Source organism: Cetorhinus maximus, chromosome 25 (genome assembly GCF_964194155.1).
Source record: "Cetorhinus maximus chromosome 25, sCetMax3.hap1.1, whole genome shotgun sequence".
Lineage (NCBI taxonomy): Eukaryota > Metazoa > Chordata > Chondrichthyes > Lamniformes > Cetorhinidae > Cetorhinus > Cetorhinus maximus.
Genome location: NC_135903.1, coordinates 43,183,531 through 43,255,619, shown reverse-complemented (window position 1 = coordinate 43,255,619; position 72,089 = coordinate 43,183,531). Strand labels below are relative to the sequence as shown.

The following is a 72,089-nucleotide window of genomic DNA, read 5'->3' as shown; positions in this document are numbered from 1 at the left end:
TAAAGGGTTAGACCAATGTATGAAGGGACTGGGCTAAGGTATGAGTAAATGAACTAATTGGTGGAGAAACTGGACTAAAGTGTGAAAAAGTAAAGAGTGAGGAACTGGACTAATGCGTGATAAAATGGTATTCCTCTCTGACAAGTGGTTTGAAGTGTAAAGAACTGAACTAATTTGTAACAAACTGGACTAAGGTGTGAAGAACTGGATTGATGTGTGAAGAACTGGCTAATGTTTGAAGAAACGAACTAAAGAGTGAGAAACTACCCTGATCTATGAGGAACTGGACTAATTTGTAATGAACTGAATTAACATGTGAATAATCAGGTCCAAAGTGTTAGGAATTGGAATACTTTATGAGGGTACTGGACTGAATGTGAAAAATTGGATTGATGTGTGATGGAATTGTAATAAAGTGTGAATGAACAAAACTAATTTGAGAGGAACTGGAGCAATTTATGAAGAGCTGGACTAAAGTGTGATCCAGCTGGCCTAAGGTTTGAAAAATTGAATAAATGTGCAATGGATTTTGATTAAAGTGTGAAACAATGGGCTAATGTTTGAGGGACTAGGTGAACATATGGAGAGCTGCATTAATGTCTGCAGCAATTGGACTAAACTGTGAAGAACTGTTCCAATGTGCCAAGAACTTAACCAATTTATGAAGAACTGGATTAAAACATAAGAAACTAGACACATTTGTGAAGAACTCATCGTGAATTTATGAGGGAAGTGAAGTAAAGTGGGAAGGAGCTGGACTAATTTGTGAAGTAAGTGATCTAACATGTGAAGAACTGGACTAAAGTGTATTAGAACTGGACAAATGTGTGAAGAAATGGACTAAGTATGAAGGAGCAGGACTAATCTGTGATGGAACTGTAATGATTTGTAACTAACCAGAGTAATGTGTGAAAGATCTGGACTAATGTGCAAAGAACTAGGCTAGTGTTTGAGGGACTGGGCTAATGTATGGAGAACTGGGATCATGTGAGAGTAACTGGACTAATGTGTGTAGAAACTGAACTAATGTGTGTAGAAACTGGACCAATATGCGAAAGAATGGTGTCAAGGTGTGAGGAACTGGACTAGTATGTGATGAAATGTGACTAGCGTGAAGAATGGTCTAAAGTGTGAAGAAATTAACTAATTTGTAACAAACTAGACTAATGTGTGAAGAACTGGAGCAGTGTGTGAAGGAATGAAGAAACTGGAGTGACATCTGAAGAAAGGCTCACAAATGTGAGGGACCTGACAAAGTTGTGAAAAACTGGAGTAATGTTTATGAAACTGACTAGAATCATAGAATGCTTGCGTTAGTAAAGGAGGCTGCTCAGCCTGTCTTCTTCATGCTGGCTCTCTGCAAAAGTAGCTGTGTTACTCCCACTCCCCTGCCTTTTCCTTTAGTTTTCTAAATATTTCCCTCCAGCCGCTAATCCAGTTAATTCCCTTTTGGAAGCCACGATTGAATCTGACCCCACCACATTCTCAGGCAGTGCATTCCAGCTCCCAACCACTTGCTTTGTAGAAAGATGTTTTTCTCATGGTTTTACCAACCACTTTAAATCTGGTTCTTGCCCCTTGCACCAACAGGAACAGTTTTCCTTTATCTACTCTGTTCAAACACCCTCTTGATTTTGAACAGCTCTATTAAATCTCCTCTCAATCTTCTCTTTTCTCTGGAGAAAAACTTCCAATCTACTTACACAACTGGAGTTCCTCATCCCTGGCACCAATCTCATCAATCTTTTCTGCACCCTCTCTAAAGCCATCACCTGCTTCCTAAAGTGCAAAGCCCAGAATTGGACACAATGCTCCAAATGAGTTCAAACCAGTTTTATAAAGGTTCATCATAACGTCCTTGTTTTTGTACTCTCTGCCTCTATTAATAAAGCCCAGGATACTGTATGCTTCTTAACTGCTTTCTCAACCTGCCCTGCTACCTTCAATGATTTATGCCCCTCTGTTCTTGTACCCCCTTTAGAATTATATCCTTTGATTTATTTGTCTCTCCTCGACCTTCCTACCATTCTTCCCACTCCTCTGCATTAATTTTCATCCCCCATGTGTTGTCTATTCCATCAACCTGTCTATTTCCTCTTGAAGTCTAACACAACCCTTCTCATAGTTGACAGTACTTCCAAGTTTTGTGTCATCGGCTAATTTTGAAATCATGTCCTTTACACCCAAGTCCAGGTAATTATTATATATCAAGAAAAGCAGTGATCTAAGTACTGTCCGCTGGGAAGCACTGTAAGTCTTCCTCCAGTCTGAAATACAACCATTCACTGCTGCTCTCTGTTTCTTGTCACTCAGCCAGCTTCATATCCATGTTGTCACTGTCTCTCTAATTCCATGGGCTTCAAATTTGCTAGCAAGCCTATGATGTGGCACTTTATCAAACTTCTTTTGGAAGCCCGTATACATCACATCAACCTTGTTACCACCATGAACCCTCTCTGTTATTGCAAAAATGCAGGTTAGTTAAATGCAATTTGCCTTTAACAAATCTATGCTGGCTTTTCTTAATTACGTCACATTTGTCGAAGTGACTGTCAACTTTGTCCCCGATTATTGTTTGTTTTCCACCACCAAAGTTAAACTTGCCTGTGGTTGCTGAGTTTATCCTTATATCCTTTTTTTGAACAGGACGTAACATTTGCAATTTTCCAGTCCTTTGGTGCCACCTCTGTTTTGAAGGAGGCCTGGATGATTATGGCCAGTGCCTCCGCAATTTCACCCTTACTTTCCTCAGTATACTTGGTTGCTTCCATCTGGTACTGTGGAATAAAGTGTGGCTAATTGGACTAATGTGTGAATGAACTGGAGTAATGTGTGAACAACTGGACTAGTATTTGTGGGACTGGATTAATGCATGAAGAGCTGTACTAGCATTTGAAGAACTTGACTAAACTGTGAAAATCTGGATAAAGTGTGATCACCTGATCCAGTTTAATGTGTGAAGAATTTGAATAATGAAGTGGAACTGGCCTACTTTATTAGTGGGTTGGACCAAAGTGTGATGAATTGGATAAATCTGTGATGGACCTATAGGAAAGTGTGAAGGAACTAGACTGATGTGTGAGAAACCTGTCTAATGCTTGAAGAACTAGTCTACTGAATGAAGGGACTGCGCTAAGGTCTGAGGAGCTGGACTAAAGTGTGAACAACTGGACTAATGTGTGAAGAACTGAATCAATTTGTGAAGAACTGGACTAAAGTGAGAGCAACAGGACCAGTTTGTGAAGAATTGGTCCAATGTGTTAGGAATTGGGGTAAAGCATAAAGAATTGGACTAATGTGTGAATAATTGGGATAAATGAGTGATAGAACTGTAGTAAAATGTGAATAAACTGAAATAATTTGTGAAGGAACTGGACTAACATGAAGAATGGGACTAATGCATGACGGAACTGGACTAAAATGTGAATAAACTGAACACATTTGTGGAGGAACTGGAATAATATGTGAAGAACTGGACTGAAGTGTGAAGAACTGAACTACAATCATAAGCCAGGACTTCACACAGATGCAATGGCCCTGCCCACCCAGAAAGTTGGGGGTGAGCCTGCCTTCATTGGCTCTAGAAGCCATGACTATATTTTATGCTATTCCAACAGGGGGGGTCCCTGAAGTTGCTTCTGCCCTTCTAATGCAGGATGTCCCATCTCCAAGAGATGCTGGCTAATCAGAGTGACCATTGAGGAAGCCCAGAGGTCAAATAAGTGGTGCCTGAAATTGCTGGAGTCAATCAGGCAGGTCCTGGAGAGCGATAGGAGTGCGAGGGCAAGGCCAGGGGTTCTTCCCATAAGGCCATTCCTTGTCACTGGTGGAGCCCTCTGCGGGCAACAGGGTGCCAGGTTATGAGTTCACCCCCCGCCCTCCTCCCACACTGAGCTGGCAAGGAGGCTGCCAGGTTTTACTGGGTGGCCTCCCTGGGTGAAATAGTACCAATCACACACCTCATTGCTGGTAAAATATCTGCGGCAGCAGCAGGAAGAGGACCTTAAGTGGCCATTAATTGATACATAAGGCCCTCAATTGATCTAAGGGTGGATGGACCATCGACTGCCTTTTCCTGCTGCTGCTAAAATACTTATGGAGGCAGGGAAGTGATGGGCATGCAACATTACCCCATCCTACCTGATTTTACTCCCCCTCTCACCTTCCAGAACATGTGTAGGGATGGAGAAGGGTAAAATTCCAGCCATAGAATCATAGAATTGTTACAGCACAGAATGAGGCCATTCAGCCAGTTGTGACCATGCCGGCTCCATGCACGAGCAACTCAGTTAGTCCCAATGCCCTGCTTTCTCTCTACAGCAATTGGTTTTCTATTCAGTCGCTAATCCAATTGTGTTTTGAAAGCCATGATTGAATCTGCCTCTGACATACTTCCAGGCAGTGCATTCCAGGTGCTAACCACTTGCTGCCTTAATACATTTTTCCTCATATTGCCTTTGGTTCATTTGCCATTTAATCTTGAATCAGTGAGATCTGGTTCTCAACTCTTCTACCAATGGGAACAGCTCTCCCTATCTGCTCCGTCCTGACCCCTCCTGATTTTGAACACCTCTATTAAGTCTCTTCTCAACCTTCTCTTCATAAGGAGAGCAACCCCAGCTTCTCAAATCTATCCATGTAACTGGAGACCTTCATCCCCGGACCCATTCTTGTAAAACTTTTCTGCACCCTTTCTAAAACCTTCACATCCTTCCTAAAGTGTGGTGCCCAACATTGGACACAATACATGAGATGAACCAGTGTTTTATAAAGATTCACTGTAACATCCTTGCTTTCATACTCTATGGGTAGAATTTTGCCCTTGGTGTGTGGGCTCGGTGGGGCAGGCGGGAAGCCGACCACCACCTGCGATCAGGCCCGGGAGGCAATTTCATGCCGGCGGGGCAATTAAGGCCTGCCCAGCATGAAACGCGAGTGGCAGCGCTGAGTGCTGCCTGTGTGAGCGTGGGAAGGAGTGCAAGCTGGGAGACCACGACCTTTGTGCATGTGTTCAAGTGCATGCTACATAATCTCCCAGAGGCAGAGAGCTGATTTAAAAGGAACTGATTTTTCAAAATAATTAAAGATTTTATAAATGCTATGAAACATGTCCATCATGTGAGCAGGGACATGTTATTAATGAAAAAATAATGTTTTTATTTGATTTTTACTTGCTTTTGGAAACTTCATCCCGCCCATGGATGAGGTTTCCAAAAAAGTGCAAAGGCCACTTGGCCTTTAGCCTGCCCGTCAACTGTAAGGTTGGATGGACAGTGAAAATTTTCTTCCAATTAACTTTTTAATGGCCTTAAATAGGCCTTTTGATTGTTGGTGGGTGCGCTGCCGACACTGGTGTGCGCACCCGCCAACTGAAATATCAGGCGAGTGTGCGAAGACGTCGTGATGCACACCCGATGCATCGTGTGTCATTTTACCCTTGGCCGGGTCGGGTGTGTGCCCACCCGGCGAGCTAAAAATTGTACCCTATGCCTCCATTTAGAAATCCTGGATCTCATTCGCCTTATTAACCACTCTCAAACTGCCTCACCACCAACAATGATTTGTGCACATATACTCTCTGCTCTTGCACCCTCTTTAGTATTGTACCCTTTATTTCATGTTGCCTCTCCTCATTATTCCGACCAAAATGAATCACTTCACACTTCTCTACATTAAGTTTCATCTGCCACTTGCCCACCCATTCCACCAACTTGTCAATGCCCTCCTGAAGTTTATCACTATCATCCTCACAGTTCAAAATACTCCCAAGTTTTGTCATCTTCAAATTTTGAAATTGTGCCCTGAACACCCAAGTCTAGATCATTAAAATAAACTACAAAAAGCAGTGGCCCCAGTACCAATTCCTGGGGAACACCACAATATACTTTCCTCCAGTCCGTTCACCAATACTCGGTTTCCTGTCATTCAACTTTGTATCCATGCTATCCTGGTCCATTTTATTCCATGGACTTGAACTTTGCTGGCAAGCTTATTATGTGACATTTTATCAAATGCTTTTTGATAGTCCATGTACTCCACATCAACCACATTACCCTCATCAACCCTCATGTTATCTCATCAAAAATCTCAATCAAATTAGATAAACACAACTTGCCTTTAAAAAATCCATGATGGCTTTCGTAATTGGTCCACATTTGTCCAAGTGTTAATTTAGTTGTAAATTTTTGTTTCCAAAAGACTACGATAGGAATTGGACTAAAATGTGAGGAACTGTGCTAATTTGTAAAAAGAACTTGACTAATGTATGTAGGAACAGGACTATGGTGTGAGGAACTGAGCTTAATGTGAAGCATTGGACTAAGCGCATCAACATGTGAATGAACTGCTGTGAATGAACATTTTGAGAAACTGGAGTAATATGGGAAAGAACTGGAATAAAGTCTGAAGCAAATGGACTGGAGATTGACTAGATCTGGACTGTAAGTGCAAAGAACTGGACTAATATACGAGGAACTAGACTAGTCTGTGCATGTACTGGGCTAATTTGTGAGGAATTAGACTAAAGTCTGAAGGAACTAAACTGATGTTTGAAGAACTGGACTAATGTGTGAGGATAACAAAAGAAAATACTGCGGATGCTGGGGATCTGAAATCTAAACAGAAAGTGCTGGAAAAACTCAGCAGCTCTGGCAACGCCTGTGGAGAGAGAAACAAAGTTAATGTTTTGAGTCCAATATAGTTATTTTTTGGAACAGAAGAGAGGCAGAAATGTGATGGGTTTTGTGCTGTTTAAAAAGGTGGGAGGGTCAGGTGAGGCAAAAGGGAAGGTCAGGGATAGATAGAGAACAGGGAGGAAAGTAAATTACAAAGATATCATGGAACAAAAGGCAAGGAGACTGGTAATTCTAGTAGTAAAGAAACAAAGCATTCGTCTAGAGTGGGTGTAAATAGCAGAATAAAGGACAATGCTGTCTGAAAGCAAAACATGAGATCAAGATACAGACTGGTACTAGGGAAAAATACAAAATGAAGGACAGAGTTCATGGTCTGAAGTTGTTGAACTTAATGTTGAGTCCGGAAGATTGTAACTTGCCTAACTGGAAGATGAGGTGCTGTTCCTCCAGTTTGCTTTGGGCTTCACTGAAACATTGCAGCAGCAAAGGACAGAAACATGAACATGAGAGCAAGATGGTGAATTGAAATGGCAAATGACCAGATGATCAGGGTCATGCTTATGGACTGAGTGGAGGTGTTCCGCAAAGTGGTCACCCAGTATGTGTTTTGTATGTAGAGGAGGCTATATTCTGAGCAGCGAATACAGTAAATGGGGAGGCGATGGCATAGTGGTATTGTCACTGGACTAGTAATGCAGAGACCCAGGGTAATGCTCTGGAGACCCTGATTCAAGTCCGGCTATGGCAGATTGAATTCAATAAAAAAATCTGGAATTAAAAGCCTAATGATGACCATGAAACCATTGTTGAAAATATCCATCTTTAGGGAAGGAAATCTACCATCCTTACCTGGTCTGTGACTCCAGACCCACACCAATGTAAATGGTCTGAAGTTGTTCTGAACAAGGTCAGTTAGGGATGGGCAATAAAAGCTGGCCCAAAATGTTAATTTGAAAGAAGTATAAGTAAATTGTTGCTTCACCTGGAAGGAGTGTTTTGGGCCTTGGACAGTGAGGTGGAAGGAAGTAAAGCGGCAGGTGTTACATCTCCTGCCAATGCATGGGAAGGGGATGAGGTGTTGGGAGTAACACAGGCGTGGACCAGGATGTCACAGAGGTCACTCGTTAGGAGTGCTGACAGGAGAGGGGAAGGGGAAGATGTTATTTGGTGGTGGCATCATGTTAGATTTGGTGGAAATGGCAGAGGATGACCCTCCTGAATATGGAGGCTGGTAGGGTGGAAATTAGGGGCAAGAATAACCCTACCATGGTTCTGGGGGGGGAGGGGAAGGGGTGAGGGCAGAAGTGTGGGAAATGGGTTGGACACGATTAAGGGCCCTGTCAACCACAGTGAAGGGAATCCTCAGATAAGGATGAAGGCAGACATGTCATAAGCACCGTTTTGGAAGGTAGCATCATCTAAACAGATGCGATGGAGGCAGAGGAACTGGGAGAATGGGATGGAGTCCTTACAGGAAGCAGGGTGTGAGGAGCTGTAGTCGAGATAGCTGTGGGAGACGGTGAGCTTCTAATGAATATTGGTGGACAGTCTGGCACCAGAAATGGAGACAGAGAGGTGAAGGAAGGGAAGGAAAGAGTCGAAGATGAATAATGTGAAGGTGAGTGAGGGGTGGAATTCGAAGCAAAGTTGTTAAAAAAATTTCCAGGTCCAGACAAGAGCATGAAGCAGCACTGAAACAGTCATCAATGTACTGGAAAAAGAGTTGTGGGAGGGGCTTGAGTAGAACTGGGACAGGGAATTTTCCACATACCCCACAAAAAGACAGGCATAACTGGGGCCCATGCAGGTACCCATAGCCACACCTTTTATTTGGAGGAAGTGAGACTAATTAAACGAGAAATTTTTCAATGAGAGAACAAGTTCAGCCAAGCGGAGGAGGCTGGTGGTGGATGGGGATTGTTCGGGCCTCTGTTCAATGAAGAAGCGGAGAGTCCTCAGTCCATCGTGGTGGGAGATGGAGGTTTGAAGGGTCGGACATCTATAGTGAAGAGCAGGCGGTTAGAGCCAGGAAACTGGAAACTGTTGAAATGACGGACGGTGTCAGAAGAATCATGAATGTAAGTGGGAAGAGTCTCAGTAAAGGGAGGAAAAAGAGTCAAAATAGGAAGAAGTGAGTTCCATGCGGCAGGGAAAGGCTGAAATAATGGGTCTACCAGGACAGTCCTATTTATGGATTTTGGGAAAGAGGTAGAAGTGGGCTGTATAGGTTTGAGGAACTATGAGATTGGACACTGTGGAGGGAAGATCTCCAGAGGAGATGAGGTCAATGACAGTTCTGGAAATGATGGCTTGATGTTTGGTGGTGGGGTCATGGTCCAGGGAAGAAATGTCAGAGAGTTGGTGCTCAGCCCCTGTGAGGTAGAGGTCAGTACGCCAGACAACAACAGCACCACCCTTGTCACCAGGCTTGATAACAAAGTCAGGGTTAGACCTGAGTGAACAGAGTACAGTGAGTTCGGAGGCAGACATGTTAGAGTGGGTGAGGGGAGCAGACAAAATAAGATGGTTAATGTCCCACCAATAGTTCAAAATGAAAAGATCTAGAGTAGGTAAGAGGCTGGTAAACACTGATGTGTGAGGAACTGGGGGACTAATGTATGTTGAAGCTGGGCTAATTTGTGAGGAGTTAGACTTAAATGTGAATCAACTGGATAAGATGTGAAAGAACAGAAATATTTTTGAAAAAATTGAGATAAAGGTGAGACATTGGGCTAATTTGTAGATAAATTTAACTAATCTGTGAGCGAACTGGACTAATGTATGAAGAACTTGAAAAGTATGTTAGAAACGGGTCTAAGTTATGAGAAACTGGACCAAATGTGAGGTACTAGACTAATATGTGAGGAACTGGACTAATGTTGCTTTGGAATTGGACTAAGGTGCGAGGAACTGGAGTATATTGTGAAGGACTGGACTAATTTGTGAAGAACTAACTAGGCTAATTATTGAAGAACTGGGCTAAAGTATAACAAATCGAACTGAAATATGAGGAACTGGGCTAATTTATAACAGACTGGACTAATGTGTGAAGGAACCAGACTCAATGTGAGGAATTAGACAAAAAGTAAAGAATTGGGTAAAGCTGTGAGGAATTGGATAAATGTGAAAAGAGCTGAGATAATGTATGAAGGAACTGGACCAAACTGGAGAATGTGAACAAGTAGACTTCTGTGAGAAGAACTGGGCTAAAACATGAATAACTGGACAAGCTTGTGGAGAACTGGAATAATGTTTTAAGAACCAAGCTAATGTGTTAGGAACTGGATTACTTTGTGAAGGGACTGTACCAATGCAAGAAAGAACTTTACTAATGTGGGAATGAACTGGAGTAATGTGTGAAGGACAGATTTGTTAAAGGCTAATTGTGCTTAACTAATCTATCTGAAATTTTTGATGAAGTAACAGAGAAGGTTGATGAAGGGACATTGCCTATATGGATTTTAAGAAAGTGACAAATGACCACATAAAAGGCTGGTTAACAAAGTTGAGGCTCATGGAAGTATAGACAATGGTGACCCTGAAGGGTCAGTGCTAGGAGCACTGTTTTCTTGATATGTAAACAGGGATGGACAATAAATGCTGGCCTAACCCACATCCCATGTATGAATAAAAAATATATAAATGATTTGGATATTGTATTAAAGAGTAACATTTCAAGCTTTGCCAATAATACCAACCATGGAAGTGCAACAAACAGTGAGGATGATACCAATTGATAGCAATTGATAGCAATAGAACATAGATAGGCCAGCAGAATGGGCAGACAGAATTTAATACAGGAAAATGTGAGGTGATGCATTTTGGCAGAAGGATAGGGAGAGGCAACATATGTTTAATGACACAGTTCTAAAGAGAGTGCAGGGACAGAAGGACCTAGGGAGGGGGTGATTGCATGTAGATAGATCTTTGAGGTGAGGTGGCAGGACATGTTGTGAGAGTGGTTAGCAAAGCATATGGGACCATTGGCTTCATAAATAGAGTCATTGAGTACAAAAGCAGTGATGTTGTGCTAAACCTTTATAAAGTTCTGGTTAGGCCAAAACAGGAATATTGCGTCCAGTTCTAATCACCACACTTTAGGAAGACATGATGGTCCTTCAAGTGATGTCAGGGAGATTTACCAAGAATGGTTGAAGGGGTGAAGGGGGCCTGTTAGCTTAGGTGGTTAGTGTGTGGCTCAGAATAGTGCTTATATCATGGGTTCAACTCCTTTTGCAGCTGAGATAGACTTGGGACCTGCCTCCTTGCCCTATCCCTGACAGTGGAAGGCAATGGTAAACCACCACTGACGCAAACTGAAAATGAAGCATCAGCAGACAATGAGCCAAGGATCTGCCTTTGGGTACAGTGCACATGAATGAAATGAATTCCAGAGCTGAGAGGTTTTAGCTACAAAGTTAGGTTGGAGAAGTTGGGATATCCTCCTTGGAGCAAGGGAGACTGAGGGGAGATTTGATAGAGGTGTACAAGGTTATGACCAGTTTAGATAAGGTAGGTAAGGAAAAACTATTTCAATTAGCTGATAGTACAAGAACGAGGGGACACAGAGCTAAGGTTTTCATCAGGAGATGCAGGGGAATGTGAAGAAAAACATTTTTGAACAGCAAGCAGCAATAACCTGGAACCAGGAACCAGGATAGTGGACATGACTTTCAATCATTTGGAAAGGAAATTGGATGGGAATTAGAAAGAGATAGACTTTCAGGGCTACGGATGGAGTGGGGGGACAGGACCTGATTGCTCTACAGAGAGCTGGCATGCACTCGATGGGCTGAACAACCTCCTTCTGTGCAGTAATGACTTTTTGACATTATGACTCTAACCCAGCTAATGTTTGAAGAACTGGATTAATGTGTGAAGTAGCTGGAATAATTGTTGAAGGAACTGAGGTAATGTGTCAATCTGCAATAAATTGAACACATTTCTGAAGGAACTGGAATGCTGTGTGAATAACTAAACAGATGTGTGAAGGAACAGGACTAAGGTTTAAGGAACTGGAGTAATGCATGAGAGCTGGATTAATGTGTACCATTTACAAGATGCACAGCATCAACTCACCAAGGTTCCTTTGACAGCACCTTCCAAACCTGCGACCTCTACCAGCGATGCACACATATCACAAACAAATGTATGAAAAAACCTAGAATAAACTGTGAAGAACTGGAATAACAAGTGAAGAACGAGACTAGTAATGAACCAATTTCTGAAAAACTGTGCTGTAGTGTGAGCAACTGGGCACATTGGTGAAGAACTACACTAATGTGTTAGGAACAGGACTACTACTTTGTTAGGAGACTGGGCAGGTTTGTGAAGGAGCTGGTCTAATGTGTGACAATGCTGGACTAACCTGTGGAGGACATAGAACAATGTGTGAGGGAACTGGATTAAAATGTGGTTACACTGAAGTAAAGTGTGAAGGAACAGGACTAAAGTCCAAAGAATTAGACGAATGTGTGAGGAAGTGGACACATATGCGAATGAACTGATCTAATTTGTGAACAAATGGGCTAATATGTGTTAATATATGAGGAACTAAACTAAAGTATGAAGAGACTGTGCTAATCTCTGAAGTAACTGGACTAAAATATGAAGATGTGGCCGAATGTGTGAAGAATTGGGCTAACTTTTTAGATCATGAATGCGCAGCTGAGACCTGTTGCTTGCAATTTCATCACTATGTGGGAGCCTCAGGGCACTTCCTGTATCTCCGGAGACCACGAGTGGAGGAAATGTCCCCAGCTGCTTGAGCTCGAGTTCGCGGTTTCTGAGCTTGAGGGGCAACTGGAGTCACTGTGGAGCATCCGGGAGGATGAGAGTTTCCTAGATTATACATTCCAGAAAGTGGTCACCCCACAGGCAGTGAGAACCCAGGAAGAGTAGGGAGGGGCAAGAAGCACAGGAGCCTTTGGGGCGTGTGCCACTCTCAAACGGGCACACAGTATGAGAGACTGCTGGGAGTGAGGACAGCTTGCAGAAGCCCAGTCCAGCCTAGGCCACCAATGGGCAAGGGAAGCCTAGAGTGGGAAATAGCAAAGTGTAGATATGTAGCTGTTACAGGAGATTCCATAGTTAGCGGAAATGACAGGCATTTCTGTAACCATCATTCAGAATACCCCATGGAGTGTTGCCTCCCGGGCAGCCCCTCAAGAAGTTCTGGACAAATGGGAATAGATTACGTTCACTCTCACTCTAAAATTAGGTGCAATGGATGGAAAAAGCTGATCGCAATCTTTAGACCTCAAAACAGGAATACCTGATTATTTCAGTTTACATCAAAATGCATCAACAGAAATGGGCAGGAGAGAGAGAGTCTCCCTGTCAATCCTGGCTGGCTCTCTGTCTATCCGGAGAGACATTCCCTGCCTGTCCCAGGTGAGACTCTGTCTATCCCTGGTGGGACTCCATGTCTTGAGACTCTGAGGCATCCAAGAGGGTATTAGATGATTATTTGAATAGAAGCAACTTACAGGGGTACAGGGAAAAGGCAGGGCAATGGCACTAGGTCATAGTGCTCATTTGGAGAGCCGGTGCAGACGCGAAGGGCCGAATGGCCTCCTTCTGTGCCGTTAAATTGTGTGATTCTGTCTATCCCGGGTGAAAGTCCTTGTCTATCCCGGATGAGACTGTCTATCAGGAGAGGTATTGATGGTGATATTAATTCAAATTGCTTTAAAATCGGGGTCCTGATGGATTTTTGTCACTTTAAGGGTTATAATCAGAATATGATCCGAATCCAACATCACTGCAAGAAACTCTCCAAAAAATACCAGCCGGGCGCAGCAACACCGGCTACCCAAGCCTCAAAAAGGAATCAATTGATCAGATAAATATTCTTAACAGACTAAGAGTTAGTGAGGTGAGGCCCCAGCCTCTCCCAGTGTCTGGGGACCGCTGGCCCCATCCCAGCGGCTCTACTGATCCGAGCCAAGCGGCACCTTGAGCCGGAGTGGATCCTGATGTAGGGCTGCTGCCCTCAGTCCGTGTAAATTATAAATCCCGAGAAGGTGCTGTACTTGTTGTTGTTGCCTCCATGCGCCTTCCCACCGTCCAGTTTGACGTAGACCTCATCCCCTGCGTCCAAGTGCAGAATGACACTGTTACTGGCATAGTCATAATTCTGATCAGCATCTTGGGCAATAGCACTGGAGCGGACCTTAGGGAGCAAGAGACAGCCCATTAGAGCAGGAGGGACAGGGAGGCGAGGGAGGGGGACAGGGAGGTGAGGGAGGGGGACAGGGAGGTGGGGGAGGGGGACAGGGAGGTGGGGGAGGGGGAGAGTGACTGGGGGAAAACAGTGGGGCAAAGTGGGGTGGGAGAGTGAAGATGGTGAGAGGGAATGCAAGACGGAGAGAGGGAAAAACAGAACCAACGCAACAGCTAGGGAAAGAGGGAGAGGACACAGTGAGAGTGAAAGCGAGAGAGAGAGAGAGACTGAGGGAAGACAGTGAGGAGTGGAGAGAGTGAAGGGGGGAGAATGGCAAAAGGAAGGAGGAAAATGAGCAAATGTGAATGTCAGGAGACAAGATATGGACAGAGAGAGTGAGGATGGAGAGGCAGAGAGTTGTGAGAAAGAGGGAAAACCAGAGGTTGAGTGAAACTAAGAGAAGGATGGGCAGAGAGAGAGGGTGAGAGGGGAAGAGAAAAAGGACAGAGGCGAGTCAGAAAGAGGGAGACAGATAATGGGCAAGAATGTGGGGAACAGATAGAAATGGAAAAGAATATGGTAGAAAGTGACACACACAGAGGAAGGGAGAGAAATAGAGACGGCGAGAGAGACAGAAAAAGGGACTGAGAGAGACAGGCAGACAGAGAGACAGAGAGAGACTGAGAGAGAGACAGACAGACAGAGAGACAGAGAGAGTCTAGACTGAGAGAGACAGAGAGACACAAGCAGGGAGAGGCGGAGAGAGTGGGAGACACACACACAAAGACAGACAGAGTTGGAGTGAGGGGGAGAGAGGCAGCGAGACAAAGACAAAGGATGGGAGGGGACAGAGAGTTAGAAAGAGAGGCAGTGAGGGGCAGAGAGTGAGTGAGACAGAGAGAGAGAGAGTAGTGAAATGGGGAAATGGAGAAATATAGAGACCGCAGGAGGAAGAGGGAGATTTCGATGTAATATTAAGAGGAACAGGAATGGAGAGGACAAAAAGAGATATAAAAAGATGACATAAACATGGAAAGGAAGGGAGAGTGGTCGATAGCAATGAAGAGAGTGATGGAGAGAGGCAGAGAGGGGAAGAGGAAAATAGAGAAGACGCGTGGGATAAGGAAGGAAAAACAGAAGCAGATGCATTTCTAGAGCGTCAGGAGGTTCGATCGCGCTTCACAAACCGAAGGGCAAGTCCGGGAGTAGATAGAAGGAAAAGTGAGATCATGAGAAAGAGAGTGTGGCAGAGGGAGAGATCCACAGAGATAAAGAGGGAAACAGAGTGAGAGAGAGAGAGAGAGGGGTACAGAGGAAGAGCTAAAGCAACTCCTCCTGCCCTGTCCAGAGAAGCCTGGGTGGAGATTAGAGACAGACGGAGCCTCAGGAACGGTTCCTGAAACTCTGAAGGCGGGAGTGAGAGTGAGGGCGGGGGTGAGAGTGAGAGTGAGGGTGAGGGTGAGAGTGAGGGTGAGGGGGAGAGTGAGGGTGAGGGGGAGAGGCAGATACAGGAAAACCGGAGACCGACATAGCGGCGGATAACCCCGGTTAGAGCAGCAGCCGAGAGTTCAATCAGCCGGAGTTGCTGTTGTCCGGAGTCACTGTCCCTCTGACCCCAAGAACAGCTTCACTCCGCTTCCCTCCGCTTGTTAGGGAGCCGGAGCGGGCGCCGCTTCTGCCCCATGGCAGATCCTGGACTCGGTGTGAGAGAGAGTCGGACTCACCAGAGCTGAGGTTGTAACACAGGGTTAAGGAGGTCCGGCTGCACTCTGCCAACACACAGTGATATAGAACAGGGCAGGTTAACCCTTCACCAGGCAGGAGTGAGGGACAGTGGGGTAAAGGCAGACACTGGAGAAGGAGAGTGAACAATAGACAGGGAGATAGGGAAAGGGAGAGGGGGAAGAGGGCAAAGCGGGAGTGGGGAGTGGGGAGGGGGGGAATTGAGGTCCGCTACCTTAAAACAAACTATCCAAACCCTGCCAAGCCCTCTCTCCCCCTCCCTCACCTCCACCTGTCTAACAGTCCTCATCCTCTCTTCCTCCTCTCCCCTCTCTCCCTCACCCACTCTCTCTATTGGCAATGCCCACAACTCTCTGCCCAGGCTCAGTGAGCACTGATAGGGGGTAGGGTAGCGGTGAATGGCTTTGGAAGCTATTGCCTGGGGTTCGGGTGTTGGGGTGGGTGTTGGGGTGGGTGTGGGTGGGGGCGGGGGTGTTGGGGGGGTGGGTGTGGGTTGGGGGGGTGTTGGGGGGGTGGGTGTGGGTTGGGGGGGTGTTGGGGGGGTGGGTGTGGGTTGGGGGGGGTGTTGGGGGGTGTGGGGGGGGTGTTGGGGGGTGGGTGTGGGTGTGGGTTGGGGGGGTGTTGGGGGGTGTGGGGAGGTGTGGGTGTGGGGGGGGTGTTGGTGGGTGTGGGGGGTTGGGTGTGGGCAGGCAGCCCCCTCCCCTCATGCCCAGCTTACCTGGCCATTCTTGCAGAGGTCTGCCCACATGCTGGTGCCATCTCCGCCCCGCATCAGGACATGGTAGGTGAAGAAGTAGGTGCCAGGGATGGAGCAGGTGAACTTGCCGCTGGAGCCGTCGTAGTGGTTGCCCAGGTTGGTCACCACATCGTCAAACTTGAGGATCTCGTAGCCTTCGTGAGGGGTCTTGAGGCCGGCGTAAAATGCCACCCTGGGCACGGTGCTGTAGGTGGCAGCGCTGATGGCACCTGTCCCGGGGCCGGGGCCGCCAGGTAACCCCGGTCTGCCCGCGTCCCCCTTCTCCCCCGCCGGCCCCATCGGTCCCGGGGGCCCCCTCTCCCCGGGCGGCCCGGGGGCACCCGGCTTCCCGGGACGGCCCGGCTTCCCCTGGGGGCCCTGCAGCAGGGTGGAGGGCGGCGGGGCCGGGCCGTGCTCGGTCAGTGCTTCGGCCCCCGGGCTGGCACTGGGCTGGTTGGCCAGGTAAGGCTCGCACACCATCCTGCAGGTGCCCAGCATCTCATAGTGGGCAGCCGTGCCCAGCGAGCTCACCAGGACCGGGATCACAATGACCAGGGTCAACAGCATCGCCACCCCGACTGCCGCTGCGATCAGGGACTTGCGGCTGATGTTGAACCTGGAGTGTGGCCGCTCGGCCGTCCTCCTGCTGGACGAAATCTTGCTGGTCTAAGTGGAAGAGCTGAGACTGAATCCGGGAGAGAAGGCAGGGCAAGTGCACAAGGCAGGCAGGCGGCTTGTGAGTGCCAGTGACGCTCAGTCCGCCTTATATAGCAGACCCTGGAGTGCCCCCAAGCTGACCAGGATTGCAAATGAATGTTTGCAACAAAAAAAAAACTTGCCCATCCCCTGGGCTCTGCTGCTGTTTGTACAGCCCTGTCTCAGGAACTGATTTCTACAAAACATCCCGCATCTCAATGTCGCTCTTCAGACCCATATCAGCAAAAACAAAACATGAAGGGAATGGGAGAACCAGCCGGCAGCCTGGTCCTGACTCCTGCTCCCTGACTTAACAGGAGGATCAATAAAGAGGATTCAGGGTTATAAGAAAATACTTGGCTGGGTTTTGGCTGGGTTAGATATTGCGTGGGTTGTATTTTGTTTTTTTTTCAAAAAGAAAATTTATTTTACGTTTGTTCTCTGGCTATGGGGATCACTGGCTGGGCCAGCATTTATTGCCCATCCCTAATTGCCCTTCAGAAGGTGGTGGTGAGCTGCCTTCTTGAACCGCTGCAGTCCAGGTGCTGCATGTTGTCATTGGACTGCTTCCTTATCTGAGGAGTAGTGAATGGTGTTAAATATCATGCAATCATCAGTGAACATCCCCACTTCTAACCTTATGATGGAAGGAAGGTCATTGATGAAGCAGCTGAAGATGGTTGAGCCTAGGACACTACCCTGAGGAACTCTGTGGTGATGTCCTGGAACTGAGATGACTGACTTCCAGCAACCACAACCATCTTCCTTTGTGCTAGGTATGACTCCAACCAGGGGAGAGTTTTCCCCCTGATTCCCATTGACTCCAGTTTTGCTAGGGCTCCTTGATACCACACTCTGTAAAATGCAGCCTTGATGTCAAGGGCAGTCACTCTCACCTCACCTTATTTAATGTGTTTGTTTAATGTTCTTATGCCTTCAGTGGGTTAGCAGTTCTATTAAAATAACAGAGAGAAAATGTCAGGAAAGAATGCAACAACAACAATTTGTATTTACATAGCGCCTTTAACATAACAAAGGATCCCCAAGGCACTTCACGGGCGCATTACAGACAATATTTGACACTCAGCCACAGATAGAGATATTGTTCAAAGGGGGTGGTTGTAAGGAATGTCTTACAGGAGGGAAAAGAGATAGAGAGGCAGTGTGGTTTAGGGAGAGAATTTCAGAGATTAGGGCCTAGGTAGCTGCAGCCATGGCCACCAATGGTGGATTTATGAAAATCAGGGATGCACAAGAAACCAAAATTTCTATGACTCACAGAGCCTCAGGACATTGCAAAATACTGTGCACTGATTAAATACTTTTGAAGTTAACGTTGTTGTAAAGCAGAAAATGTGGCAACCAATTAGTGCACAGCAAATTTCCACAAGCACCACCTTGAGGGTTATACAGAGACCTTAAGGGTTAAACTCTTAATATCAACATAGCTTTTAGCTCAGGAGAAATGGTTATGTCCCATTTCCCAATGTATGGCAACTGTTTAAAACTACTTGTAATGCACCAAGGAATATGACACAGTTTTATTGGAGTAGGGACGGTGTCTGTATGAAATCCCCTGGTCATTTATCACTGTCGCTTCTACACATCACCCGCCTGCTTTCTTTTTCTGTCTGTCTCGTTCATACCATTTCAGTGGGTCTAGTCTCTGGGGCTCAGCTCAGCATAAGGCCAATCCTTTTGTCCATTTATCAACATCCTTTAGCCCATCCTTCCTCAATTGATTTTCATGTTATTTATTGCTGTAAAGTGACCAAAGGCAGATCAGGGTCGGTGATGGAGATTAAACACCGTTGACATGCTGCATTCTAATACATGCCGATGTGTGAATGCAAGACCTTGTTTGGAATGAGATGTGATTAATTCCCTGGCTGTTTGAGTCCACACAACCAAAACATTAATGATCAGTTTTCATAATCATTGCCTCATTCTCCACCTATTGCATTCCTTCTCTGTCTTTCACTTGTTTGATTTTACCTTTGTTTTCTAAATATTCCTAGGGTAACTGGAAGTTCCTTGTTAATGTCCCATTGGTCAAAAACCTGTCCTTGAAAACAGATCCCACTCAATTTACCCCCTGAGCACTGGCAGGGTAAATCAGAGAGTGTGTTCATGTAATGTGTTCATTTTACTTTGCCCTCCCTATCACTGCCAAAGGCACTGACCGTTCATGGACCTGTGGCACCAAGTCACTCTTTGGTGCCCACCCCTAGCAGCCACTCTTCACCCCATTCTGTTCTCACCCGACACCCTCATGCAGGAATATTCCAATACAAGTCACTGGTGGTGACTTAGAGCATGAACACTGCCTAATGTTTCCATACTTAACCCTGAGCACTAAAGCCAATACTGCCAGTGTCCTGGCTGAAGTTGAACACAACAGCTGCTTATGCTGTTTGGCACACAAGTAATCCATGTTGACACCTCATTTTTAGATATGCTTGGTGCTGCTCCTGGCATCCCCTCCTGTACTCTCCATTGAACCAGTGTTGACCCCCTGGCTTGACGGTAATGGTTGAGCGGTGGATATGCCGGGCCATGAGGTTACAAATTTTGTTCAAGTATAATTCTGCTGCTGCTGATGGCCCACAGTGCCTCATGGATGCCCAGTCTTGAATTGCTAGATCTGTTCGAAATCTATCCCATTTAACACGGTGGTAGTGCCATTACCCTTAATGTGAAGGTGGGTCTTTGTCTCCACAACGACTATGCATGGTCACTCCTACCAATACTGTCATGGACAGATGCATCTGCGGCAGGCAGGTTGGTGAGGATGAGGTCAGGTATGTTTTTCCCTCTTGTTGGTCCCCTCACCACCTGTTGCAGATCCAGTTTAGCAGCTATGTCCTTTGGGACTCGGCCAGCTCAGTCAGTATTGGTGCTACCGAGCCACTCTTGGTGATGGACATTGATGTCCCACAACGAGAGTACATTCTGTGCCCTTGCCACCCTCAGTGCTTCCTCCAAGTAGTATTTAACATGGAGGAGCACTGATTCATCAGCTGAGGGAGGACGGTACGTGGTAATCAGCAGGTTTCCTTGCCCATGTTTGACCTGATGCCATGAGATTTCATGGGGTCCGGAGTCGAAACTGAGGACTTCCAGAGCAACTCTTTCCTGACTGTATACCACTGTGCAGGTGGGACAGGGCACACCCAGGGATGGTGATGGTGGTGTCTGGGACATTATCTGTAAGGTATGATTCCATGAGGATGACAATGTCAGGCAGTTGCTTGACTAGTATGTGAGACAGACTCTCCCCCATATGTTAGTAAGGAGGACTTGGCAGAGTTGACAGGGCTGTGATTACCTTTGCTGTTTCTGGTGCCTAGGTTGATGCCGAGTGGTCCATCCGGTTTCATTCCTTTTTTGTGACTTTGTAGTGGTTTGTTACAACCGAGTGGCTTGCTCGGCCATTTCAGAGGGCATTCCAGAGTCAACCACATTGCTGTGGGTCTGGAGTCACATGTAGGCCAGACCAGGTAAGGACGGCAGATTTCCTTCCCTAAAGGACATTAGTGAACGAAATGGGTTTTTACAACAATTGACAATGGCTTCATGGTCATCATCAGACTTTTAATTCCAGATTTTTATTGAGTTCAAATTCCACCACCTGCTGTGGCAGGATTTGAACCCGGGACCCCAGAGTCTTACCCTGGGTCTCTGGATTACTAGCCCAGCGACATGGTAATTAACAAATGTAGCACATTGCTACAAATGGAAAGTGTGAAACTAGATGATGTATTTAACTTTTCTCAGGTTTCAGCAGTTAACTAGTTCAAGAAAGGAAGTGGGAGTGGAGATAGCGAAAGGGCTGACTGTAATCTTCCAATCTTCCCTAGATATGGGAAAGGTGCCAGGGGATTGGAGGGTGGAAAATGTGACACCCTTATTCAAGAAAGGGTGGAAGGACAATTCGAGTAAACACAGGTGGTCTGTTTAATCTCAGTTGTGGGTGAGGTTTTACTCCAATAAACTCCCGACAGGGTTTCCTGCATCATCACAGTGTGTTGCACCTTCACAATCTGGCAATGCAATGAGGTGACCCCCCCCACCCCACCAGAGGATGAGCTGGGGGAGGATGAGAGCTCATAGGAAGATGAAGATCCGGAGGCCCAGGAACCTCAGGAGGCTGTTGAGGGTCAGTATGAGCGCGATCACGCTGTGGAGGAAGGAAGATGTGGGAGACGTGCCCGTGACGTGTTAATCGCTAACAGGTTCCAGGAAGAGTAAAGTTAAATGAGGGAATATGGCCACATCTCTCCCAGTCCTCAACGCCACCTTCTTTCATCTCAGGGGATGTCCACCCACTTGCAGCGAGAACGAGTCCCACATTCACACTTGCACATTCTGGCCTCATGAATCTCCAGGCCATGATCTTTGCTTTGGTTTGTGGGGCCCTGTGAGTGAGATCACTCTGGGAACTGAGTGTCAACTTAGGAACAAGGTTGATGCGAAAGAGGACCTGAAGCCTTTGCTGCCATCTAATGATGCAAACACGGCTGTGACTGAGATGTGGACATGCCGAGGGATCTCCTCCTCCCAGGCATCTCTTTTCTTCAGCCGCTATCACTGAGGAGACACAAATGTCTCTAGATTATCGATGCTGATGAGCTGCCCTCACTCAATGGTGTTTCCTGAGGAAGATGGGTTAGAAACGCTTACATTACACACTTCAAATAAAGACTTAAACACATCTCCCTGACATCACACAAGGGGTGCGGAGACTAGTTCAACTGAGGTTGACATCACAGGAATGTGAATCTCTCAGTGGGACACTATCACTGAGTGAGAGGAAGGCTAAACCTCAAAAATTCTAAAATACAAAATCACAACACCTTCAGATGACAGGAATATTCACATAACCATCAAATGTATTAACAAAAGTGCAATTTCTTTACACTGATAGCACACCCATGACCCAAAACTGTGACTTCAAAATTTCTTAACCTCCTAACCCAGCGCTAGGCCTGGGTGCAGCCCCGACATCTGCAGCAGAGGTGGAGGCAGCTGCTGACTGCTACGTCCTGATACCTTGGCAGACATCCTCTGGTGGCCCCTGGCCTGGAGGGCCCCAGCCTGATAAGGGTCACCTGCTCAGGGGCAGAAGCGCCCTCGGCAGACTGAGAAGCTGCAGTGGGTGGGGTCAGAGGCAGAGGGGGATGAGAGCGGCTGCACAGCCTTGGAGTGTCCTGAGAGGAGGCCCCCAGGGTGTCTGGCTGACGCTCATCCTCCCTGTGGGTGCCCGAGGGCCCCACCCTGACTCCTGCAGGAGATGGTGCAGCTGGAGGAGGGTCAAGGTGCCTCATCCCCATGTTGCCTACATCCTGATGGTGCCCACCAGGGTGTGTGGCCATTGAGTGCAGGGCCCAGCGCAAATCCGGCAAGACCTGCTAGACCAAGGTCTTCATGGTGATCGCCAGTCTTCCCATGGTGATCTCGAGGTGCTCCCATGTCGGAGCCACAACATCAGACAGAACACGGACGGACTCCTCCATCGTTCGCCCTAGTCTCTGAGTGACTGTCGAATCTCTGCCTGATGTTCTGCCGCCTGTCATTGTATCTCCAGCATTGAGCTGGTGGCCGCTTCCAAAGGCTCATCATCTGACTCGGAACGAGCGGGTGGCTGGTCTCCAGCAGCCCTCCGAGTGCCGGAGACCTGGGATGTCCCTGTCTCTGAGTGCCGCGGGGACGTGTCAGTGAAGTGTTCCCCAGAAAGTGAGCCCGAGCCTAATCTATAGTTGACCCCCACCGACATGTGTGTCTCTGAGCTGGTGGAGGGTGTGTGTGAGTGCCGGGACGGTTCTTCCAGAGCTTCCTCTTCGGATGAGGTTTGGGAACTCACACTGGTGGTGGACTGTCTTGGGGGGTCTTGATCTGCCTAGAAAATAGAAAATAGAGTTTCAGTTGATGAGCATGAGCTAGATAAGACTGCATGTGGCTCACTGTGATTGTCGGGATTTGATCAGGATGTCGGAGCTGTGATCCATACTCAGTTAATGCCATAGGGGCGATCCCTGTCCTCCCCATCCAGCTCTGCTGCAAATTCCTCAAACTCACTGAGGGCAATGATGTAGGATGTCCCTCCCCCGGTCTGCGCTCTCTCACGCCTGTTGTGCACCAGCTTGGTCTGTCTGAAGATTAAAGAAAGGCAACTGATGAGAAGGAATGGAGCAGAGGTTGGGTCCCCTGTGTGTGGTGAGCCCTCCCCAGAAGGGCCAGAGGATGAGCAGCAGGATAGGTGGGATGGTAGTGATGTGAAAGTTTCTGTGAGAGAATAAGCATTGACATGTGTCCCCTGCTAATGGTTGTTTTGAGACCCCTGCAGAGAGCAGCCGTTTGAGTGCATGATGCCATGATGAGAGTTTGATGTTGGAGGGAGCTGAAGGATGACTTACCCTGGTGGAGCAGATAAGATCATTCACCCTGTTCCTGCACTGGATGGCATTTTGGGCACAGTTGCCAGCTGCACTGACCTGCTCCGCGACAGCTTCCCAGGCCAGAGAGGTGAGGCTGCTGTGCTTCCTGCACCCATCCCTGGGATAGAGCGCGTGCCTGTGCGTCTGCACCCCTCTGATCAAGGCCTGAAGGGCCTGATGAGTGAAGTTGGGGGGGGGGTGTTGCCACCTTCTTCAGGCTCTCAGCCTTTCTCTTCTGGCTGCTAGACATCTCTGGTGGGCTGAAGAGAGTGAGGTTGTGTGTTGGACTGGTGTTTAAATATGGTGCCTTGACCTTCGACCCTGCCCGCTGATAGCGGCCGCGAGAATCACCTCCTGACCCATCAGGTGATTCAGACCGATATGCGCCTTTGCATAATTAATGAGACTACAAGCACAGAATCTGCAGAATTCCCGCCATTCCGGACAGCGGGGTGGGTGCTGCTGAAACAGCCCACCGCCCACACTTAGTCTCATTTACGGAAAATTCCGGCCGGCGAGTCTGGTGAATGATTGTTTTTCAGACTGGAAGATGGTAGATGGTGGTGTTCCCCAAGGGTCAGTGCTTGGACTGCTGTTTCTAGAGTATTGCATCCAATAATTGCCAGCACACTTTTGGAAGGATGTGAGGACATTGGGAGGGTGAGGGTGCTGAGGAGGTTTACCAGAATGCTCCCAGGGATGAAGGATATTAGCTTCAAGGTTGGGTTGGGGAAGTTGGGGTTGTTCTCCTTGGAGCAAGGGTGATCGGAGGAAGATCTGATAAAGGTGTACAAGCTTATGACCAGTTTACATAAGAAAAGCTTTTCCCATTAGCTGATGATAAAATACTAGAGGACACAAATTTGAAGTTTTGGGCAAGAAATAGGGGGAGCGGGGTGGGGGGGGAAATGTGACATATTTATTTCTACAACTATTTATACAACTTATTTTACACAATGAGTGGTGATGACTTGGGATTCACTGGGTGATGGAAGCAGAGACGATCAATCATTTCAAAAGGAAATTGGATGGGCACTGGACAGAAATAAACTTGCAGGGATTGGGGTGAGTAGGGAAGTGTGTTAAGTCACTGAATATATTTAGGAAGGAAATAGATAGATTTCTAGACTCTAAAGGCCTCAAGGGGTATGGAGAGAGAGTGGGAGTATTTGTTGAGATAGAGGGTCAGCCATGATCATATTGAATGGCGGAGCAGGCTCAAAGCGCTGAATGATCTACTCCTGCTTCTATTTTACTATGTCTCTATGTGTGACCGGCTGGATTGCTGTACAGAGAAACGGCATGGACTCAATGGGCCAAATGGCCTCCTTCTGTGGTTATATGACTCTATGGGAACAATTTTCCCCCCGTTGGGGGGGTTGTGCGGGAGCGGGCAGGGCGGGCGCGAACCTGATCAGCGCCCCTGATCGAGGATGCGTCGCTGTTTTATGTGGGTTGGCCAATTAAGGCCCGCCCAACGTGACACTTGCCCGGAAGTGCTGAGCGCTCCCTGTGCGGGTGGGGGGGGTGGATTCCCTGAGTCCGGGCCTGAGCTGTTTCGCGCATGCACACGAAACAGCACAGAGATCTTTGTGCCTCAGGGAGATTTGTTTAAGTTTTAAACATCTAAATAAAGAAATTAAAAAATTTTAAACATGTCCCCTCGTCACATGAGCTGGGGCATATCAATGATTTTTTCTAAAAAATTATATTGTAAAACACTTCATGAAACCTCATCCCGCCCGTGGATGAGGTTTCATGAAAAATGCGAAGGCCGCCTGGGCTCTTCGCCCGCCCGATAGCCTTAAGATTGGACGGGCAGCTCAGCTAATTGAATTAATTACTCTTTAAATGGCCTTAATAGGCCTTTGACAGTTCGGCTGTGCGCCTGCCGAACTGAAAATCTAAATGACGTGCGGTGATGTTGGGACTCCCACCCGACGTCACTGCGACGTCATTTTACATGTCGGTGAGCGGGCCCCACCCCCGCTCGCCAACCAGAGAATTCTATAAGTGTGAAAACATAGTGAAAAGTAAAAAGAAGAAAAACTACTAATCTGTTTTAATTTACTTTGCAGTAAATTTATATCCTCAGGGCTTACCTTATCTTCATCATTCCACATTTAACTAACCAATCTCCCAAAACGTTGAGAAGTCAAGACCTAGATCGTGTTTTGGTGGAGTAGGATTGAAGGGCAGGGGATAATTGGGCCTTGGTGTGCAATGTTAATCCAGTCTCTGTTTTAAAGTCATACCCTCTAACCTTTATTGCAGCACATAAATGATTTTTGCGGCGCCGGCCTTTAGATTAAAAAAATCCTGAGCTGCAGCTGAGAGGAGCTGAAATGTAATGTGTGGATAAGACAAGGATCCCAAGGGAACTGTACTTCGAGGTTTCTTAATAGCTTGTTAACATCTTGTTAACATGAGCTGAAAAAATTGACATCCCTAGAAAGCTGTTTAATTTCTGCGGGGTCTAATATATAAGAAAAACATGTGAGTGTTCCTTGGTGGCAGAGATGAATATTTGTATTCAGAAACATGAGCAGTGCAGCTAAAAGATGAGACTCAAATCATATCAGGGTATGAGTCCACTTTTTGGTGCGAGATTGTGCAGATGAACAGCCAGTGAGTGCCAGAGCATGAGAGGTTGCTATAGATTTGATTTTCCAGACAGGTTTCTCATAAGAAACAGTGAACTTTATTTACAGGGCTTCAGCAGCAGTTACATGCTTCCATCAAGATCCACATCTAGAAACAAAACTCCGCCCTAAGGATCCCTGTGTTTCGGGCTGATTCGTTCACACTGTCACATGATACTACCCAGTACAATAAGTCTTAAAGCTACAGTCACTATACAGTTGCTATATTCCTTCCCCTTTAATTTTTTTTACTATTTGTATTTACAAGAACAACTACATTCATGACATTATGAATATACACATGGGTTAGGAAATAATAAGTTCAATCTCTCAGGTGGTTTCCTGATCCAGGTGGAACGTTGTAGCGCCACAGCTTTAGAATCTCTTACAGGATCCACATTACCTGGAACTGCAGCAGCATTAGGTACTGCTTTAGGCGCAGGCAGTTCTGTCTTATCCACGCCGATAGAAACATCTGGTAAGTCTATCCTCGGTTGATTGATCACAACAGGGACCACAGGTTCTACAATGGTTACAGGTGGAACATCATTTTGTTGGGGTATCTCCCTTCTTCTCAAATGATCCACGTGTTTTCGGGTGATCTGGCCCTCCACTTCTACATGGTATGACAACGGTCCGGTCACAGAAACTATTACACCAGGTAACCAACTCGATCCACCACCGAAGTTTCGTACAAATACTGTTTCACCAACAGTAAATTCTCGCTCCCGACTATGCAAATCATGAATCACTTTTTGATTCCCATGACTGTTCTCTACCTTCCTCTCCAAATTAGGAAGTACCAGGCTTAATCTTGTACAAAGAGAGCACTTGTTAAGTAATTCTGAAGATGTTGAACCTGTAGTAGTGTGGGTGGCTGTTCCATAGTGAAACAGGAAATGCGAAAGTTTAGTCTCCATTGATCCTCTCGATAATATTTTCATCCCAACTTTAAAAGTTTGTACTGCTCTCTCGGCTAATCCATTAGACGACAGATGATACAGTGCTGTCTTTACGTGTTTGATACCATTTAGGGTCACGAATCTTTGAAATTCAGCACTAGTAAATGTAGTACCATTACCTGCAACAGTTACTCCTGGCAATTCATATATAGAAAAACTTTGGTGTAACTTTTCTATAGTTGCACCTGATGTTGGCAATCTAATTTTGTACGTGTCTAACCATTTGGAATGTGCAACAATTATTAGTAGAAACATGGTGCCTAGAAATGAACCTGCATAACCTATATGCAGTCTCACCCAATGTCGACCAGGCCATCCCCACAGATGCAGTGGGGCTGCTACAGGCATCTTCTGAAGTTGCTGGCACTGGAGACAGTGTTTAACCATTTTTCTATATCACTGTCTATACCTGGCCACCAGATATAACTCCGTGCAAGCACTTTCATTTTGGAAATTCCAAAGCATATAGTATCCTGGACTTTATTAACAGGGGCATAAAGTATAAGAGCAGGGAGGTTATGCTGAATTTATGTAAGACACTCGGCTGGAATATTGTGTACATTTCTGGGCACTACATTATAGGAAAGATGTGAACACATTGGAGAGAGTGCAGAAGAGGTTTACAAGAATGGTTCCAGGGATGAAAGACTTCAGCTAAGAGGAGAGTTTGAGAGGTTGGAACTGTTCTCCTAGGAGAGAAGAAGGCTAAGAGGAGATTTGATAGAGATGTTCAAAATCATGAAGGGGCTGGACAGAGTAGATAGGGAGAAACTGTTCCCGTTCATAAAAGGATCAAGAACGAGAGGGCACAGATTTAAAGTGATTTAGAAAAGAAGCAAATGTGATGTGAGAAAAAACTTCTTCACTCAACAAGTGGTTCAGGTCTGGAATGCACTGCCTGGAAATGAGATGGAGGCAGGTTCAATCGAGGCATTCAAGATGATTATTTGAATAGAAACAATGTGCAAGGACACAGGGAAAAGGCAGGGCAATGGCACTAGGTCATAATGCTCATTTGGAGAGCCGGTGCAGACACGATGGGCCGAATGGCCTCCTTCTGTGCCATTAAAATTCTGTGATTCTGTAATGCATGCTATGTAACTCAGTGAAGAGTGGTTCCCTCCTCGTGAAGGAACGACAACTCATGCAACCCGTAATCGGAAACCATCCTGACTACTCAATTCATCCCTTCGAGTGAAGAATATCTTCAATTCTTCAGGGGCTAGTTCCTGGGACCATCCTTTCAATACTCGGTCTCGTACTCTAGACAAGACTGGATCATGGTTTGTCCATTTTCTTATTTCTCTTGCTCATACTGGCAAAGAATCTAGGAAATTCATTGCTAATATGATCTCTTGGTGAGTTGGAGCATATTCCATGCTTTCCTGCAAAGGAATGTGATTTAGGCATCTGCATTGGCTATATGCATCCCTGGTCCGTGTATATTCATATGCTGATAAAATCAAAGCCCATCTCTGAATTCTTGTGGAAGCTGTGGGAGGGATCACTTTTCCTTCGCTAAACAGATCCAAGAGCGGTTTGTGATCAGGTAACATAGTAAATGTGGGCCATGTGCATACTGTTGGAATTTTTTAACTCCAAAAATAATCAATAGCCCTTCTTTCTCGGTTTATGAATAACCCTTCTCGGCCGTAGAGAGGGTTCTGGATACGTGGTCTATTGGCCTTTCTGAACTGTCGTCCATCTTGTGAGATAATACTGTTCCCATGCCATAGGGGGATGCATCACAAGTTAGCATCAATTCTTTTGTCGGGTCATAGTGTACTAACAAGTTCAAAGAGTGCAAGAGTTGTTTAACTTTTGTGAAGGCTTCTTCTTAAGGTGACTTCCAAGACCAACATTGGTTTTTCTTTAATAATGAATGTAGAGGGGCTAAGACTATTGATAAGTTGGATAGGAATCAACCGTAATAATTTACCATAACCGAGAATGACTTGAGTTCTGAGATACTAGTAGGTGAAGGTGCCTCCTTAATAGCTTTAACTTTTTCTTCTACTGGATGTAACCCTTGGGCATCTACCCAATGGCCCAAGTAAATGACTTTGCATGCCTGAAAGGTACACTTCCCTTCCAAGGCAACCCGCTTCCAAGAGTCATTTTGAGACTTCTTTCAGGTCAGCCAAGTGTTCTGCTTCAGTTGACCCAGTTATTAGGACATCATCCAGGTAGATCACAGTCCTTGCAGCAAGCTCTCCATCACCCTCTGGAAAATCGCGCAGGCCGAAGAAACACTGAAAGGCAGGCGTGTGTATTGATACAACCCTTTGTGTGTGTTTATGGTTACAAATCCTCTGGATGTATCATCTAGTTCCAGCTGCTGATATGCGTGACTCATATCTAACTTAACATAAGTCCTCCTTGTTGCTAATTTTGCATACAGATTCTCAATCCTGGGGATAAGGTACTTGTCTAGCTTGTTTACTGTTAACTTACAAACCCCACAGGTACGGATGGTCTGGTCCAGTTTCAAGACAGGGACTATGGATGCTGCCCATTCCGAAATTGAACAGGATGAATAATATCCAGCTTTTCTAAATGGTTTAATTCAGTGTCAGCCTTCTCTCTCAGGGCATAAGGCACAGGTCTGGCTTTTAACAAACGAGGAGTTGCTTCAGAGTCAACATAGATCTTAATCTGCAGGCTCTTGATTTTCCCCAGTTCCTCTCGAAAGGCCTTGTTATATTTCTTTAGCAGTTCCCTAGCTCTCAGCTGGAAAATTTCAGACCAATTTAGTTTAATTTTTCTTAACCAACCATAACCTAGAAGGCTTGGTCGTTCATCTTCCACTACAATCACTGGAGGTGTCAGCTGTGGCTCAGTTCATGGCACCCTCGCCTTTGAATCAGAGGGTTGTGGGTTCATGTCCCACTCCGGGAAACCAAGAACTGTGATTGTACTCAAAAGAGTTGCAATCTGTGACTGTTGATAACTTGAAAGGGTTCCACTACAATCACTGGGAGCTGTGCTCTCTGGTGCTTGTGATAACAAGGTAATACCTTTCACTTGTATGGCTTCACCAGTATGCATTTTCAATTCGGTTGAATTCTGCTCCATAGTCAATTGTTCAGTACCCTTGTTTAAATATTTGAATGTGTGCTCCCGACTACAGTGGTTGATGCACTGGTATCCACTTCCATAATCAAAGGTTTTTCTTTGACCTGCAGGGTAACAGTGATTGGCTCTGTTTTCCCTACTTTCACATTAAATAGAGAATAAACATCGGAATTAGTGGTTTCTGGTTCTTCCACATTATGTACTTTGGTCAGCTTAGTTTGCTGCCTGGGAGTCTGTCTCAATATTGCTTTACATTGTTTTAGTATCTTTTTTTATTCATTCATGGGATGTGGGCTTCGCTGGCTGGGCCAGCATTTATTGCCCATCCCTAGTTGCCCTAGAGAAGGTGCTGGTGAGCTGCCTTCTTGAACCGCTGCAGTCCATGTGGTGTAGGTAGACCGACAATGCTGTTAGGAAGGGAGTTCCAGGATTTTGACCCAGCAACAGTGGAGGAATGGTGATATATTTCCAAGTCAGGATGTTGAGTGACTTGGAGGGGAACTTCCAGCTGTGCTATTCCCATCTATCTGCTGCCCTTGTCCTTCTAGATAGTTATTGGGCGTGGATTTGCAAGGTGCTGTCTAAGGAGCCTTGGTGAATTCCTTCAGTGCATCTTATAGATAGTACACACTATTACCACTGTTCTTCAGTGATGAAGGGAGTGAATGTTTATGGATGTGGTGCTAATCAAGTGGGCTGCTTTGTCCTGGATGGTGTCAAACTTCTTAAGTGTTGTTGAAGCTGCACTCACCCAGGCAAGTGGGGAGTATTCCATCACACTCTGGACTTGTGCCTTGTAGATAGTGGACAGGCTCTGGGGAGTCAGGAGGTGAGTTACTCGTCGCAAGATTTCTAGCCTCTGACCTGCTCTTGTAGCCACAGTATTTATATGGCTAGTTTCAGTTTCTGGTCAATGGTAACCCCCAAGATGTTGATAGTGGGGGATTCAGTGATGGTAATGCCAATGAGCGTCGAGGGGCGATGGTTGGATTCTCTCTTGTTGGAGATGGTCATTGCCTTGCACTTATGTGGTGCGAATGTTACTTGCCATTTGTCAGCCCAAGCCTGGATATTGTCCAGGTCTTGCTGCCCTCTTTTATGACAACAATGGCACTCCCCATTCTTTAAAATGGCAAGTTTCAATGACATGGTTACTTCCACATTGGTAACAATTCATTTTCAGATTTGCTGCTGCCCTATCTCTTGTATATTTTTAAAATTTTCAGGTAGCAGGGTCTGTCTCCCGCTTTGCGACTGACTCCCTGGTTTTCGCACCACACCCGATGGTCTGTTCCCACCCCAACTGGAAAACGGCACAATTTTGTACACCTTGTATGGCCTGAGAATCCCGCTTGACGCTTTCCATCACAAGCGCTATTTCCAATTCTCTTTTAAAATTGGCATTTACTTAGCTAATAAACGTTGTTGAATGGCATCATTGTGCACACCGCAAACCAAACAATCCTTTAACATATCATTTAGGGTCTTCCCGAAGTCACAATGTTCAGTTAGCTATTTCAACTTTGCTGCATATGTTGCTATGGTCTGCCCCGGGGCTCTTACTCTCGAATTAAATTTGAACCTCTGCATGATTAGGGAGAGTTTAGGTTGAAAATGACCCTTTACGAGGTTTACCAATTCGCTGAAGGTCTTCGAATCGGGAGCGTTCAGGGCCGACAAACTACGGATTAAATTATAAATTTTACTCCCACAGACGCTTAGGAGACTTGCTTTCCAATTTCCCTCCACCATTATTTCATTTGCTTGGAAATGGAAACTGAAGCATCCTCTATATTGGCTCCAGTCCTCTGTGGATGAGCCAAAGGGGTCAATCCTGCCAATAAGTGGCATACCTGGTGAGTATATTCTCCCTTTCTTCTGTTTAAAATGAGATACTCACTTTCACTGGGCGAGAGACAGCGGCAGAACCTCATCGCCAGTTGTTATAGATTTGATTTTCCAGACAGGTTTCTCATAAAAAACAGCGAACTTTATTTTCAGGGCTTCAGCAGCAGTTACATAATTCCATCAAGATCCACAACTAGACACAAAACTCCACCCCTAAGGTTCCCCGAGCTTCGGGCTGATTCATTCACACTGTCACATGATATTATACAGTACAATAAGTCTTAAAGCTACAGTTACTACATTCCTTAAAGCTACAGTCACTACAGAAGTACAACACAATTCAAATTAATTTCACTACCAGTGCAGTACAGAGCAGGTGCTGCAGTTTCGGAGATGTCATCTTTTGGATGAGACACTAAACTCTGCTCTCTTGAGTGGATGCAAAAGATTTGATGGAACAATTACAATGAAGAGCAGGTGAGTTATCCCGTATTCTGTTCACCGTTCACCCTCAATCAACATTACCAAAAAAAAAGCAGCCAATCTGCTTATTATCACATCGCTGCTTGTGGGAGTTGCTGTGCTCTCATTGGCTGCCATATTTCCTACAATACAGCAATGGCTACAGCTCAAAAAAAAGTGTTTCATTGGTTGTAAAGTGCTTTAGGATGTCCTGAGGTTGTGAAAGGTAGTATATAAATGCGTCTTTAATGACCCTATCACTTTTGACTCCCTTTTCTTACTATGCAGATTATACCAAATATATGTTTTCCTTTGGGTAAAGCTTTTTTTCTTCTAAGGTGTATTATATATTTAGTTTTATCACCTGTGGTCTTACTGGCATGGTGTATCATGAAGTAATATTCTCAGTTCACTTTAATAGTTACCCTCATGAGATTCTTTGTCACCCTCTTTCAGAATTTCTATATTCATTCTTTACACTTGGATTCAAGTTACTGGTGTTCAGATTTTTGCAGTTATGCCACCTTTTTATTTTGGTGTAAATTTGGGGCATGGTCCTTTAAATGAAGGCATGGGGACTTTAAGTGAAAGCTAATGCCAAATTATTGTACAGCAAGTCCTCACTTTAAGTTGCCCCGCTTAAAGTCATTTTGCTTTAACATTGTGTACTCTTTAGGAACTTTCAATTTACGTCGTCATTTTCGATTTTACATCCTCAGCACTCTGGTCCTGCTGACCCAGTGCTGAACTCTGGGCCAGCCACTGCCATGTTCTGATGCCGGAGCTGCCCCCAGAGTCACCAGAGGCCCAGGCTGTGGGGAGGGCACAAGGCCCAAGGTTCGAGAGCAGGAGCACAGGGCAGGGACCGGAAACTGCTGGCCATCAATTGGATGATGAACTGTGAGTAACCTGGGGCCAGGGGGTGAGGGGGGTTGCAGGGAGCAGCCCACAGCTCCTTCCGCTGCCTCTAGCTTCTTTGGTTCCACCCCGACTTCTTCTGCAGCTCCACTGACTCCTTATGTGGCCCTCCCGGTTCCATTGCCCACACCCCCACCCCAGCTTCTTCCATGGTATCTCATGGGACAGGGGCTTGGCCCCTGAAGATAGTCAGGAAGGGGTCCAGGCTCTGGAGACAGACGGACAGAGACAGGGTAAGGAAGGAGAGAGAGAGACAGAGGAACCTAACTCGGGTTTTAACATCAATTCCCTATGGGAACTTGTGATTCACTTATGGCCGTTTCACATTAAGTTGCGATTTTGAGGAACGCGACCACAACTTTAATTGAGGACTTACTGTAGTGACTTTCTCCTGCTTTATGCTACAGAATTTGTTCTGATTGTCTCCCCACTGGTGTGAGGGACAATCTAACACATCAGGGGAGGCGATGGTGCAGTGATATTGTCACTGGAATAGAGTTCCAGAGTAATGCTCTATTGGATTGGGGTTCAAATCCCACAGCAGATGGTAGAATTTGAATTCAATAAACATCTGGAACTAAAAGTCTAATGATGACCATGAAACCATTATCGTAAAAATCCACCTGATTCATTAATGTTCTTTAGGGAAGGAAACCTGCCATCCTCACCTGGGGCAGAATTTTACCCCCCGTGGGCAGGCACGTGCTGACCCGATCGAGCATTAAATTGCACGCGATGATGTTGGGTGAGCGTCCTGATGTCATCGCGCACTTGTGGAATATTTTGGTCGGTGGGCGCAAGCAGGTGCCAGAGCTGCGCTCGCCATCAATCAAGAGGCCACTTAAGGCCCTGAACAGTCCAATTGACAGCAATTTTTCCATTGTCCGTGCAATTTCGCACTCGTCACACGGGCAAAACGGGCAAGCAGCCAGCCGACATTTTCAAAAACTTCATCCAGGGCGGGATATAAAGTGTCAGCAGCATTGCCAGTGTGAGTAGTGAGGAGTTTTGGAGATAGTTTGCTGCTGGTTGCTTATCGGTACTTGGCAGCTTCATCTCTGGCCGGGGCTTCATTCTCAGCATTTCCAGGCCTCATTTCAGGACTCATTGGCGTTCCAAGGCCCCCTGAGGATGCAGACCGTGTGGACCCTTCCAGGTATCAGACAGCCTTCCCTTACCCTGGGAATGGGGATTGTGGTCTCTGCTGGAGGCACCTCCTCTGAGGAGGGAGAGAGGGGCAGGAGGGAGAGGAGGCCGGGTGTCCCAATGCAGCTTCCAGGGGAGGGACCTGTGGGAGGAGAGGCGCAGGCACAAGGGGCGCAGGGTCAGCAGGAAGTCCAAGGCAGAAAGGGCCACAGAAGACGCCACTATCCTGCTGCCAGGGTTTACAGGCAGCGATGCAGCTACCTCAATATGTCCGAGGTGCAATGCCGAAGGAGGCTCCGCCTCTCCAGGGAGACTGTGACCTCCATTTGTCAGATGTTCGGCCCTGAGACCAGCTCTGACTGTGTGGGTGGACACCCCATGCCAGTGGCTCTGAAGGTCACAGTGCCCCTCAACTTCTATGTCTCCGGCTCTTTCCAGGGGTCAGTGGGAGATCTGTGTGGAGTCTCCCAATCAGCTGTCCACAGTTGCATCAAGCTGGTGACAGACGCTCTGTTCAGATGACTCCTGACCTTTATTCTTTACCATATAGACGAGGGCAGCCAGGCTGAGTGAGCCAGGAGGTTTGCAGCGATTGCTGGGTTCCCCGGCATCTAGGGTGCCATCGAAATGTAGCCATCAAGGCACCAGCAGGTCAGCCGGGTGTCTTTGTCAACAGGAAGGGATTCCAAGTGATGAACGTGCAGATAGTGTGTGATCACAGGATGCTGATTCTACAAGTCTGTGCAAGGTACCAAGGCAGCTCCTAAGACGCCTACATCCTCAGACACTCCCAGGTGCTGAGGCTCTTCAGTGCTGCAGCCCAGCTGGATGGATGGCTGCTGGGTGACAAGGGCTATCCGTTGAAAAGGTGGCTCATGAAGCCTCTCCACCACCCAAGAACAGAGGCAGAGCAGCCACAGTCACTGGCAGAGGGGCGGAGGAGCTGCTGCCATCATCCAGAGAACCCTGAGAGGAGCCTGCAGAGATGGCAGGCAGCTCGTGCGCCAACGTGAGGTCGCTGTGGGCCTCCCTGCTCGCCATTGATGGACGGGCACCTAGCTAGTGCCTCATCCATCTCCCACACTGACCACCTGAGCTCAGTGCCTGTGTGAGGGCTGCAGGTCTGAGCGCAACCCCAGGAACCCCTGATTCTGTCCGTGGAGCTGCCTCTCCATGAGAGTCACCACTCTCTCAGTGGAGGAAGCTGTGCACTCGCCCATGAGGATCAACACAGTGCTCACGCTCTGCATGGACTCCTCCATCACGGAGACCATGGCACGCAGACCCCCATGGATCTCCGTTAGATCCTCCCGCACATCCCACTGGACATCCAGCATCTGCCACCTAATGAACGACTCCAGAGGCTCATCATCAGCCTTCGACTGAGCATCATCCTGGTCTCCAGCAGTCCTCCCACTGCCGGCGCCCTGGGCACTCTCTGCCTCTGTCTGCACCTCAAGCAAGTGTGAAGTGCCCTCACCAATGTGCACCAAGATACTAGCCGCTGATCTAATGCCCACCAAGGTGCTGGTATCTGTGCTGGTGCCTGATTTAGAGAGGGGGTGTGATGCAGGTGCAACTGGAGCTCGGTGCTCCTCCGGTGTCAGGGGGGCCCTTTGGGGTCCACAGAGCGAACGCCTGCTGTCGAACCTGAAAGGAAGAACAAGGACATGTCATTAGTTAAAGTCATCACCCTGTCACTGTGCATGTCAGGCACCCTGGTGAGACGTTGGAGATCTGCATCATGGTGTCATCGTCTTTCAATGATCAATGGGGTCTCCAAGTTCGAGGCTCACATCAGTGAAGAGACTGCACTAGCATGATTGCACAAACCAAAACTCTCACCTCTGTGCCCTGCACTCTTACCTTCATGTGGCACCCCCACCTCTCCACGCCCGGTTGCACGGGGAGTGTGCCGGCTCTCCAGCTCCAGGGCATCTTGCTTGTATTGGAGGATAGCGGGGCCTCCGCTGGTCCGTGACCCTTCAATATTGTTGTGGCCCGCCTTCAACCTGAAACAACAGAGGAGCATTGATTAGTCCACTCTCTACCTGCAGCGCCATTGCAGCCTGGCCAACCCCAGCTGAGGGACACCTCGCAGGGCACATTCGAGTCATAGCCCTCGAGCTGTAAGACACTCAGTCCAAGCAGCCAGGGCTCACCCCCTTGGCCAGCTCCGGTGTGATTGACAATTGTCACTCAGACTCTAGCACCCCTGAGGTCCAGGGGGGATGGCCACACCCTAACACTTCTGCACACTGACCCACGCCAACACGGTACTCACCCTGCCTCAGTGCAGCAGGTCATTGAAACGCTTCCGGCACTGCACCCAAGAGCGCCGCACCACATCATGGCTGCTCACCAGGACTGCCACCCCCTCTCATGCCCTCTTGATGAGGTGCTGTGGCCTCCTCCTCACATCTCTGGGGACAAAGGTGTCCCTCCTGGCAGCCACCTCCTCCAGGAGGACAGCGGGGCACTGATCAGAAAAGCGGGGAGCCAAGTGCCCACCCGACCTGCCCTCCCGCCTGCTGTGTCCAGCTGCACTCGACTCCATAGCGAAAGTACAGGAGACATCCTTCCATGGCAGCCTTCCAGGAGCTGCCCGGGCTGTTTTTAAGCTAGACACCGGATCGCCATTGGACAGGCCCCCACCCCCCCACTCGGCCCTTCATGGCCAGTGTGGAGCCGTGTTTCACGCTGGGTGGGCCTGAACTGACCCCTCATCGTGAAATTGCGGTTAGGACCCGATCGCGGGCAGTGGACCGTTTTGAGGCCATTCCCAGGCCCGCCCACCGCGCCCATCCGGTGACCTCAAATCCAGCCCCTGGTCTGGTCTACATGTGACTCCAGATCCTCAGTAACGTGGTTGACTCAACTGCCCTGTGAAATGACCCAGCAATCCACTCATTGTATCAAACCACTAAAAAGCAAAAAGTGAAGGATGGACCTCCCGGCACCGGAAACAACAATGGCAAATCCAGCCCTGTCAACCCTGCAGAGTCCTCCTTACTAACATCTGGGGGCTTGTGCCAAAATTGGGAGAGCTGTCTCACAAAACAGCCTGACATAGCCATCCTCACAGAATCATATCTTACAGATAATGTCCCAGACACCACCATCACCATCACCATCCCTGGGTATGTCCCGTCCCACCAGCAGGACAGGCCCAGCAGAGGTGGCAGCACAGTGGTATGCAGTCTGGAGGGAGTTGCCCCGGGAGTCCTCAACATTGACTCTGGACCTCATGAAGTCTCATAACATCAGGTCAAACATGGACAAGGAAACCTCCTGCTGATTACCACGTACCGCCCTCCCTCAGCTGATGAATCAGTGCCCCTCCATGTTGAACTCCACTTGGAGGAAGCACTGAGAGTGGCAAGGCCACAGAATGTACTCCAGGTGGGGGACTCCACCAAGAGTGATTCAGTGGCACCACCACAGACCAAGCTGGCCGAATCCGAATGGACATAGCTGCTGGACTGGGTCTGCAGCAGGTGGTGAGGGAACTAACAAGATGGAAAAACATCCTTGACGTCACCCTCACTAACCTGCCTGACGCAGATGCATCTGCCAATGACTGTATCAGTAAGAGTGATCACTACACAGTCGTTGTGGAGTTGAAGTCCTGTCTTCACATTGAGGATACCCTCCATCCTGTTGTGTGGCACTACCACCGTGCTAAATGGGATAGATTTCAACCAGATCTAGCAAATAAACTGGGCATCCATGAGGCGCTGTGGGCCATCAGCAGCAGAATTGTACTCAAACACATGGCCGGGCATATCCCCCAATGTACCATTACCACCAAGCCAGGAGATCAACACTGGTTCAATGAAGAATGCAGGAGGACATGCCAGGAGCAACACCAGGCATGCCTAAAAATGAAGTATCAACCTGGTGAAGCTACAGCACAGGACTACTTGTGTTCCAAACAGTATAAGCGGCAAGTGATAGACAGAGCTAAGCGATTCCACAACCAACGGATCAGATCTAAGCTCTGCAGTCCTACCACATCCAGTCGTGAATGGTGGTAGATAATTAAACAACTCACTGGAGGAGGAGGCTCCACAAATATCCCCATGCTCAATGATGGGAGACCCCAGTGCATCAGTGCATAAGATAAGGCTGAAGCATTTGCAACAATCTTCAGCCAGAAGTAGGGAGTGAATGATCCATCTCAGCCTCGTCCGGAGGTCCCCAGCATCGTAGATTCCAGTCTTCAACCAATTTGATTTAATCCACGTGATATCAAGAAACTGCTGAAGGCACTGGTTACTGAAAAGGCTATGGGCCCTGACAATATTCCGGCAATAGTACTGAAGACTTGTGCTCCAGAACTTGCCGCGCCCCTAGCCAAGCTGTTCCAGTCCAGCTACAACACTGGCATCTACCCGGCTATGTGGAAAATTGCCCAGGTTTGTCCTGTGCACAAAAAGCAGGACAAATCCAACCCGGCCAATTACCGCCCCATCAGGCTACTCTCCATCATCAGTAAAGTAATGGAAGGGATCATCAACAGTGCTATCAAGCGGCACTTGCTTAGCAATAACCTGCTCATTGACACTTAGTTTCGGTTCTGCCAGGGTCACTCAGCTTCTGACCTCATTACAGATTTGTTTCAGACATGGACAAAAGGGCTGAACTCCAGAGGTGAAGTGAGAGTGACTGCCCTTGACTTCAAAGCAGCATGTGACCGAGTGAGACATCAAGGAACCCTAGCAAAATTGGAGTCAATGGGAATCGGGGGGAAGCTTTCCACTGGTTGGAGTCAGACCGAGCACAAAGGAAGATAGTTGTTGAAGGTTGTTGGAGGTCAGCCATCTCAATTCCAAGATATAACTGCAGGAGTTCCTCAGGGTAGTGTCCTAGGCCCAACCATCTTCAGCTGCTTCATCAATGACCTTCCTTCCATCATAAGGTCAGAACTGGGGATGTTTTCTGATAATTGCACAATGTTTAGCACCATTCGCAACTCCTCAGATTCTGTAGCAGTCCATATCCAAATGCAGCAAGACCTAGACAATATCCAGGCTTGGGCTGACAAGTGGCAAGTAACAGTCATGCCACACAAGTGCCAGGCAATGACATTTTGTTATGATATGGCAGGTGGTAATTCCTGGCCTGATCAAATCCCAAAGGGAAACTTGGCCAAGCTTCACAATAATTTTCAATTTGTATTGTTATTACGAGAATGTATGTGCACTGAAGTCAGAAGTAAAGATTCCACTATCACTTTTGTGGGTTTTAAATATTAAATTAAAACATTTATTAACAAAAGAAAATGAAACTTAATCACACAAGATTACAGTTGCACAGTTAAATTTAGGCTTTCAACATTTCACAAAAGATTTTTACTTAACTAGACTCCCAAATAAACACCCTTATCCCAGGCAACAGTCCAAATAGATTCTTAATCTATAAAACATCCAATAATATTAGCACAAGGCACCCACTGTTGCTATATGGGAGGTATTTCGCAGCTTCTCTCTCCCTCTCACTTGACAATGGAAATCCAAGGCTTGTAACAAAACCTTGCTTTCTGGAACAAGCAAGCACTTCTCTGGGATGGCTAGCAGTTGATACTTCACAGTACACTGTTCAGGGCCTTACCTGACCACTCACCGTACAGCTTTCAATCTTTCCTTAAATATTATTTTTCTTATTTTATCTTTAAATCCATTGTGTTTCAAAGAATGTTTACAACATTCTCTTCCAAATATAAGATCTTTCATGTTTTCATCTTGTCTTTGTTTTTGGGTCCCCACTACTTGTTTACCTATGAAAACCTGCAAGATGCAAACATTTTCCTTGCCACCTTCTAATTCCCCTTTGAAATTCAAACATCTTCTCAACTTATTTGCAAATGCAAATGTTAGCTCATCCATTTCCATTTCAAAATTCCTGCTTTTACACTTAACCCCTTTTACAATTTAAACCTTGCAGTCTGACTTCCTTCAGTTTATTTAAATTAGTCACACACACAACACACATACACACACACACACACACAGCCCCCACAAGCCTGCTTTAAAGTATCCCACAATAATATTAGGGAAAAAATGAAATTTCCTTTATGCATCTCCAACAAGAGAGAATCTAACCATTGCCCCTTGACATTCAATGGGCATTACCATCGCTGAATCTCCCACTATCATCATCCTGGGTATTATCATTGACCAGAAGCTGAACTGGACTAGCTATATAAATACTGTGGCTACAAGAGCAGGTTAGAGGCTAAGAATCCTGCGGCGAGTAACTCACCTTGTGACTCCCCAAAGCCTGTCCACCATCTACAAGGCACAAGCCAGGAGTGTGATGGAATACTCTCCACTTGCCTGGATGGTTGCAGCTCCAACAACACTCAGTGTGATGGGGGACTTGTGCTGCTATCAAACTGCCATTGATCAGCATGAATGCAGAACAATGTTCCTATCTGAGGGCTTCACAAACCACCTGCCCTCTCTCCCCTCTGGGATTGTGTGGATCTGTTCAGTGCCTGAATTTACTGTGGTTTGCTGTTGTCTCCAGTGCAAGCAAGTGACTGTTAACCCTATCAAATATTATTATTGTGAATTTAAATATCTTCGCAATAAGGTCCAGGTCTTCTACTGTTTTCTGCTGGAAACCAAGTTCCTCCCCCCATCCCCACCCTGTTTCTTCCCCCTCCCTTTTGTTTTTTTCAATAATTTATATAGATTTTTCTTTTCCCACCTATTTCCATTATTTTTAAATCTACAACTAATACCTTGTCAGTCTTTCCACCCCACCCCCACTAGAGCTGTACCTTGAGTGTCCCGCCATCCATTCTTAATTAGCACTTTTCTTAGATAATATCACCACCTTCAACACCCCTTTGATCCTTTTGTCTGTGACATCTTTTGATTATCTGCTCCTATCACTGCTTGCTTGTCCCTACAACCACCCCATCCTCAACTTCTCCCCCACCCCCCACCTTAAACCAGCTTATAATCCACCCCTCTCCTAACTATACTCAGTTCTGTAGAAGGGTCATGAGGACTCGAAATGTCGACTCTTTTCTTCTCTGCCGATGCTGCCAGACCTGCTGAGTTTTTCCAGGTAATTCTGTTTTTGTTCTGAAAGTAATGCAATGATGGACAGAACACTCACAAGATCGCTACTACAGAACTGGTAACCTCTAGGCTATCATGAAAATTTGGATGGAATTTACCATGCCCACTGGCGTTGGGCATGCTCGGCAACATGAGCAGACAATATGGCGAGGAGGCCAGAAATCGGTTTCACAACCTTGTGAAACCAGTTTGTGATCATCCACTCAGCCCATCGATGGCAGGCTGCGTTCCCCATCATTGGATGTTAGGAACCTCATTGTAATGCTTCTGCATATCATTACAAGGCCTGCCCACCGGAATCATCCCCCCTGCTGGATTGTCCACCCATGCTGGTACAGAACACGTCTTGACAACTGTGACGTGCAGAAGTTGGGACTTACCGCCAGGGCCTTTCTCACATCGCGGACACCCGAGGAGCAGAAGGTGCTAGAGCCTGACAGTAACAGCATACTGGAGGAATGTCCATGGCCTGCTGGGTGGATTCTCATGGACATGGCTCTGCTGAAAAGCAGCTCACAGAAGTTGGAAAGTCACCTTTGAGGGTCTGCTCACAACGGATGATGGTCGAGGGGTTGGAGAGGAAGGTCCAGCTGTGTTCGGGAGAGGAAGATGCACCCGAGGGGGGTGGGAGAGGAAGGTCTAGGATTGAGTGGGAGAGGAAGAGGTGTCAGAATGGGGTGAGGTTGGGAGGGGGAATGAAGGGGGAAGGAGGGGGTGAGGCTGGGAGGGAAGAATGAAGATGTCGGGGGGAGGTTGGGAGAGGGGGAGGAGTACAGGAGAGGAGGGGGTAACAGGGGAGAAGATGGCAACTGGTGAGGTAGGTGTAAAGGGGGGTGGAATGTGTAAGGGAAGGAGTTTGGAGGGGGGAAGGAGTGCGGAGAGGGGAAGGAGTGCGGAGAGTGGAGGGAGTAAGACTGGGGGAAGAAGTAAGGGTAGAGAAAGGAGTAGGGAAGGGGGAAGGACTAAGGGTGGAGAAAGAAGTAAGGCTGGAAGAAGAAGTACGGGTGTATAAAGGAGTCAGGGACGGGGGGAAGGAGTAATGCTGGAGGAAAGAGTCTAGAAAGGGGGAGGACTAAGCGTGGGTGGAGTCTGAAAGTTGGGGGGAAGGACTAAGGCATGGAAGGGTGCCTAGGAGGAGACGGGGTTCCAAGGGGGAAAGGGGGCCAGAGGTGGGGGATGAGGTCCAGAGGGGGGGCGATATCCAGGTGAATGTGCAAGGGAGGGCTCTGATGAGTCCATGGCTGTCTCCTGGGGAACAAACTGTGGGTGGGTGCGTTATGAGGGAATGGTGAGAATGTCCGAGGGCAGAGTGAGGCGGTAGATGGAAAAGATGGGGGAGTGCACAAAGAAACAGATCCAGACCATGCTGTCCAAATCGAAAGAGAAATGAGAGTTGTGGGTGAGATCAGGTGTTGCTGGGAATGTTGTCAGTGAGTAGCGGAGATGCAGCTCAGATGGACAACTGAAAGTGAACCCCAGCAGGCAGCACTGAAAATGCTGGGGACATTGAGGTGAGTGTGATACATGAAGCTTGCAAGAGCCTCCAAAAGGCCCTACCACATACACACTTCTCCCTCCAGAATCACTCACTGGCCAGCTGCGGTGACAGAGGATGAGGTTGAGGGGCTCACAGGCAAAGGGGACTTGGAGGGAGAGAACAGCCTCTGAGATTCCTGAGTGGATGACCTAGGGGTGTGCAGCTGATGCTCCTCCTCCCCATGGGTGCCTGAGGGTCCTGGCCTGACTCCTTGAGGGGAAGGAGCACCTGGAGGGATGTCGAGGTGCCCCGTTTCCCTCTCCTGTTGCCACTGCAGGAACTCACCCATGGCTCCTGCGATGGAGGACGGGTCTGCACACACCTCCACTTTCTGCTGGACCAGGGTCTCCATGGCATCCGCCATCCTCCCCATGGAGACCTCCATACGCAATGTGGGCACCACTTCGTCAGAGAGCAGGCGGACACACTCCTCTGACTCATGTGCCACTCTTTTGGGGTCTTGCAACAGCTTATGTGATGTTCCCCCACCTTCTGCTGACTCTCCACAGTGAGTTGGAAGGCCAAGTGCAGAGGCTCATCATCTGACTCCGACCTTACAGATGCCACCTCCCCAGCAATCCTCCAAGTGTCAGGGAGCTCGGATGAACCTGCCTCCTCCTGCTGCGGACACGTGTCCGTGCGGTGACCACCAGATTGTGAACCCGAACCTGCTCTAGATCTAGGTCCCACCGAGGTGTGTGTCTCTGCGCTGGTGGAGGGTGTGGGTAATCACTGTGACGGGTCTTCCAGGCTGCTTATTTCTAGCTCTTCAATAGAGGAGGCGTTTTCTTGGCTGGAGGTGAGGACCTGGATGGAGCTGAGGGACTGGCTGGCTGAGGGTGTCGGTCGCTTGGCAGAGCTCCCTGTGAACCAAAGTAGAGATAATTAGTGCATGGCAGCAGAGTCAAAAGCAGGAGAGAGAGACACTCACAGTTGCATTGAGAGAGGGATGATCTGGTGCAGGATCCTCAGGAGGGTGTTTGCTGCTGACCTCACCGTCGCTGTAGGCACAGTCCACGTCCTCACCAGTCAGCACGATGGCACCTCCTCGAAGTGAGTGGGGGGCCTCATGTGAGCCACTCCACCCCCGGTCTGAGACCTCTCCCTGCTGATGTGAGCCAGCTTCTCCTGCATAGAAACAGATGGAGCGAGTGTGAGCAGGACACATGTCACTGAGTGGAATGTTTGTGTGGTGAGCGGAGCCATGGACAGGATGAGGATACGAGCTCCAGAGGGTATGGGCCTGATGGAGATGTGAGGGTGTGAGTGAGAGTTAGTGGTGTTGTCCCTTGAGCTGTGAGATCCCTGTGGATGTGTGATGGGTTTGTGAGTGTGTGAGTTGAGAGTGATGAGAAGAGTGACTCACTCTGGCAGAACAGATGAGACCATTCACCCTGTAGCAGCACTGGGTGGCTGTCCTCTTTTGCAGGGTGTTGGTGCTGACCACTGCTGCCACTGCCCCCCATGCTGGATTAGTGATGTAGCTGCTCATCCTGTGGCCAGAGCAGGGGTAGAGAACATCCTGGCGGGACTCCATGCTGTTCAAAAGGCGCTCGAGGTACCAGTCGCTGAAGCAGGTAGGCTGCCTTTCAGGGCCAGTCCTATCTTCAGCAGTCCCTGGCTGGAAGCACTGAGACGTGTGCACTTGGCTGCACTTTAAAGGTAGCCCCCGGCGTGCTGAAGCAGCGAGGTGATTGCGTGGCGGGCAAATGAGAACCCACCCGCCATGGAAACAGCGTGTTCCCTGGGAATGTATAATTAATGCGGCGGGTTTGGGACGATACGGCGTGAGAAGCCGCCATTGTGACCGGCGGCTAAAACGTCATTTCACCTTCTCATCACCGCACTTAATGCAAATCTGAAATATCTCTGCCCTGCATCAAAGACCCATGTTCTCTCATTCTCACTACAGGCTACTCCCAGCAATTCAAAGTCATTTTTGTTTTTAAAATGATTAATTAGTCAATAATTTGAATGAAGCAACTTTCAATTTAAAGGAATCAGCACTGTTTCTCTATCTTGAGGTTTTGTATCTGGTCTGGTCCTTAACGGCAATGTAATTGGTGTACTGGAGTGTTTAGTGAATGATGCTCATCTGATAGATGCTCCAATTGATTGCTCTCCCATCTGTGAAGTAATTGAATGAGGTAGTAGTTATGAGTGTATAAACAAATGCATCTATTGCAGATTCTTACTACCTCATCACCAATAATTCAATTACTCTGCACAATCAGTGAGGATGTGACATTCTCTTCACTGCTTTGTAAATATCATAGCCTAGAAATTAAGTCTTATGTTTTTCAGATGCTTTGTGGATTCCAAAGACCCCAAAATGACAGGCACAAAGCACACACTCAATTGCTACCGTAGATTCACTACCCACCATGTTGGATAAGGACAAGCAAAAGGGGATGCTCATGAATTTCTAGGCCCAGGAGTGTGGTACACAATTGTTAATCCACCCCACTCAGAAAACAGAGCACCTTTCACACACACACACACTCACACAGATTCACACACCTTCAAAACAAATGAAATTCATCTTGTTTTGGGACAACTGCCCAAATAATGTGCCGTGACAATTAAAACATCTATCTGCAGTCATGCAGAATTTAGATTATTTGAACTTTTAAAATTCATTTTTATGGGATGTGGGCATCACTGGCTAGACCGGCATTTATTGCACATCCCTAACTGCCCTTCAGAAGGTGGTGGTGAGCTGCCTCCTTGAACCGCTGCAGTCCACGTGGTGTAGGTACACCCACAGTGCTGTTAGGGAGGGAGTTCCAGGATTTTGACTCTTGGTGTATTAGCTTGTTTTAGCTCTCATAGCATCTGTAATTTAATGAGCATATATCTCGCACACTCCATGACCTCAACATTATTTCTATGTATTTTTTTAACCAGCTGTGTTTTTTTTTCACTTGCTGGTCATGCTATGAATTATGTTAACGTTCAGTCCTTCCAGGCCATATTAATCAATTCAACACTTCAGTAATGTTCATCTCATACCCTGGAGATCCACTCCCTGTCACTGCCCCATCTTTCATATCTCCCTCCAGCTCATTCTCAGTCTACTGACCCACAAATTTCTTTTCAAGCAGCCTCAGTTTGCTAATGTGTTGGATCCTGAATGGAAAAGTTCATTTTACTTTTCAAAGGCACTGGCCTGGATTTTCACCAAGTCAGGATGGTTTGGGAGCTCTTTAAAAATGGCAGACAGATCCTGATTCCTGAATTCCCAACTCCATTCCCGGGCTGTTTGATTTTCAGCAGTGCCTTTAAAGGATGCTGGCTGGTTCCTGTAAAAATACCATATCCAGCATTTGCAGCCTGGCTGACTCCATTGCAAAGATGGCCAGGTTTTTTAAAGAGTTTTGGTTCGTGGCTCCTTGGAGTAGTTGTGAACCCTAGTCTGCATGAGAGAACCTTTTAAAAGGTAAGTTCAAAAGGTCCTCCTCATGCCCCCTATGCCAAGCTCTGTCCTACCACCCACCCCCATGTCCCTTCATGCCCCCTATGCCAAGCTATGACATTTCCATGCTCATCAACCCACTATACCCTGTCTGGAACCAACTACCCCACAACCCAACTGCACTCCAACTCGACTGTTGCACTTCTTGTTCAAAGGAACAGGCACAACTAAGGCTATTAGGGATAGTTATATCGATGTTTTTGTTTTCTGAGCCTTCTAGGTATGAGAACAATAGTTTAAAAAAGTTCTCATATTACCCATCCCTAACTGCCCTTGAGAAGGTGGTGGTGAGCTGCCTCCTTGAACTGTTGCAGTCCACGTGGTGTAGGTACACCCACAGTGCTGTTAGGAAGGGAGTCCCACGATTTTGACCCAGCGACAGAGAAGGAACAGTGTTCATGTCAGGATGGTGTGACTTGGATGGGAACTTGGAGGTTGTGGAATGATCACTAGTAATTATGTCTTTATTCTCATCTCTTTTCCAAGTTTAACTTAACAAGCTTCGTGTGTTACTGGCAATATTCTTTGGATGGAATCCCTGGTAGCATTTCCATTGCCCCTTGGAAACTGATTATCTTAAGCAGTGCGGTTTACCACAGACATTTCCTGTGGTTATTCTGGATACTAGGGTTAAAAAGCATTCATACCAATATGTTATTGGTGGTCATTATAGTAATTTGTGTAGTTACTGTAGGTTCAAGTAGGATCCACTCACCATCTTCGTTACTCAATTGCCTATTTTACCAGTACAGGGCTCAACTTGCACCCTGTTATCATCTGAACTATAGGGCAGCATTTTGAGGTCATTGGGCGGCCATGGTGAGCAGGTCTGGGAGCGGCAGGGAAACAATCCACTGCCTACGATCAGCTCCCGACCGCGATTTCACGCTGGTGGGCCAATTAATGCCCCAGGGATGGGAGGAGGAGGCCACCACACCTCACTATAAGGGCATGGGTGGAGGTGGGAGCACAGGTGAGCAGCCACGACATGATGCGGCGCACATGGGTTCATTCCTGGAAGCGCTTCAATGACTGCTGTGCTCAGGCAGGGTGAGTACAGTGTTGGCGTGGGTCAGTGTGGTGAAGTGTTAAGGTGTGGCCATCCCCCTGTGGACCTCAGGGGTGCTAGAGTCTGAGTGCCAACTGTCAGTGACGCCGGAGCTGGCCAAGGTTGTGAGCCCTGGCTGCTTCACTGAGAGCCTTACGGCTCGAAGGCTACAACTGGGATCTGCCCTGTGAGGTGTTCCTCAGCTGGGGTTGGCCAGGCTGCAATGGCGCTGCAGATAGAGAGGGGACTAATCAATGCTCCTCTGTCCTTTCAGGAGGAGACGAGCCATAACCAAGCAGAGGGGGTACGTACAGGCCGAGGCCCGGCCACCCTGCTGCTGTTCAGCAGGTTCGAGCAGGACACCCTGGAGCTGGAGAGCCGGCACACTCCCCGTGCAACCGGGCGTGGAGAGGCGGGGGTGCCACATGAAGGTAAGAGCGCAGGGCACAGAGGTGAGACTTTCGGATTGTGTAACCATTCTAGTGCAGCCTCTTCATTGATGGGAGCCTCAAACCTGGAGTCCCCAATGATCATTGAAAGACGATGGCACCATGATGCAGATCTCCATTGTCTCACCAGGGTGCCTGACATGCACAGCGACAGTGTGATGACTTAAACTAATGACATGTCCTTCTTCTCCCGTTTAGGTTCGACAGCAGGCGTTCGCTCTGTGGACCCTGAAGGGCCCCCCTGACACCGGAGAATCACCGAGCCTCAGTTGCACCTGCATCACACCCCCTCTCTAAATCAGGCACCAGCACAGGTACCAGCACCCTGGTGGGCATTAGTTTGGAGGCTAGTATCTCAGTGCACATTGGTAAGGGCACTTCACACTCACTTGACGTGCAGGCGGAGACAGAGAGTGCCCAGGGCACCGGCAGTGGGAGGACTGCTGGAGACCAGGATGATGCTCAGTCGAGGGCAAATGATGAGCCTCTGGTGGCAGATGCTGGATGTCCAGCAGGGTGTGCGGGAGGATCTGGCAGAGATACATGAAGGTGTGTGTGCCATGGTCTCTGTGATGGAGGAGTCCATGAGGAGCGTGAGCACTGTGTTGACCCTCATGGCGGAGTGTACTGTCTCCTCCATTGATAGAGTGGCGACTCTCATGGAGAGGCAGCTCCATGGACAGAATCAGGGGTTCCTGGGGTTGTGCTCGGACATGCAGCCCTCAGACAGGCACTGAGATCAGGTGGTCAGTGCCAGTGTGGGAGGTGAATGAGGCACCCAGAATCCCAGCTAGGTACCCGTCCATCAATGGTGAGCAGGGAGGTCCAGAGCAACCTTATGTTGGCGCACGAGCTGCCTGTTGTCTCTGCAGGCTCCTCTCAGGGCGCTCTGGATGAGGGCAGCAACTCCTCCCCGCCTCTGCCAGTGACCGTGACACCTGATGAGGCTGTGGTGACTGGGGAAATGCCAGCCATGGCACTGGACGCTCCCTCCCAGGCGGGGCCAGCACAGGCTCCACTGGCCAGAGGACGACCGCCAAGGTCATCAAGGCCAACAGGACAGCAGAGTGAGGCTGTCTCCAATACCGGTGCCAGCGAGGGGGGAAACACCAAGATGTAGCACTCGCAAATGTAAATTAAAGGCACCATGAGCACAAGAGGGACAGTTCACGGGTAACTTTATGTTCATTTATGTTTAATCTATCTATACTGGTCTGGGAATGAAGACCAGAGAAGGTTATGTAAATAGTTTGGAATTGTCAAAATGAGATAAGTTGTGTTTTTGTCGTCATGGCCTGAATATGCTTCTCCTTTTTATTTTATTGATCCAGCGGATGCCAGTCTGTAATGCTGGACCTAAGTGATTCTGAACTTTATTGCACAGGCACTGAGTGTTCTTTGGGTTCAAATGAAAGGGTCTTTTCAGACACTCGGGATGGAGGCAGCCCTGGCTGTGGTTGAAGCTGATCTTTGGCAGTCTAGCTGAGGGAGCATTGGGTCAAGGCATCCCTGGTGTCCCTGCTTCCCTGGAGGTTCCCGAGGTCTGCCTCCACACCCTCAGTGTTCCCCTCACCGTGCTCCTCTTCTAACTCACTACTGGACTCATCCTCTGTGGCCTGTGGAGCTGCATCAAGATCCTCTTCCTCCAGTGGGTCCCCCTTGCCAGTGCCAGATTGTGGAGAGCGCAGCATGTAACCACTATCAGTGACACCCGCTCTGGGGGGTATTGTAGTGCTCCCCCTGAATGGTCCAGGTATTGGATGCGCATCTTCAGAAGACCCATGATCCTCTCTACCACCGCCCTTGTGGAGGCGTGACTCATATTGTAACACTGTCCGCCTCTGTTCTTGGATGGCAGAGAGGCGTCATGAGACATCTCCTCAATGGATAGCTCTTGTCACCCAGCATCCAATTGGGCTGAAGCACTGAAGAGCCCCGACACCTGGGAGTGTCTGAGGATGTAGGCGTTGTGGGAGTTGCCTGGGTACCTTGCACAGACTTGCAGAATCAGCATCCGGTGATCACACACTATCTGCACGATCATGGAGTGGAAGCCCTTCCTGTTGACGAAGGCACCGGGCTCACCTGCTGGCGCCTTGATGGCCACATGTGTACAGTCTATAGCACCCTGGACACGGGGGAAGCCAGCAATGGCTGCATAGCCTCTGACTCACTCAGCCTGGCTAACCTCGTCCATATGGTAAAGTATAAACAAAAACAAAAATAGCTGGAAAAATTCAGCAGGTCTGACAGCATCTGTGGAGAGGAATACAGTTAACGTTTCGAGTCCGTATGACTCTTCATCAGAACTAAGGAAAAATAGAAATGTGGTGAGATATAAGTAGGTTGAGGGGGTGGGACAGATAGAGCTGGATAGAGGGCCAGTGATATGTGGAGGCAAAGGAGAGATTGCCAAAGATGTCATAGACAAAAGGACAAAGGGGTGTTGATGGTGGTGATATTATCTAAGGAATGTGCTAATGGTGACATTAAGGGTAGAAAGCAGGCCAAGCTAGTGGCAGATGGCCCTAGTGGGGGTGGGGTGGGGGGAAGGGATCGAAATGGGCTTAAAGGTGGAGATAAAATAATAGATTGAAATAAATTTTAAAATAGGTGGGAAAAGAAAAATATATTTAAAAAATATAAATTATTGGAAAAAAGGGGATTGGAAAAGGGGTGGGGATGGAAGAGAGAGTTCATGTTTGCTTTTATATTATGCTAAAGAATAAAGGTCAGTACCCACCTGAACAGAGCTTCTGTCATCAGCTTGACACAACTGTGGACAGCTGATTGGGAGACTCCACACAGATTCCCCACTGAGCCCTGGAAAGAGTCGGAGACATAGAAGTTGAGGGGCACTGTGTCCTTCAGAGCCACAGGTATGGGGTGTCCACCCACACAGTCAGAGCTGATCTCAGACCCAATCATCTGACAAATGGAGGTCACGGTCTCCCTTAAGAGGCAAAGTCTCCTTCGGTATTGCCTCAGACATATTGAGGTAGCTGCATTGCTGCCTGTAAACCCTGGCAGCAGGATAGTGGTGTCTTCTGCGACCCCTTCTACCTTGGACTACCTGCTGACCCTGTGCCCCTTGTGCCTGCGCCTCTCCTCCCACAGGTCCCTCCCCTGGAAGCTGCATTGGGATACCTGGCCTCCTCTCCCTCCTGCCCCTCTCTCCCTCCTCAGAGAAGGTGCTACCAGCAGAAACCACAATCCCCGTAACCAGGGTAACAGAAGGTTGTCTGATACCTGGAAGGGTCCACACGGCCTGAATCCTCCAGGGCCCTTGGAGACACCAAGGAACCCTGAAATGAAGCCTGGAAATGCTAAGATTGAAGCCCCAAACAGAGATGAAGCTGCCCAGTACCAACAAGTCACCAGCAACAAACTATCTAACAAGCTCCCCGCTATTGACACTGGAAATGCTGCGCACCCCTCTTATCCCACCTGTGGATGAGGTTTTTGAAAATGTCGGCTGGCCGCCTGCCCGTTTTGCCCGTGCGATGGCCGTGAAATCGCATGGGTAACGGAAAAATCGCTTTCGATTGGCTTGTTAATGGCCTTAAGTGGCCTTTTAATTACTGGTGGGCGTGGCTCCGGCAGCCGCTCATGCCTGCTGAGTGAAATATCGCGCGAGTGCGCGATGACATCAGGGCACTCACCCGGCGTCATCACTCGCTATCGGGTCGGGCGCACACCCGCCTGTAGGATGTAAAATCCTGCCCGTTGTGTCTGAGATCTCTATTAGCCATTCGATGAGGTATAAACTGAGGAAGCTTGGGTGATAAAGCCCCTCTTTTTGATGATTTGAAGTTCTTCCCTCCACATCTCTCAGTCTCAGGGTCACATGTCCTCACCTTCTGAGACTGCACTGTCTCTAGTATCTGAGAGAGTAATCAATTAATCCCACTCCGAGCCAAACAGTGCTGAATCCCTCTAAGAAACCTTAAGGTACTAGTTTTAGCTGGTCTTTGGAAATATGTGCTAATGTTTTTTTCAGAAGCTCTGTTGTGTAGCACTTTGGTGACTTGAGCAGCTTTCTTTCAGAGATATTGATTCTTTGGTGAAAATTTTCCTCAACATTCTCCTACTTGGGGAATCCATTTTGCTTCTAGTTGTCTTCACATCTCCCTCTAGGTTTCTTCTATTCGGAATCCCCAATGGTTTATCTCAAATTTCATGTTTTTCTGAGATGATTGTTAACCCCAATTTTTATCCAATTCAGGGGTTGGTCACAATTGCTTTCCTGGTAGGAGTCAGACAGATCTTTTTATAAACTGCCCTAAGATCCCATTTCTCCTATCTACCAGCTGCACACTTTCAGAGTGATATGCTTTACCCATAGTGTGAGTGGTCTAGTAATGCCGCTACTATAATGAGAGCTTTATGAAAGTGCAGGATGTATATCAACCCATGGTGGGCACTACCACTTGGAGTAACTTGTTCACAAACATTTGGAGTTGTTTTCCTTGGAACACAGGAGGTTGCCTGGTGACTTAATTGAGGCATATAAAATTATGAGAGGCCTAGAGAGAGAAACAGGAGTGACCTATTTCTCTTTGCAGAGGGGTCAAAATCCAGGGTACATAGATTTAAAGCAATTGGCAGAAGGATAGGAGGGGAGATGAGGAAACTCTCAGAAGGTGGTAGGGGCCTGGAACTCAGCTTGATAGGGTGGTAGAGGTGGAAACTCTCACCACATTAAAAAGTACTCGGACATCTACTTGAAGAGCGGTGACCTGCCGGGCTAGGGTCCTAGGGCAAGAAGGTGGGACTAAGCTGGGTAACTCTTCATCAACCAGCACAGACATGAAAGGCCAAATGGCTTTCTTCTGTGTCGGAAAGTTTCTATGATTTCTATGTGCATGTCTTGCGGGAAGATGACTTCTGTGTACTGTGTGTGTGATCAACGAGGACCAGTGGGTATTTAATCCCCATGGTGGTCATGGATTAGAGTCCCTCACAAAATCCATATAGGCCAAATGGGTCTGTCTTAACTATTTAGCTGTGGCTATTAGAATTGACCTTTATAGCCTAATACAAGAAGATACACACCTACACACCTTCTTTCACATTTAACAACTAAAATACAGCTAGCTGGTGCAGAGACTCCATGCTTTTCTGGATCAACTCTATAATATCATCTCTCACAACTTCTGGAGAATTTAGGTCTTCTTTACTGTCCGAAAGCCAATATAACCTTTCTTATCCAAGTTCCAGGGGCCAATTGATAGAATTCTTGCCTCTTAGGTTGTGACTTCAAGTCCCACTCCAGCACCTGAGCAGCTAATATTAGCTGACGCTCCAATGCAGTACTGAGGGAATACTGCACCATTCGGATTTTTAAAAAATTCATTCGTGGGACATGGGCTTCGCTGGTTGGGCCAGTGTTATTGCCCATCCCTAATTTCCTTGAGAACTGAATGGTTTGCTAGGCCAACCAGAAGGCTTTTAAGAGTCACAGGTAGGCCAGACCATGTAAGGACAGCAGATTTCCTTCCCTAAAGGTCATTAGTGAACAAGATGGGTTTTTACGACAATCAGCAATGGTTTCATGGTCATCATTAGACTTCTAATTCCAGATTTTTATTGAATTCAAATTTCACAATGGGATTCAAACCCAGGTCCCCAGAGCATTACCGTGGGTATCTGGAGTACTAGTCCAGTGACAATATCACTACGCCCCTACTTCCCCTGTGCTTTCTTTCAGATGAATGGAGTTAAATGAAGGCATTGCCTGCCCTCTCAGGTGGATGTAAAAGATTCCATGGCAATATTTGAACAGGAGCAGAAGAGTTCACCCAGTGTCCTGGCCAATATTTATTCTATATCCTACAAAATGAAAACGGATTATCTGGTCAATATCACATTGCTGTTTGTGGCAAATTGCTGTACGGCACAAAATTTGCTGCTGCATTTCCCATTTACAGCAGTGACTACACTTCAAAAGTAATTATTTGGCTGTAAATCGCTTTGGAATGCGCTAAGGCCATGAAAGCCATTGCAGAAATGTAAGTTTTTTCCTTCCTGTTGCATGCTTTGTGTAGTAGATTCACATCATTCTTATGGGTCTTGTATACTGTATTCTGCTCTCCATCCATGGTCATGTCACCTTGGACGACCATCTTCCATTGGTCTGTTGTCAATATATCACCATGGTTATGTTTGGTGCTTCATAAGCAGTTGCCTTTGCCAAGGAGTCAGCCTGACAATTGCCCACACAATGGGCCTGAATTTTACATAGAAGCGGTGGCCCCCTTTCCTGGCTGGAAAGAGGGGAGTGGGCCCAACTCTGCTTGGCTGGGAAGTGCTGAGTTTATTTTAAGGTCATTAGGCCATTTATTGGCTCAAGGTGAGACTTCTGCCCTGATCTGTAAGGAAGTCCCACCTCTGAGAGCTGCCAGCCAATCAAATGGTCAGCAGCTCTCTAGTCTCAGCAGCGCCATTGGGAGCGGTGGTCACTGCTAGCACAGCAAGTAGTCCCCAACAACAATCGTCGATGGAGCTGGATAAGAAGGTAAGTTGGGGTCTTCTGCCAGGGCCCGTTTGGCAGGCCCCAGTGAGGTGGGTTGAGAACCGAGTTCGGGAGGGCAGTAGGTTGCAAAATGGCTGCCAAGTGAAACCTAGCAGCCTCACCATGTGGTCTGGACACCCCCCACCATTAGAAAAATTCCAGCAGTGGCAGATAGAGACCGTTAAGTGGCAATTAATTGGCTATGTGGGGGCTTTATTTTCCTAAGGGCAGACGGTTAAATGATGCCTTCCCTGCCGCTTGTAAAATACCAGTGAGGGTAGGTAGGTGACGAGCATCGTACCACCATCCCATGATCAACTCTCAACTTTATGGCCCCTCACAGGCCCCCCACCTGCCAGCTCGCTCATAAGCATCCATAAAATTCCGTCCAATGTATTCCCTGTCTCCAGTGTCCTCTTGCGAACATACGAACATACAACCAAGGAGCAGGAGTAGGCCATTCGGCACCTCTAACCTGTTCTGGCATTTAATAAGATCATGGCTGACCTGATGGTAATCGCAAACCTGCATCCAGCCTACCCCTGATAACCTATCATCCCCTTGCTTACCAAGAATCTATCTGCCTCTGCCTTAAAAATATTCAAAGACTCTGCTTCCACCACCTTTTCAGGAAAAGAGTTCCAAAGGTTCACAACCCTCTGAGTGAAAAAAATTTGCCTCATCTCCATTTTAAACGGGCGACCCCTTATTTTTAAACAGTGACCCCTAGTTCTAGATTATCCCGCAAGAGGAAACATCCTCTCCACATCCACCCTGTCAAGACCCCTCAGGATCTTATATGTTTCAATCAAGTCGCCTCTTACTCTTCCAAACTCCAGCGGATACAAGTCTAACCTGTCCAACCTTTCCTCATAAGATAAACCACCCATTCCAGGTATTAGTTTAGTAAACCTTCTCTGAACTGCTTCCAATGCATTTACATCCTTCCTTAAATAAGGTGACCAACACTGTACACAGTGCTCCAAATGTGGTCTCATTAGTATATGTCCTGTATAACTGAAGCATAACCTCCTTACTTTTGTATTCAATTCCCCTCACAATAAATGATAACATTCTATTAACTTTCCTAATTACTTGCTGTACCTGCAATTCATGCACTAGGACACCCAGATCCCTCTGCATCTCAGAGCTCTGCAATCTCTCACCATTTAGATAATACGCTTCTCTTTTAATCTTCCTGCAAATTTGGCAATGATCCCAACCATCCCTTCATCCAAGTCATTTATATAAATTGTAAACAGTTGAGGTCCCAGCACTGATCCACTCGTTACATTTTGCCAACCTGAAAAAGACCCATTTATGCCTACTCTCTGCTTCCTGTTAGCCAATCAATCTTCTATCCATGCCAATATGTTACCCCCTAACAGGATGTGTTAAGGGTTCTTTATGATGGCCTCACCATTTGTTTCATGCCCCAATTTTAAACATAACCTCATAGTATTTTGCTTGCTTGGAGTCAGTTATAACAACAGGTTGTCCATTATCTCATGACCATGAGCTTTTATTTTATGCCATAACCTTTTATGTGGCACTTTATCAAATTCCTTCTGGAAATCTAAGTACAGTACATCCACTGGTTCCCCTTTATCCACAGCACATGTTACTTCCTCAAAGAACTCCAATAAGCTCATTAAACATGATTTCCCTTTCACAAAACCAGGTTGACTCTGCCTGATTACTTTGAGCTTATCTGAGTGCCCTGCTATAACTACTTTAATAATAGCTTCTAACATTTTCCCTATGGCAGATGTTAAGCTAACTGGCCTGTAGTTTTCTGCTTTCTGTTTCACTTCCTTTTTGAATAAAGAAGTTACATTTGTTATAAAGAACAACGAACAAAGAAAAGTACAGCACAGGAACAGGCCCTTCAGCCCTCCAAGCCTGCGCCGATCATATTGCCTGTCAAACTAAAACATTTTGCACTTCCGGGGTCCGTATGCCTCTATCTTCCAATCTAATGGGATATTCCCTGAATCTAGGGAATTTTGGAAAATTAAAACCAATGCATCAACTATCTCACTAGCCACTTCTTTTAAGACCCTAGGATGAAGTCCATCAGGACCCGGGCACTTGTCAGCCCACAGCTCCAACAATTTACTCTTGCATAGAGTTCCTGTGGCTCAAGCTTGTTTTAATTCAAAGATAGCTGCCAATCAGCAGGATGCGTTAAGGGACCTTTATGATGGCCCCACCATTTGTTTCATGCCCAAATTTTAAGCTTAGCCTCACAGTATTTTGCTTGCTTGGAGTCAGTTATAACAAGACGCTGTCCATTATCTCAAGGGGTTTCTTTAATGCCATTAGTCTGGAATTTAGGGGGTTACTAGTGGAACCTTCCTCTTGATATATCCCTGTCTGCTCTGTGTTATTAATGTAGTATTTTCCCTCAATCATTTTTAATACCAACTATGCCTCAAGCTTTCTTTGTAGTCTTGTTAACTCCAGACACTATTTTACAAAAGATTTGTCTTAATTTACTCTTTCAATTTTTCAGAATTTTTCTTTACTGCCTTGAGACTAGTCATCTATCTTCCCCGTCACCTTATTAATCAGGTCGATGTGATCCATTTCATCATTACTTTCAGGCTTTTTCATGGCCCTCTCTGTATCATGCCTCATCATATTTTCAGGCATATCTAAGTGTGCTTTCCTGAACTACTATAGGGTGGGATGGGTGGTATTATTGGACTATGAGTGGTCAGCCAGGAGTTATGTATCATTACTTCCAGCTTTGTACGTGCGTGCCAAATATTATGCTACAGAACTCAATCTGAGAGGGGTGTTCTGGTCAATTTTACCTCAAATTGTAGACCAGGCTGTGGGCTCAATGCTCAAGTGTGATGTTGTATCCATGAAGCAAACACTATGAGACCCACATAGCCTTGATATGTTGGTATATAAGAAGCTTTATTAAAGACAATGTACCATTCTTCATGCTGCACTAAGTAAACATTCCAGGAGGTATACATACAGTCAAGATGCCCTGTAGGGATTCTAGGGGCACTGCCAATTGGCAACAAACAGGGAATAATCCTAAAGTTCTGGAACGGGGACTACAACAGAAAGGGGAGGAAGTTATACTTTAGTTGTAAAACCTTGGTACTGAGTTCAGTTCTGGTCACCGCACTTAGGAGGGGAATATTGACATTGGAGGGGGTGCAGCACAGATTCAGCAGAATTATCTCAGGACTTAAAGGATTAAATTGTGAAGGCTGGTTGAATAAATTTGGATTCTATTCCTTGGAAGGAGAAAATGCATGGGTTATCCCACTGGAGTGCTTAAAAGATTATAAGTCATTCCGTGGAGTAGATGGAGAGAAACTATTACCTCTGATTGGGGATTCCAGATCAAGGGGATGTAATCTTCGAATTGGAACTCAGCCATTTGGGAGTGACATCCAAGGGTTCACAAAATGGATATTAGAAATGTGAATTCTCTGCCAAAGGCTGTAGAAAAGAGAGCCAATTAGAGTTCATTATTCAGTGCTAAATCTTCCTGCATTCCAACAATTTTATTAAACACACTGAGCATGTGAAGGAGCTATTTGTTTGAATGGATGGAAGCTCAGGCAGGTTTGCCACAACACCCTGGCCCACCGTTAGCTGACATAGATCCCCAAGAGTTGGGAAGGTCTGGAGAGGTGGCCTTTAGAATCCAGAGACATTGTGAGAGTCAGGTTTTGCATCCATACTCTTTGGCTTAAAGTGAAATTGTCCAGACTGGCAGTCACAGTTACACAGGAATAGACCATTCATCCCCTCAAACCTGCTCTGGCACCCAGTCGGATCATGACTGATCTTTCCCTCAACTCATTTACCCATATTTTCTCCACAGCCCTTGATACTCTTACCCAACATAATCTATGAATCTCAGTCTCAACAGCTCCAGATGATCCTTCACCCATAACCTTTTGGGAAAGGGAATTGTAACTCTTAACAATTCCTCTAATTGTGGCCTTTTGAACATCCTCAATTTTAATCACTCCAGCGTTGGTGCCCGTGCCTTCAGCTACCTAGTCACTAAGCTCTGGAATTTCCCCGTTAAGCCTCTCCACCTCTCTTTCCTCTAAGGCGTTCCTTAAAACCTATCTCTTTAACCAGGCATTTGGTCATCTGTCCTACTTTCTCCTTACATGGCTCGGAGTGAAATGTTGTTTTATAATGCACTTTTGAAACATCTGTGGTTGTTTTACCTCATTAAAGATGGTATGTAAATGCAAGTTGTCATTACTCTTTCAGTCCATTTGTTGCTTTCTATATATCTCTCACTTGCCTGGTTTACTACTCCTCTGGGTGTAACTCATTTTGTAAGAAATTGGGTCTTTAATAAACGGCTATTCTCTGCATTCAATGAGATTAGCCAAACAGCATTGATTCTCTCTCGGGAAAGAGAATTTCTAAACACTTTGACCTCTGAACAGTCTTCAGAAACAGCAAGGTCACTTAGTTCAGGCTGCCATATTGACATTCCTAAACTGGTAGGAAGGCATCTTGTGCAAGGATATGACCTTCAACATGATGTAAACTAAAAAGCCAACCTCGAGCAGAGTGACGAACAAGGGAGGTGAGAGCCACCTTGACAGTTTGGGTACCTGCCCTGCATCCATTGGTCAGAATAGTTTGAATAGATGATTGACATTGGGTAAGCTATCATTCCCCAGGTAAAGGGTATATTGACAAGTGCTCATGCAGTGCAGCCATGTCCTGCTGGGGTCACATACTGGTGAGGGCCTGCTGAGGGATCGTATGTGGCTGAGGTGCTAGTGAGGTGGTAGTGCTCGTTGGGCAGCTGCCTTCTTCAGATAGAAGATAGGCCAGAGGAGGAGGAGGAAGATCGAGAGAGCGAGGGAAGAGTTTCCTAACATTTCAACTAGTGAGCGGAATGCTGTTATCACAAGCTGTTATGGCTCATATACTTTTTCTGACTGTTTAGTTAATGAATCATATTCATCAGGGCCAGATGGGATCTACCCCAGAGTACTGAGGGAGGCAAGGGAGGAGATTGCTGGGGCCTTGACAGAAATCTTTGTATCCTCACTGGCTACAGGTGAGGTCCCAGAGGACTGGAGAATGGCCAATGTTGCTCCATTGTTTAAGAAGGGTAGCAGGGATAATCCAGGAAATTACAGGCCGGTGAGCCTTATGTCAGTGGTAGGGAAATTATTGGAGAAGATTCTTCGTGACAGGATTTACTACCATTTGGAAGCAAATTGGTGTATTAGTGAGAGGCAGCATGATTTTGTGAAGGGGAGGGGAGGTGAGCTAACTTGATCGAGTTTTGAGGAAGTGACAAAGATGATCGATGATGGAAGGGCAGTGGATGTTATCTACATGGATTTCAGTAAGGCCTTTGACAAGGTCCCTCATGGCAGACTGGTACAGAAGATAAAGTCACACGGGATCAGAGGTGAGTTGGCAAGATGGATACAGAATTGGCTTGGTCATAGAAGACAGAGGGTAGCAGTGGAAGGGTGCTTTTCTGAATGGAGAGCTGTGACTAGTGTTGTTCCGCAGGGATCAGTGCTGGGACCTTTGCCGTTTGTAGTATATGTAAATGATTTTGAGGAAAATGTAACTGGGCTAATTAGTAAGTTTGCAGACGACACTAAGGTTGGAGGAGTTGCAGATAGTGAAGAGGATTGTCAAAGAATACGATGGGATATAGAACGGTTAGAGACTTGGGCGGAGAAATGGCAGATGGAGTTTAATCCGGACAAATGCGAGGTAATGCATTTTGGAAGGTCTAATACAGGCAGGAATTATACAGTAAATGGCAGAACCCTTAAGTGCATCGACGGGCAGAGGGATCTGGGTGTACAGGTTCACAGGTCACTGAAAGTGGCAACGCAGGTGGATAAGGTAGTCAGGAACGCATATGACATGCTTGCCTTCATTGGCAGGGATATTGAGTATAAAAGCTGGGAAGTCATGCTGCAGCTGTATAGAACCTTGGTTAGGCCACACTTGGAATATTGCGTGCAATTCTGGTCGCCACTTTACCAGAAGGATATGGAGGCGTTGGAGAGGGTGCAGAGGAGGTTTACCAGGATGCTGCCTGGTCTGGAGGTTATTAGCTATGAGGAGAGGTTGGAGAAACTCGGATTGTTCTCACTAGAGCGACGGAGATTGAGGGGTGACTTGATAGAAGTTTACAAAATTATGAGTGGCATGGACAGAGTAGATAGTCAGAAGCTTTTTCCCAGGGTGGAAGAGTCAAATACTAGGGGACATAGATTTAAGGTGAGAGGAGAAAACTTTAGAGGAGATGTGCGGGGCAAGTTTTTTACGCAGAGGGTAGTGAGTGTCTGGAATTCGCTGCCAGAGGAGGTGGTGGAAGCAGGTACGATAGTGGTGTTTAAGAGGCAGCTTGACAAATACATGAATAGGATGGGAATAGAGGGATACGGACCCCGGAAGTGCAAAATGTTTTAGTTTGACGGGCAATATGATCAGTGCAGGCTTGGAAGGCCGAAGGGCCTGTTCCTGTGCTGTACTTTTCTTTGTTCTTTGTTCATATCTAAACAGTTGTTTCTTAGTAAACCATCTTAAAATTACTCATGACTAGTCGACTGCCTGTTTAGGTATCTGTGGTCCCAAACCCCCAAAATCTTGCACTTTCCTTTACCATTTTTGACATTACAACAGTGACTATGGGCAGAAATTTCCCCCCGTTGGGAGGGGCGTTGTGCGGGGGTGGGGGTGGGGGTGGGGGCGGGTGTGAACCCAATCGGGGCTGCGCCGCCGTTTTACGTTGGTGAGCAAATTCAGACCCGCCCAGTGTAACGCGTGCCCGGAAACGCTGAGCTCTCCCTGTGCGGGCGGCTGGTGGGTGGGGAGGGGGCGGGTTCTGAGTGGTTCCCTGCGCTCTTTCTGCATGCGTGTGAAAGAGCGCAGAGACCTCCCTGGAGCACGGAGATGCCTCAGGGAGATTTGTTTGACTTATGGAAATTTGAATAAAGATGGGAAAAAATTTCAGGAAATGTTTCCTCATGTGAAACTGTCACATGAGCTGGGACACGTTCACTGTTTATTTCAAAAATTTTTATTTGAATGCTAAACCCTTCATAAAACCTCTTCCCGCCCGTGGATGAGGTTTCATGAAAAATTCGAAGGCCGCCTGGGCTCTTCGCCCGCCCGACAACCTTAAGGTTGGACGGGCAGCTCAGTTAATTACATTAATTATTTTTTAAACAGGCCTTAATAGGCCTTTGATAGTTCGGAGGGCCAAGTCAGCTGCGTGCCCGCTGAACTGACCATCTAAATGACGCGCGGTGACGTTGGGACTACGCTCAACTTCACCACACGTCATTTTACACATCAGTGAGCGAGCCCCACCCCCACTCGCCAACCCAAAAATTCTGCCCTATATTTCAAAAGAACTGAATGAGCTGTAAAGCATTTTGGGATGGCCTGAGGTAGTGTAAGATGCTCTATAAATGCAAGTATTTTTTTTTTAGTTTTATACTGCATCTTAATATTGATCATGGTTGTTTGACTGTACAAGTGAAACCTTTGCTCTTCAGGAGAATGTATTAGCCATATTTTGTACTAAATACTTAACGTGAATACTTCGCACTGTTTCTCTGTTTACCTATTAACAGTTCAACACACTCAGCATTCCTTCAAAGTCACCCTTATTTAAGTTTAAAACTTTGATCTCCTTCTCAAACTTACTGTCAAACTCTACCATGTTTTGGTTACTGTTTGCAAGATGCTGCCTTCTGATCACAATGGCTCATTAATCATTACTAAATCCAATATGGCCTATTCCCTGGTTGGTTCTAATTGTTTCAGAAAACTGTCCTGGATACAATTCAGGAACTCATTACCCTCACCACTTGAGCTGATTTGCATCTTCCAGCCAATGTGAAACTTAAAACCTGCCATTATAACCGCTTTGCCTTTGATGCATTCTTCTCTAATCTCCATATTTATTCATCCCACGACTATATCACTGCTGTCAGGAGGTCTGTGGACAACTCCCATCAGAGACTTACACCCTTTGCTGTTTCTTAATTCTGTGTACAGAGCTTCTGCTGCCTGTCCATCCTTCCTGATACCCTTACACTCCACTGCTGTAATATGTTGTTATAATTTGCTGTAGGAGTGAAGCTAATGTCTGCCATTAGTTAGACTTGCCCTTGCACACTTAGGTTACATTTTTTGTGTAAGTTGTTGAAAGTTCAGGGTGATTACAGTGAGGGGAAGCAATGTGTCTGGGATCTGAGTGAACAGGACAAGCAACGGGGTAAAAACAGAAAATGCTGGAACTGCTCAGCAGGTCAGGAAACACCTGTGGAGTCAGAAACAGCAACTGGGTATCTCCCTAACTAATCAGATTGAAAGATTGTGAAATAAACAACGCAAGGACTGTGAAGGAAGTTTCAATTCAAGTGAGTGAATTCACTGTCAAATCACATACAGAAAGAGAAATAAAGAGAGGGAAAGAAAGATTGGATTAAGAGGGGGAAAAAAAAGTTTAAAAAATATAAATTTGAGGTTTTAAAAATCTCAAACAATAATTAAAACCTGAAGGGATGAGAGTCTTTGTAATGGTTAATTTTCAGTGTCATAAAAGTTGTCTGACAGTAATTAACAACCATCAAACAGGTGCTTAAGCTTGAACTGACAATAATTAACACTCCTTGGTGAGTTTAGTTTGTTTCTACAGCGTAAATACAGCTACACCTTGTAATCCAATGGATTTCAATGTTGAGGGAGAGAGTGAGTTGCCGATTCCACGAAGGTAACAGTAGAATGGTGAAACTCAGACTGCAACTTTTGGATATTCAAGCTTAGCCATGCATCTGCCCCTCACCTTATATTGTTATAATAGAATGGGCAGCTAGATTTCTATTTTTTCTTTCTAGGCTGGTGCAGACATGATGGGCTGAATGGCCTCTTTCTGTGTTGTAACTTTTATGGCTCTTTGACATTTTCACATAAATAATGGTGAGCGACATGAACCTCACTGATCTTTTGACAGCAAATTCTGGTGCATTGTTTTTAAGCAATATTGCCACCAGAGATACAAACAGAGGCCGAGTCTGCTCCTGGAGTTCCTCACAAGCAATCCACAGGCTATGTATAGACCACAAAATCCCCTTCCATATTTTCTCCCAGGTCACTCAAAGCAGCCCCCAAGAATTACAATCATAGAATCATTGAATAGTATGGCAGAAAATGTGGCCATTCAGCCCACGGAGTCTGTGCTGGCTCTTTTGAAAAGCAATCCAGCTTTTCCCACTCCTCTGTTTCACAGGGTCCCTACAAATGTTTCTCCTTCAAATATTTCTCCAATTCTCTTTTGAAGGCTTCTAGTGATCCTGTATCTAGCACCCTATCAAGCAGTGTATTCCAAATCCTAATCACTCGTTGTGGGAAAAATGCCATTTCTCCTGTCATCACCTGAAATCTGTGCTCCCTGGTTATTGACCATTGGAATCAGTTTCTCTCTATTTACTCGATTCACATGGGTTATGAGTGACTGCCCTTGACCTCAGGGCAGCATTTAACTGAGTGTGATAGAGCCCCACCAAAATTGAAGTCAATGGGAATCAATGGGGAAACTCTCTGCTGTTTACAGTCATATTGAACGCAAAGGAAGATAATTTCGGTTATCAGCCTCAGGATATCACTGCAGGAATTCCTCAGCAAGGTGTCCTAGGCCCAACCACCTTCAGCTGCTTCATCAATTAATGATCTACCCTCCATTACAAGGTCAGAGTTGGGGATGTTTGCCGATGATTGCAGTGTTCAGCACCATTCACAACTCCTCAGCTAATGAAGCAGACCATGACCCGATGCAGAAAGACATTGACAACATCCAGGCTTCTGTTGGGAAGTGTCAACTAACATTTATGCCATACAAGTGCCAGGCAATGAAAATCTCCAAAAAAAGAGTGAATCTAAAAATCTTCCCTTGGCTTTCAATGGCATCTTCCAAACTCAACCTCTACCACCTGGAAGAACAAGGGCAGCAGGCACATGGGAACACCACCAGCTGCAAGTTCCGCTCCAAGTCACACACCATCCTGACTTGGAAACATATCGCCGTTCCTTCACTGTCGCTGAGTCAAAATCCTGGAACTCCCTTCCTAACAGCACTGTGGGTGTACCCACATGATGTGGGCTGCAGCGGTTCAAGAAGGCAGCTCACCACCACCTTCTCAAGGGCAAATAGGGATAATAGGGATGGGCAACAAATGCTGACCTTGGCAGCGAAGCCCATATCCCATGAACAAATAAAAAACAACTGTTACTATCCCAGTTTATATTTGTATAGTTGAAATCCTCTATTACATACTTGATGTAGTTCATGCAGTTAACAGGACATTGGTCCCAGGTAATAATAAATAATAAAAGCAAAATACTTTGGATGCTGTGGATCTGAACTAAAAACAGAGAGTGCTAGAAAACTCAACAGTTCTGGCAGCATCTGTGGAGAGAGAGAAACACAGTTAACATTTTGAGTCCAAAATGACTTTTTCAGAACCAGCTCTGTTGAGGTGCAATGTGTGTGCAACCCATCCACCTTAAACAGGTCCATCCCTCCAAGAACTGGCCCCAGTGCCCTGGAATCCAAAGCGCTCCCTCCCACACTATTTCTCTAGCCACGCATGAACCTGCTTTATCTGATTATTCTTAAACGCACTAATGTGTGGCACTGGGAGTAATCCAGAGATTCCTGCCTTGGAGGTCCTGCTGTTTAATTGTTCATACCTCCTGATACTCTGACTGCAGAACCACATCCTTTCGCCTCCCCATGTAATGCGTATCCACGGCTTCTGGCTCTTCCATATCCCTCCTCAAAATGCTCTGCCCCTTTTCTGTGATGTCCTTTACCCTGGCAGCAGGGAGGTAACAGGCAAGATGGCTGTTGCAGAGTTGCCTGTCTATCCCCAGGCTATCAAATCTCCTTTGCCCACTGTATTTTGCTGTGCTGCCCAGTGCAGTGAAGTGGATGTGTTCTAGACTGCAATCTCCCAATATGTTATCACCCTCACTGGTATCCTGTACCCATAAGCAGTTTGAAAGCAACACACTCCGAGGATTCCTGCACTGTCTCTTCCTAAGCTGCCTGAATAACCTGTTACTCCGGGAGACTTCCTCGCAATCTGGGACAGCTGGTAATCCTATTTATCTGTGAAGAGAGTTGAAGGCACAGCTCTGAGTTCAGTAGGGCTTGTCTCCAATTCATGGTTGTCTTTAAAGTAATAAGTTTTAAAATTGATGATCTCAGTGTGAAATTGGTAACATCTGATAGTGAGTTTTGTACACGTCAAATGCAAAAAGCCTCTCTGACATCTTCTGAAGTAACACCTTCCAGTGTCCCAGTCGATAAAGGTTATTAGGATCCTGTTGCCTTCTCTGGTGCAACTCTGGACCTTCCTATTGAAAATCAGTTTTCTCTGTCAAAATAGAGTGAATCGATTTTATAGGTGGGGTGAGATCAGCGGGTTGCCTGTAATACTGCAATAAGGGTCCTGTTCTAGCATGACATTCACATGATCTTAATTTTAAAATGCATTCCTCTTGCTGTAGCTGAGTGGGTTGCACGTGTGCCTCTAAGTCAGAAAGTTTTGAGTTCAAGGCTAGAATATTGCACTCATCGGGCGGGCATAAGCCCAACCTAAACCAGCGTAAAGTGACGCGCGATGACATCGGGTGAGCATCCTGAACTCATCGCGCACTCACGTGATATTTTGGTCGTTGGCACGCACGGAAGTCAGCAGTGGTCTGCCGACAGTTAACAGGCCTATTAAGGGCATTAAAGGTCTAATTTAATTAAATTTTTCGCTGCCTATCCAACCTTACGGCTGACGGGCAGGCGAAAAGGCCAAGCGGCCTTTGGATTTTTTGTGAAACTTTATCCACGGGCAGGATGAGGTTTTGATCCATCCTTAAAAAATTAAAAATTTTCAAATAAATTTCTAACATATCCCTGCTCATGTCAAAGTCACATGATGGGACATATTGTTATCATTTTAAAAATCTTTCTTATTTTCATAAATTTTCATCTCCCTGAGGCAGCTCTGTGCAGGAATAAGAGGATAGACCAAATGAACACGTGGCTGGAGAGATGGTGTAGCTGGGAGGGATTCAGATCCTTGAGGCACTGGGACCGGTTCTGGGGAAGGTGGGACCTGTACAAACCGGACAGGCTGCACCCAGGCAGAGCTGGGACCAGTGTCCTTGTGGGGGCTTTTGCTAGTTCTGTTGGGGAGTTTTTAAACTAGTGTGGGAGGGGGATGGGATCCCAGGAGTAGGATCAGATAGGTCAGATTCAGATCAGAAAAATGGAGGTAGAACATTAGCCAGGGACGTTGTGATAGACATGGAGTTACAGCAGAAGCAAAGTTTACAAAGTGTCCAGCAAGGGAAAATTGACAAGGTTAAAATGTTTACTTCAATGCAAGGAGCGTTACAAATAAGGTAGATGTGTTAAGGGCACAGGTAGACACATGGCATCAGGATGTCATTGCTATAACGGAGATCTGGCTAAAGGGAGGACAAAACTGGGAGCTTAATATCCCTGGTTATAGGGTCTTCAGACACGATAGAGTAGGAGATGAAAAAGGAGTGGGGGTAGCACTAATGGTTAAAAAATCAATTCCAGTTGTGAGAAGGGATGATATACTAAATGGCTCAGCAAACGAGGCTTTATGGATTGAGCTTAGAAATAAAAAAATGGGCAGTCACACTACTGGGAGTATACTACAGACCCCCAAATAGTGAAAGGGAGATAGAAGAACAAATATGTAGGCAAATTTCTGCTTGTAAGAACAAGAGGGCAATAATAGTAGGAGACTTCAACTATCCTAATATCAACTGGGATTCAAACAATATAAGGGGCACTGAGGGAGAAAAATTCATGCAGTGTGTCCAGGAAAATTTTTTCAACCAATTAGTGACAAACCCAACGAGAGGAGATGCAATTCTAGACCTAGTCTTGGGGAACGAAGAAGGGCAAGTGGGTGAAGTGACAGTTGGCGACCATATCGGGGACAGTGATCACAATTCAGTTAGATTCAGCATTACCATGGAAAAGGACAGAGATAAGGCAGGAGTAAAAGTCTTGAACTGGGTGAAGGCAAATTTTGCAGAAATGAGAAGGGACTTGGCTGAGGTGGACTGGACAACACTGCTGGAGGATAAAGCAGTGGAAAACCAGTGGGAAGCACTAAAAAGCGAGATCCTAATTGTACAAAATAGACATATCCCCTACAAAAATAAGAGTGGTACTGCCAAATCTAGACCCCGCTGGTTGTCTAGAGGAATACAGGGGAAGATCAAACAGAAAAAGAAAGTGTACGATAGGCACAAAGAACTCAGCACTGCAGATAGCCTAGACAAATATAGGAAGCGCAGGGAGGAAATAAAAAAGGAAATCAAGGAGAGGGCATGAAAAAAGATTAGCAAGTAAAGTTAAAGATAACCCAAAGATGTTTTACCAATACATTAATGCTAGAAGGTTAGTTAAGGAAAAAATGGGACCTATCAGAGATGAAGATGGAAACTTGTGTGTCGAAGCAGAGGCTGTGGGAAGGGTTTTGAATGAATATTTTGTCTCCATGGTTACAAAGGAAAGGGAGGATGTAGATATAGTCATCCAGGAGGAACACTGCGAGATATTGGATGGGATAGTCATAAACAGAGAGGAAGAACTCGAAGGGTTGAAATCCTTGAAAGTTGATAAGTCACCAGGGCCAGATGGATTGTTTCCGAGGCTGCTGAGGGAAGTCAGGGAGGAGATAGCAGATGCTCTGAGGATGATTTTCCAATTTTCACTAGATACAGGGGAGGTACCAGAGGACTGGAGAAATGCAAACGTAGTTCCATTGTTTAAAAATCGATCAAAGGAAATGCCAAACAATTATAGGCCAGTTAGTCTTACATCGGTGGTGAGCAAATTAGTAGAATCAATCCTGAAATAGGATTAACTGTCATGTGGAAAGGCATGGACTAGTCAGGGATGGTCAGCATGGATTTGTTAAAGGAAGGTCTTGCCTCAAATTTGATTGAATTCTTTGAGGAAGTGACAAGAAGGGTTGATGAAGGTAGTGTAGTGGATGCTGTGTACATGGATTTTAGCAAGGCATTTGACAAGGTCCCACGTGGCAGATTGGTCAGGAAAGTAAAAGCCCATGGGATTCAGGGTAATGTGGCAAACTGGATAAAAGGTTGGCTTTGTAACAGGAAACAAAGGGTAATGGTCGATGGAATGCGAATGGAAAGTTGTCTCCACTGGTGTTCCACAGGGCCCGGTGTTGGGACCCTTGCTGTTTGTGTTATATATTAATGATTTGGACGTGAACATGGGGGGCACGATTGGGAAATTTGCAGATGACACAAAGATTGGCCGAGTAGTGGATAGTGTAGAGGATAGCCATAATCTCCAAAACGATATAGATGGGTTGCTGGAGTGGACAGTAAAGCGGCAGATGGATTTTAACATAGAGAAGTGTGAGGTCATACATTTAGGGAGGTCAAACAGTTACAGGGATTACACCATAAATGGGAATATACTAAGAGGGGTAGATGAAGTGAGAAATCTTGGTGTACAAGTACACAGGTCCCTGAAGGCAGCAGTTCAAGTAGACAAGGTTGTAAAGAAGGCCTATGGAATGCTCTGCTTCATTGGCAGAGGTATAGAATATAAAAGTAAGGATATAATGTTGGAATTGTATAAAACACTGGTGAGGCCACAACTGGAGTATTGTGTGCAGTCCTGGTCACCACATTACAGGAAGGACACAATAGCTCTGGAGAGAGTGTAGAGGAGGTTTGCAAGAATGTTGCTAGGGTTAGAAAAGTGTAGCTACGATGAGAGATTGGATAGGTTGGGGTTATTTTCCTTAGAACAAAGAAGGCTGAGAGGTGACTTGATTGAGGTGTACAAAATTATGAGGGGAATAGATAGAGTGGACAGGATAAAATTGTTTCCCTTGGTGGAGAATTCTAGAACCAGGGGACATAGATTCAAGATAAGTGGCAGAAGGTGTAGGGGGGACATGAGGAAGAACTTTTTTATGCAGAGGGTAGTGGGTGTCTGGAATTTGCTGCCCAAGTTGGTGGTAGAGGCAGAAACTCTTTTAAAAAGTACCTGGATCTGCACCTTAAGTGCTGTAAGCTGCAGGGCTATGGGCCGGGTGCAGGAAGGTGGGATTAGAAAGGGCACCTGGGTGTCCTCGGGCTGGCATGGACAAGATAGACTGAATGGCCTCCTTCTGTGCTGTAACTTTTCTATGGTTCTATGGAGCTTTTCCTGCGCACACCCGCCCATGTATAAACTTGCGCGCTCACCCTCCTGCCCCACTCATCAGAATCACAGAATTGTTACGGTGCAGAAGGAGGGTATTTAGCTCATCGTATCTGCACTGGCTCTCCGACTGAGCAACTCACCTAGTTCCATTGCCTTTTCCCTGTAACTCTGCACAGTCTTGTTTTTCAGATAACAGTCTAATTCCTGTATGATTCCTGGAAAAGCGCAAGTTCTACATTTCAAATATATATATTTGCAGTCAATGGCAAATCAGCAGAATTTCTGTTTCACTTTTCCTTGGTAGCTCCTTTCAATTTGTCGTTCTTTTTGCCAATGTCTTTGCTGGACATTTGGATTCTGCTCCAGTATTGGTGTGCTGGGTAACTGACACCCGGCAAGACTCGTTACCACCTTTGTTAATGAGCTCCCTCTTCAGTGCTAGGAAGGAAAAGAGTGAAGACGCGGTCAGAAGGACAGAGTTCACCAGTGGCCGTTGCTGTTCGAGTTCCTCGCTGTACGGTTTACGAGGAGCACGTTTGAAATATATGGAAATTGATCAATTTGCAATTGGTGAAAACCATTATTAGTGCAGCTTCACATTGATTTGCTGATTTCTGTGGAATGAGATTATTGAATCTGAGGAATTCCGTAAGCATCCAACAGCTTGATGGACAGATAATGGACAAAAGAACCAAAATCGGTCAACCTTTACACTTCCTTTGAAAGCAGGATAATACATCTTTTTTTTTTCCTTTTTTGTTCCCTCTCCATCTTCTTCAGTCTATTTATTAACTTTTTACTCTATTTTACTGGATGGGCTCACTGATGCATTGTGAGGTAATGAAATGTCTCTTTCCATTTTCATCACTCAGTTTCAGGAAGAAGTTCTCCTGGACAAGACACAGTTTACTACCTCAGCTAACAATGTAAACTAATCTGCTGTTTGCTCTGTGTAGCTATTCCTTCAATGTCAGCTGTGGCTCAGTTGCTAGCTTGCTTGCTTCTGAATCACAAGGTACTGGATTTAAGTCCCACTCCAGGGCTTTAAATGTATAAAAGCAAAACATTGCAATGCTGGAAATCTGAAATAAAAAAAAACAGAAAATGCTGAAAAACTCAGCAGGCCTGGCAGCGTCTGTGGAGAGAGAAACAGCATTAACGTCCAATATAATACATCATCCGAACTGACCGTAACATCAAGGCTAACACTTGAGTGCAGTAATGAAGGAGAGCTGCCTTTTGTTTGAGACATTTAACCGAGGTCCCCTCTGTTTGCTCGGGTGGATGTAAACAACCCCCTGGCACTATTTTGAAGAAGAGCAGGGAAATTATCCCTGGTGTCCTGGCCAATAGTTATCACTCAATCCACATCACCAAATCAGCTTATTTGGTCATTGTCACGTTGTTATCCACATTCATGAAAAAAATGGTGGAACATGGAAGTCGGTCTGTGACACCAATACAACCACAACTGAAGCCTCGTATATTAATTATTATTTAGTCTCTGTACCTCACTTCTAACAGTGTGTACTATTCTATCGTTCTTCCTTCCTGAAATTTGCAGTATTGCACTGGTTCATGTGTAATCTGTGGCAATATTCCATATTTAATGTGCCCATGATTATTTTGCTTCTTAAACATTATCAGGATTTCTAAATATGCTCTCTTTTGTGAAGTTGTTTATAATTTGACTGTATTTGGCAATCGGAAAGAATTCCTCACAAATGGGTTCATAATGATGCTCTTCAGTAACCAGAGGAATCCAGTTTTCAGATTCCCTAATCTCAGATTAAGAGGCATACAGCCAACAGTACCATTGGGATATGTTTGTTCCCTTTAGTCAGCAATGTCAAGAACAGAGAGAGAGTTGAATACAGGGTAAAGCTCCCTCTACACTGTCCCCATCAAACACTCCCAGGGTTAGATACAGAATAAAGTTCCCTCTACACTGTCCCATCAAATACTCCCAGGGTTAGATACAGAATAAAGTCCCCTCTATACTGTCCCATCAAACACTTGCAATGTAACCCCATGGATGCCTCCTGCTCTTTCAGATATCCTGCCCTAAGAGAGCATTGACAACCATGGACTTCCATGGGATCGGTCCATGATTAGACTTGGCAAAGTACTGTCGTGGTTTGCCATTGCCTCATGCATTACGACTGACCAGGAAACTCTCCCGTTCTTACTGCCTGCCATGGTATTTTGGAAGGATTTACAG

General features: G+C 46.5%; 1 protein-coding gene across 1 annotated transcript; it reads right to left on the bottom strand.

The window, feature by feature from the left end:
* Positions 1 to 13,347: 13,347 nt before the first annotated feature.
* c1ql1l2 (complement component 1, q subcomponent-like 1-like 2) lies at positions 13,348 to 16,982 on the bottom strand. Its single transcript, XM_078529857.1, has 2 exons — positions 16,262 to 16,982; positions 13,348 to 13,809 (listed from the first exon to the last, which is right to left on the bottom strand). The coding sequence occupies exons 1-2, from the start codon at positions 16,844 to 16,846 to the stop codon at positions 13,630 to 13,632; spliced, it is 765 nt and encodes a 254-aa protein (XP_078385983.1). The 5' UTR covers positions 16,847 to 16,982; the 3' UTR covers positions 13,348 to 13,629.
* Positions 16,983 to 72,089: the final 55,107 nt, after the last annotated feature.

Bases quoted from the DNA above. Each gene is read 5' to 3' on its own strand.
- c1ql1l2 (XM_078529857.1), bottom strand. From the start codon at position 16,846: ATGCTGTTGACCCTGGTCATTGTGATCCCGGTCCTGGTGAGCTCGCTG. The intron at 13,810-16,261 runs GTAAGCTGGGCA...TTGCTCCCTAAG, and splicing joins ACCTCTGCAAGAATGGCCAG to GTCCGCTCCAGTGCTATTGC.